Source organism: Lipotes vexillifer, unplaced genomic scaffold (assembly GCF_000442215.2).
Source record: "Lipotes vexillifer unplaced genomic scaffold, Lipotes_vexillifer_v1.1 scaffold513, whole genome shotgun sequence".
Taxonomy (NCBI): domain Eukaryota; kingdom Metazoa; phylum Chordata; class Mammalia; order Artiodactyla; family Lipotidae; genus Lipotes; species Lipotes vexillifer.
Window position 1 is genome coordinate 1,002,079 of NW_006777952.1, and position 61,843 is coordinate 1,063,921.

The following is a 61,843-nucleotide window of genomic DNA, read 5'->3' on the forward strand; positions in this document are numbered from 1 at the left end:
TCACCAAATTTGGGAGGTTTGTTTGGAGTAAGTCTGACTTAAAATATGTGGCAACACTAAAATTTACGTTGGATGGCCCTAGGGAGAACCTCAAAAAGAGAGACAGGTATCTCTAGGAGCAGCTGAAACTGAGGTGCAGGCAGAAGAGGAGGAAGCCACCTGGTAAGAAATACTCTCTTAATTTAGACAGTGTGAGCCCCTCAAATGGTTCACAATGGTTCCAAATGGATGCCCAAGCCATAAGTCACAAGGATAGACCTTCCAAATGCCAGGAGTAGACTTTTCCATAGAGTCTTGCACAGACAACTTTGTGTGCATGCTCTGGGAATAACTGTCCAATGAAGGTGCAGGATTCTCATGATGAATGCTTGGGAAGCCAGCTAAATAAAAAACCAGACTCTAATATCAGTATTTTTGTTTTTAAGTTTGTTTGTTTTTTTTTTAAAAAAGATGTTGGGGGTCGGAGTTTATTAATTAATTAATTTATTTTTGCTGTGTTGGGTCTTCGTTTAATGCGCGAGGGCTTTCTCTAGTTGTGGCAAGTGGGGGCCACTCTTCATCGCTGTGCGCGGGCCTCTCACTGTCGCGGCCTTTCTTGTTGCGGAGCACAGGCTGCAGATGCGCAGGCTCAGTAGTTGTGGCTCACGGGCCTATTTGCTCCGCAGCATGTGGGATCTTCCCAGACCAGGGCTCGAACCCGTGTCCCCTGCATTGGCAGGCAGATTCTCAACCACTGCGCCACCAGGGAAGCCCTAATATCAGTATTTTAAAACAACAGTTTAAGGTCCAAGTAAATCTAAAAAACATGGTACCAATGGACTTTAAGTATTGAACATTCCCCTGAAATTTTTGTTGATCTTTTTTTTTTAATGAAATTTTAGTAAGTAAAAAGCATTTTGCCTCTGTCTTGCCATTGTGCAAGGCCTTGCTAGAGCAGTCTCTCTTTGAAATGTTCTGAGCAGCACTCCAAAAACAAGCAGTTACTGAGAGCAGTGGACTTGCACTGATTTTGTTCAATACATTGTTTGTAAGGAAGTCATGCTTTCTAAAACAAAGTTGCTCTATTCAATGAAAAATACTTCTTAGGCCAGAAAAGTAGTATGTAGACATTTTCTTTCTTTTTTTTGTAATGAACTACCAAAAAAATTATTCACATAATAATGTTAGTAAGTTAGCATAAGTATATTTTTTATATTTATATTATTTATTACATTTATTATATATGATCATATAATATTTATATTTGTTTGTATTATTAAGTAATAGTAACACATTAACATATAAATAGGTAAACAAGAAAAAAATCTAGTTCCCATTGTCTTGAAGATAAAAAGCCAATATCCTAAGCATGACATAAAGTTCTTCACAACCTGTCTTCAAATTACTTTATCATTTCCTATTCATACACACCGAACTCTCAATCCACACTTCTTTTATGCCTCCAAGTTCATTCCCTCTGCCTGGAATGCCTTGCTTCCTCCTCCTTCACCTCGTAAACTGCTGCCTAGTCTTTGAAACCCAGCTCAATATATACACTACCAAGCGTAAGGTAGACAGCTAGTGGGAAGCAGCCACATAGCCCAGGGAGATCAGCTCGGTGCTTTGTGACCGCCTGGAGGGGTGGGATAGGGAGGGTGGGAGGGAGGGAGACGCAAGAGGGAAGAGATATGGGAACATATGTATATGTATAACTGATTCACTTTGTTATAAAGCAGAAAGTAACACACCATTGTAAAGCAATTATACCCCAATAAAGATGTTAAAAAAAAAAAAAGACTCTTCCTGTGTGAAGCTTTTCCAATGGCTCCTCCCTGGGATTCCTAGCACCTCACTGCTTTCTCCTCAGTTCCCCTATGGAATGTGTACCCAAATCTCTATATGATATTGCATTGTAGTAGCAGCAGCAGCAGCAGCAGTAGTAATAGCAGTGGTAGGACTGTGTCTGTCTCCTTGAGGGAAGGAGCCATCTCCTACTTTTCCCTTATTACATTTTTAATGGAAGCTCAAGAAATGTTCAATAAATGAAGGAATGAAGAAATGAAACAGGGACTTCCCTGGTGGTCCAGCGTTTAAGACTCCGTGCTCTCAATGCAGGGGGCTCGGGTTCGATCCTTGGTCAGGGAACTAGATCCCACCTCCACAATGAAACTCCTGCATGCTGCAACTAAGACTCAGTGCAGCCAAATAAATAAGCAAATAAATATATATTTTTTAATGAAATGAAACAAATACATAGATTTGGAGAAAGTTACCCTGATCTCTTTATAGAATATGACTCAAGGAAACAGACTTATCTTTCCAAACCTGGACCTCAAGTGAGAAATTGCAGGGCCACTGATGTGGATGAAAAGACAAAAGGACATTATAGTGAGTCATATACCAGCTTGGAGCCCTAGACCAGGGCGGGAGGGGACACAGTTCAACTTTTCTGGCTGTTGAAGTCAAGGAGAGTTATAAAACCACCTCCCCTCAGTTCCATTACACTTCCATACTTGTTTTTCCTGTCCCTCCGTTTGGAAGCTTGCCTGCCTCTTTCTACTCTGCTCTCTGTAGCAAGTGATTTCTAGGTTAAAAAAAAAAAGCCAGTACATAATACTAAACTGGAAATGAGGAAAATTCTAATGTTCTTGAGTTGTCATTTATCAGGGTCATAGTACTGAGAAAACTGACCATTATTCATTCTTATCTAGCTGATGAGAAATGAAGAAATGGTTTTCCTTAGAATACCTTTGAATAAATGTTATCATTCAAATGGTTAGGAGTTGGCAGATCATTTGGAATTTTTGAAACCTTTTATTTGGAAATAATTATCGGTTCATAGGAAGTTGAAAAATAGTACAGGGATGTCCCTTGTACACTCACCTAGTTTCCCACAATTGTAACATCTTATATAAGATGTTACAAAACCAGAAAATCAAACTATCAAAAAACTATCAGAAATTGCACTATCAAAGCCAGAAAATCGACTTTGGTACAATTCATAGACCGTACTTAGATTTTACCACTTTTATATGCACTCATTTGTGTGTGTGTATTGGGGGGGAGGGGTTCTAAGCAACCTTATCACAAGTGTAGATTCCTGTAATCACCACTACAATCAAGGGAAGGAAATAATCCACCTCTCAAAGACTCCTTGTGCTACCCCTTTATCACCGATTTTCTGTTCAGCCCTTCCTCACTCCTCCCCCAATCCTTTAGAATGTTTTATGTTTTTTTATATTTGATATTTTTCACTACCCAAAAAAGAGGGGGTAAGTTCTCCCACTGATTCTTGTGCTGTCCTGAATGCTGGAAGTAGAAGGGAGCACACAGCTAGGAAGTTAGGGGACTTTCTGTGCCCCCAGCAGGACAATCAATAGTAACACAAAGAGGCCTCCCAACGGAAATGATTCTTATTCCTATAATTGGCTAGTTTCCAGAAAAATGTACATTGGCTCTGTCTAGATAAACACTTGGCATGGTACTAAAACGGATAGGAATTCAACAAATTTTATCAGGCAAGTACACTGAGCCAACAGGGGCCATGCATTCCATAACACGTTCCTAACAGAATGTGAAACAATTCTCCATTTGTTCCAGAGGGCAGTTGTTTTCAAATTAGTAAAGCTTACTGCAAATGAAAAAAAAAACAAAACTAACAAGCCACCTCTTTGGTTTTCTTATTTATGTATCCTTAATTTATTTCTCCAAGCAGGAGACAAAATACCAAAACAGACAAGTGCTGGCTAAAATTATTCACCTGAAACATCACTGCTAAAAGGTCCTCTTCATTCCTACATTCCCACAAAGCTTGTCCACCTAATCCTTCTTAGTACTGTGTGGCTCACCTTCTGAGGGGAGGGAAAGGTGCAGACTGTGTGACCAGTTAGGTAATAACAATAGTTACCAAGTGGTGAGTGCACTTACCCTTGGTAGTAGGCACAGTGCCAAGAACTTGACTTACAATATCTCATTTAATCCATATAAACAACCTGGTGAGATGTGTAGTTTTATCATCTTCATTCTACAGTGGAGAAAACGAAGAGTTAGAGAACTTAAATGTTTTGGTTAAGGCCATTTAACTAGTGAGTAGAAGACATGGGATTTGAACCCAGGTCAGTAGACCACTGGTAGGGAGTCTTGGCATTCATTAGGTCTGAGGTGTGACACAGAAATTCATATACGATACTTTTAAAAGTTCCCCCAGTGATTCTGATGTACTGATTACTTGGAGAGTATTGCTAGAATCCACTTCCTACAAGGAATGGGGTGCAGGCGCAGAGAATTATATGAGTATAATTTCTCAAACATATGAGAAAACTGATAAACTTATATGAGAGATGCTGTCACTTCATAAACAATGCTAATGAATAACAATGACTAGTGAATTTTGCCTGTGCTTTGGATGAAACTGTATTCTTAAGTTGTTTCTGTATTTATTCATCTATTTTTCAGTTCTGGACCACCATCACAAGCCTGAGTAAGTGTTGCAAGTACTTCTACCAGAGAGAGAATTAAATTACCGTGTAGCTATGGAGCACAAATTTAGTTACTTCCAAACTTGAGGTGGATGGATTCTGGCCTAGTTCTCTATTTAAAGCTTTTTCATCTATTTTTCCTTGAAGAAGATGAAGGAGAAGAAGGAGAAGAAGGGGAGGAGGAAGAAGGGAGGGGAGGGGGAGGGGGTCTCCAGCAGGATCTTTCAGTCCTTCATGCTGGAGGGGCTCTGGCCACTCTCCAGTTGGAGTGTAGGGAGCATTCCCCCCGGGCCTGACCCCTGACCCACGACTCCAGAGTTTGCAGTGGGGCTGTTCTAGGCTGTGTGGTTGGCTCCATTCACTAGGGAATCGGGCACCGACTTGGAGCCAGACGAGGGCCAGGCCCCAGGGGGCATCACCCATAGCTCATGGCCTAGCAGGTGACACTCTGACCATAGGGATATCAGAGCCATCCAGGGCCTGCGGAGGCTCAGCCAGTGCTGGGCAGGGTTGGGCTCCCTATTCCGTTTTTGTTTGTTCGGCATGAATGCAGTGGCCAAAAGCACAGACTCTGGTGCTTGATCCCCCTGCTTCAGAACCCAACCCTGTCCCTACCAGCACAAACTTGGGCAAGATGCTTCACTCTTCTGTGCCTCGGGTGCCCATCTGTGCGGTGGGGGTAACTCGTAGGGTGACAGTTGTTATGACGTGGGCTAAGTGTTATGTACGCACTGGTGTCGCTGCTGTGACCACTTGCCAGGGACACGCCGTGAGCAGAGCAGGCGGGTCCCTCAGCTGTCTCGGAGCCCAGGATCTTCTCTCACCTGCTTCTCGTAGGTTCTCATCCTGCAAGACCAGAGCTTGCACGTCTCTGGACTGTATTTGCTTGTTCTCTCAACCTGTCACAAGGATGCACATCTGCTGTGCTGGGCATGTGCTGGGGATGCAGGCTTGCTTTGTGCACCCTGAAGCGGGAGGATGGAAGGGAGAGGGGGGTAAGAAAAAGAGGGAGGGGGAGGGGAGGGAGGGGGAGGGGAGGGGAGAAAGGGGAGGGGGAGGAGGAAGAACTAAGAGAGAGATGGGAAAAAATAAAAAAGATATATAGTACCATTTTAAAAATTGCCTTTAATCTGAAGCATATTTTTACAAATATAGGTACTTGATTAGACTTAAAATGTTCTTAATAAAGTCTGAAGACTGCCCTCTGAGAAATAAGTGTGTAAATAAACACAAAAAGTAGTTTTGTATACACAGGTCAACAGAAGACTAACTGGATTTGTTTCATTCACAAAAACAAGAGGGGAAAATGTCTCAAATCACACTTGATTTCAACACACCAAGCCAAACGGCTAATAAACCGCCCACAAAGAATGAAACTATTTTGAACTCATCATTCTGCACATACATAATATCAAGATATGCATAAAATTGTGTAAGCAGAAATGTACCTGACCTTTTATTGAAAAGGGGAGGAGTCACATATCCTGAAAGGCTTGGGACCCGCCTGCAGTCTCTTGGGAGCTTCCTGTTGTCACCACACCTCTGGGTTAGTTATCTGAGCTCTCTCTGAGGGGAAAGTCTAAGACTCTGGGAAGGAAATCATTCTTCTTGTGAATGCGACACACACTGTTTCCAGTTTCCATATGCTGAGATTATACTTCCTCATCAGTTTGATGTGCTTGGTGAGATCAGGTTGGTCATATGTTGAATGGTTTTCTTAATTATTTAAAAAATATTTAGTATAACTGTCATTTTATCATCCCAGTTCCTTCACTGGACTTTTTAAGTTTCACACAGTGATTTTTCAGGAAAGAAGATATGGATTAAGTGAAATTTTGAATTCTGAAAAAACTTTATTTTTCCTCAGTAGTAAAAGAAACGATTATTCCTTTGAATTAGCCTGTTCTTCTGATGTACAAAACTTAAATATGCTGAAAAATCTAGTATTTTTTCTTTCATAGTTCATTTTTCTGTGCCTTTCCACTTCTATGAAATAAGATCATTTACTTTCTGAGAATTTTAAATTTTATTTTACTATAATATCTAATACAGAGAGGACAGGTTTTTACAGCTTTCATGCATCGTGTTTACTTAAATTATTTTTATTAAAAAAACCATGATTTTATATGTGTAAACCTCTTGGAATGGTGCCTGGCATATTGATTACTTAAAATTGTTAATCATAATGGAGAAATAAAAATTAAAACAGTAATGTACACAGCAAGGTAATAAAAATAAAGTGAAATGCTTTTTTTTTTTTTAAAGCTCAACATTTCTCAGCTTTTTAGGAATCCAGTACTTTTTCACATAGTTTATTGTAATGAAGACTGGTACAATTTTTCTGAAGGGAAGTATGTTATATATTAGGACCCATAAAAATGTTCATGCCCTTTGAAACTAGTAAAACCATTGCTGGGAATTTGTTCTAAGAAATATCTTGTAAAAGAAAAACAAAGAACCTATATACAAAGAATGATTCTAACTCTGTTATTTATAATAAGTTAAAACTAGATACAGCAGAAATGTTCCTACATACAGGAATAGATAAAGTACAGTGTAACAACTTTTAAAAATACGTAGCCATTAAAATAATTCTGAAGCTATGCAGAAATGTGCAAACATGTTTATAACATAATGCAAAGTCAAAAAAGCAGAACTCAATTTTGTAGATAAACTAAGATTACAACTATACAAAAATCATGTGTGTATGCCTGTAAATAAAGTTTAGAAGGGAAATGGAAAATTAATATAGTTGTATTAGGATTTCAGGCTTATAAATAACTTTTTCTTAATTTGTGCTTTTGAAGTTGATTTAATAGTAAGTTAAAATTAAACTAGTGATGATATTTTAAACTGAGAATTCAATGTTTTAAAGTTTGTGTGTATTATCACTTAAAAATTTTTTTTCTTTTTGTTCGCGAGGCGTGGGGGATCCCCGGCCCCTGAGGGGACCAGGGATAGAACCCTTGTCCCCTGCAGTGGAAGCACGGAGTCTTAACTACTGGACTGCCAGGGAAGTCCCTAAATTTTTAAAAAATAAAATAAATTTAGAGATAGCTTAAGGGGAGTGGGAACTAACCTTAACACAAAACCTGATGGTAATTTGTGAGTACTTTCTTCCAGTCTCCCATTACATATCTCAGTTTAAAAAGCTGGAACTTAATTTTTTGTGACCTGCCTTTTTAAAAAAATGTATTTTTAAATTAATTTTAAAATTTGAAGTACAGTTGATTTACAATGATTCAGGTGTACAGCAAAGTGATTCAGTTCATATATATATATATATATATAGACATATATATATGTCTATATATATTCTTTTTCAGATTCTTTTCCATTGTAGGTTATTACAAGATACTGAATATAGTTCCCTGTGCTATACAATAGGTCTTTGTTTATCTATTTTATATATAGTAGTGTGTATCAGTTAATCTCAAATTCCCAATTTATCCCTCCCCAACTTTTCCCCGGTAACCATTGACCTGCCTTTTTACTTAATGTTATCTCATCAGTAAAGTCTTGTTTTAAGTCATTCCGTAAGACCCACTGCTGCATGATAGAATCTAAGCAGATAGACATACATCACAATAAACTTCCATAGCTAGAAAGAAAAAATATAAAAAACATAATTATAGCTGTAAGCTAAATCCGTACTTCTCAGTATCTGCAAAACCGTGAACTGAGAAATTTCTTGGGGCAGGGTGTTGAATAATATGCAGAAAGTATTGATCACAAATACATTGACTTTTTGTTTTTCCCTTCCTTGGCTTGCAGTCCAAAAATTAGCAAGTGATTAAAATGTGACTCTGAAATCCCAAGAATACAGGTCACTTACTTTCAGAGATTTTTATTTTGTTGTTCTAACCTTTGTGAAATCATGATAGGAGTGTTTGCCTTACTCTTACCAGCGTACAAAGCAATGGCTAGCAAACTCTAGTGTGCACTGGAATCATTTGGGGAATTTGGTAAAAATGCAGAGACTCTATCTCCAGAGATCCAAACTCTGGGTCTGGGGTGAGGTCCTGGAATCTGCATTTCAAACAAACTCGCAAGGTTTTTCAGTTTGTAGGTGGTTCAAGGAACACAGGCTGATAAGTATTCTTCTAAATTAAGGCTGCTTGTCATAAGTATTTTATTTATTTATTAAAATTTATTTATTTAGGGCTGCGTTGGGTCTTCCTTGCTGCATGCGGGCTTTCTCTAGTTGCAGCAAGCGGGGGCTATTCTTCATTGCGTGTGGGCTTCTCATTGTAGTGGCTTCTCTTGTTGAGGAGCACGGGCTCTAGGCGTGCGCGGGCTCAGTAGCTGTGGCTTGTGGGCTCTAGAGCTCAGGCTAAATAGTTGTGGTGCACGGGCTTAGTTGCTCTGAGGCTTGAACCGGTGTCCCCTGCAATGGCAGGGGAATTCTTAACCACTGCGTCACCAGAGTAGTCCCTGTCATAAGTATTTTTAAAAGTTACTCTGCCATCAATATTTTGTCCTGTGGCAACTTGTGTAAAACTAGGTAGATATTTTCCTAGAGAAAATAGCTCAGTGCCAAAATTAGAGAGAGAATTGTTTCCTCGGATATTGGAAGCTGTCTTCAGATTGATTTATAACCGTGTGTGTGTGACTCATCGTTCTCCAACACAGAGGAGACAAAGGTGAGTGAGGGGGTGGAGTGTGAATGTGCATATTTATGCACATGATTAAGAGACGAGAGTGAGGAAATCAGGCATCTCATTTGTTTTCTGGGTTATATCCTAAAGAAATACAAGCTGGTGGTTAAAAGCAAAGATGTCCTTCCAACCAAGAGGGCATTTGGCCTGTACGCTTCTTGCCTGTCTCTGCCTTGGGTAAAAGAGAAACAAAGATATTCCAGCAGTGTTGGCTCTGGCCAACTGTGAACCCGTCACAATCTGTCTCAGGATGGATTTTTAGTGCCAAATTCAGTGTGGTTCTCTGCATTAAAAAAATAAACTTTTCAGATTAAAACAAAAATCAATAGAATTTCATTGTAGGGACATGTCACCTCCCCCTTCTCCTTCTCTCTTCAAAGTAAGAGTCCAGCTCATTTTCTAATCTCTCCAAGTCAAAGTTTCTGGGCTAAAGAGGTGTTTATTTCTGAGACTTTTGGAAGTTCCTGCAGAACAGTGTTTTCAGGCAAGCCTAAGAGTGTGCTCAAACGTGGGTTTCTGGAAAGCTCCTAACTCCATCAGTTAACGTGTGGTGAGCTGTGTGTCCTGGGCACTGACTGGCATCCACCACCGGCAGGCAAAATACTCAACAGTGTATCCCTTAACCTAGGTCTGAATCTCAGTAAATATTTTCAGGCTGCATGGAGTCAATATACCTGTCTGTGGACCTCTGTTCTAAAGAAGTTATTCATACACATTTGTGTCACGTTTGGAGGTGGGGAGAATGAGAGCTTGAGCCTGCCTCGGAGCCCAAAACTTGACATGAAAGAAGTGTGAGTCAGGGCTCTGCCTGTTTTACTTCCTGACTGGATATGAGGCAGCAAGGTGAAATTAGGTGGAATTTCACCGCTGTCACTGGGGGTTGGAGATTAGTAGACTAAACTTCACCAACCATGGGTCTGAGAGAAACTGATACTTTCATGTTTAATAAACTGACACGGCCATATTGAGAGGTTTTGCTCATTGACTCTCATAGAATCTCAGAACCATCTCTCTTTTCGGCCCACTCACAATTGCTTCATTGGTGGCTTATTTCTATCTACAATTCCATCTTCTCTCTTCACAGACACCTCTTTGGATATGAATGAGGAGTTTCCTCTTTCTGCAGGAGTTTTCCCCCAATCAGAGTTGTGGGAGCTGAAATCAGTTCCTCCAAAGGCAGGTAGAAGCTAAAAAGCCAGAACTGAGCATGACTCTGAGATAGCATGGGCAGCTTCATTTAGCTGCAGGGCAGTGTGTCTTGCGAATACAGAGCCAAAGGATCCCTTGGAAGTTTCATCAGAAAGGAAGCGAGGTTGTCAGTGATCAGTCTGAGGGAATCACACTTTTCTATCCAACTGGGACTCATATAAAATAAGTCAATCTAGGGAAACAAATGTCTCCCTGTTTTCTTGGCTGTAGCCTAAAGAAACATAGCTGGTGGATAAAAGCTAGGGATAATCTTTCCAACCAAGAGGGCATTTTGTCTAACCAACCCAATTTTATGTGGTGAAGGTAAAACAAAATAACAGCTGTATTAATCCCTAAGTCTGAGAATAAGAGTGATTTGTTTTGCACAGGAACAGCTACAATCCCTCCCTCACAGCCAACAGACTGACCAGAGTGGATGGCGGAGGGGCAGGGGTGCTTTATTTAGCCTGCAGTGGTAGAAAATGAAGGTCTATCAACCTCAGTTTCCAAGGGGAAAGAAAACAAATTAGAAAACTGGGAGCCTGATTTGATTGCGACAGAAAAAGGGACACTTCTGCCCAGTCACCTCCAAAAGACTTTTTGTCTTTTTTTTTTCACTCTTTCCATGAAAGCATGAAATTACAGGAGCCATTTTTAAGAAACAGTTTTATTGAGATATAATACACATACCATACAATTCACCCACTTAAAGTGTTTTTTTATATATTCACAGATATGTGCAACTGTCACCAGTCAATTTTAGAACACTTTCATGACTCCAAAAAGGAACCCAGTACCCTTTAACTATTGCACCCCATCTCTCCATCTCCTCCCATCCCCCAGCCCTAAGCAACCACTAATCTACTTTCTGTCTCTATAGATTTCCCTATTCTGGACATTTCATATGAATAGAGTCATATAATATGTGGTCTTTTGTGACTGGCATCTTTCACTTATTGTATTGTTTTCAAGACTCATCCTTATTGTAGCATGTGGAACTATGTTTGTTAACTAACAGGTATTTAATAGCAAAAACACCCTGCTTGATATAAAGGTGAGAAAACACCTATCTGACCAACATTTTAATTACTAGAGTAAAGTATGGTTATTTTCAGGTCTTTTAATTAAAATTTAAGAAAAAGGAAATTTCTTGATATATTAATTTTTTTAGATTAGGTTATCTTTTGTTCATAAGAAAGTCCTGGAAATTTGTTTTCTTAAGTAGATGCAAGAGGCATCCTTTCAAATAAGTTAGTTTGCAGATCTTAGAATTTCATTTCTAAAAGGAATGCTAGAGTTAGCTAAATGGCTAAGGAATGAGAAATCAACACCTCATTTTAATATGAGAAAACTGACGACCCAAATAGGTTGTTTGTTTACCTTGTTAATGACACAGCCAGAAACAAACACAGTTCTTTGGCCAGGGAGAAGCACTGTCACCTGTATACTGGCTAATAAAGTTTCCCTTTTCCAAATCCTTGGTTGGATTAAGGAAACTAAAATGATGGAAGGGGGACTTCCCTGGTGGCACAGCGGTTAAGAATCCGCCTGCCAATGCAGGGAACATGGGTTCAGGCCCTGGTCCGGGAAGATCCCATATGCCGCAGAGCAATTAAGCCCGTGTGCCACAACTACTGAGCCTGCGCTCTAGAGCCCACAAGCCACATCTACTGAAGCCCATGCGCCTAGAGCCCATGCTTCGCAACAAGAGAAGCCACCACAATGAGAAGCCCGTGCACCGCAGCAAAGAGTAACCCACTGCTCCCTGCAACTAGAGAAAGCCCAGCAACCAAGACCCAACACAGCCACAAAAAAAAAAAAAATGATGGAAGGAAGGAATTTATTGAGCACTTATTTTATATCAAATCCCACACTGTGATTTACTTATTTTATTTAGTCTTCATAACAACCCTAAAAGATCGATACTATTAACCAAACTTATCATCAACATCATCATCAATTACTAGTTTTTTGGCATCTATTATGTATCATGTAATGCTTTAGATACTTCATAGGCATTTTCTCTCATTCTCACATCAGTCCTGAGGGCAGGGCTGGGATTACAGTGAGGCGAGTGAGGCACTCACTAGGTGCAAAATTTAAGGGTGGAAGGGACACCAAAATAGTCATCAAGATCAGTCATATTTATGACTTTTTAATGCAATAAAAATGTTTTATTTTTGTGATATTTTAACGCAACATTTAAGTGATATTTTAATATATAAATAATATTTTACTACCATTTAATGTTTAATGCAAACAATAATCTGCATATCATTAATAATGCATATTATAATGCAGATATTTTAATGCAATATTTTTAAAAGATCAAAAATCATTGCAAATATATGGTGAACAAAATGTCAAAAATTTTAATAAGATATATTATTGATTGTTTTACAAGTCTGTGTTATTGTACAACAGGAAAAATCATCTCTACTTGGCTGGAATTCCTGGGTCCATGACAACTCACTTCGTTGCTAGGCGGTGTATAAGGGTTGACAATGGTGTATGAACAGATTAAATAATGAAGGTCTATTTTTCACTTGTTTCAAAATATGGGAGGATATTTTGATAAATATATATTTATATAAATATGTATATTTATATGGTGTGGTTTTTCTTTTGTCTTGGGCTCAATATGGCTCTGCAAAGCACTGCCTGACAGATTGGCACTATTATGATCGTTTTATACATGCAAAACTGATACCTAGAGAGGTTGGGTAATTAATTACCAGAGGTCACATAGCTAGTAGGCAATGGAATTGAACCACAAACCTAGGTTTGCCCCTAAAACCCAAGCTCTTTCCAAAATTGTGTTGTGTTTTTGTTTAAGACATTAGACCAGGGTTGGCAAACTTCTTCTGTAGAGAGCCATATAGTAAATCTTTTCAGCTTTGTGGACCAGTGGTCACTGTTAAACTACTCATCTTTGCCTTATAGCAGTACGCTATAGGCAGTACGCTAATGAGCATGGCTGGATTTGGCCCTTGGGCAGTCATGCATTGGATTATAAGAAAATATCTCAGGCACAAATATGTTATATCTGAAGATGCTATAGCCAGATTTCCCTGACATCCTACTTGAATATGTTTCTTTTAATTTAACAGAGGGAAGACCGTAAATGATAATCAGGCCTGCCCTACATAGGGGTCTGAATTCATCACTGGATGGCAGACATCACCCATCCAATTCATCACTGGATGGCAGACATCACCCATCCAATTGTCATTTTCCTGTTGTCAACAGGAAACAGCATTTCAGAGGGATTGAATTTCAAAGTAGTCTGAAGAAGAAAGGCAGAGTTTCTCCTGTTTCAAATAAACTCTAGTAGAAGAGGTTATGGTTTAGAAACCAGTTTAACACGTTCTGCGGTTCTTGATTGGGCTGTTAATACTACCTCTAAGCAAACTTGACTTTGTAACAAAACAGCAAAATAACCAACAAGAGGTTTGCTTTCTGAAGGCATACATAGTAGTTAATCATTTTAGTAATACCAACATAAAGTAAAATGTAAAGAACTATATCTATGAGGGTGAAGCAATTTAACAAATTTACTATTCACATATATCTAGTCCTTGCATGTTCTCCAAATTGCCTGAAAATTTCAGGCCCAAAGACAAGACAAATTCCTGAGCTTGGTGCTGGGGACACAATATTAAACTAAAAACAATACAGTGCCTGCCCTCAGAGGAGCTTAAACTAATTTGTAACATGGTCCAAAATAAGATGTGTAATGTTTTCTTTTTAAAATGCTATTAATTCTGAGAGGAAAAGGGTTAATAACCTGAGGCAATTTTAAACAAAGAACATTGGAAGTGGAGTGTATGACCCATTGTTGTTTGCATATGATTTTCCAGGCCTGTTACCTGCAGATATATTTTTACATAGTTTCAGTCATAATGCATGTGCCATTTCATACTTCATTTATTTTATAAACATTACATCATACACTCCTTATAGTATTTATATGGCTCATTCTGAATGGCTGAATAATGTGTTAACAGGTTGATATTAATTTATTCAGGAAACATTTATTGAAGCCAACTCCGAGCCAGGTCCTGTTCTTGGCACTGGGAACATAAGAATGGATAAACGGACAAATAGATCAGTCATCTTGGAGCTTCTGTGCTAGTGGGGGAAGTTATTTCAGAAAAGGAAGGAATGTTTCAAGTTTGTGGTAGGAAAAAGACAAGTAACATTTAAGGGGAAAAGTTCTCTGGAGTGGAATTCAACACAAGAAGGAAGTAGGAAAGCATATTATTTAAAGCTAGGGCATCATTTAGGCCAAGGAATTCATTTACAGATATGAATAAACTTAGGAACTATATTACCCACTAGTCACTTTTGTTTTAGTTGAAAAAAAAAGAGTCAACTTTAATTATAACTAACCAAACTGCATCCAGGAATGTCTCCAAACAATCATACAGAAGAAAAATGATAAAATTGTCCTATTGAAGAAACCAAGAGTTTCTACCAGCCCCAGAACTTCTGAGGGTTAAGCCAAGAGCAGCTCATTCCTGAGGCTGGTTCTGTCCCCCCACTCAAGTTTCTCATCCCATGAGCAGAGTTGGGGATGGGTGAAGGACCATCCACTAGCCCGTCTTGAAAAGACAGCAAGAGCCAGTCACCTAGGGGTGAATGGAGAAGGCTAGGAAAAGGACTCACTGTGAGCAATAATCTCGTATATTATAGAACTAAAACTACATAGCCAGGGAAATATGGTCCTAGAAGATAATTTTTATATACACTTCATCTTTATTCACGGTAGTTCATGTTCTGTAAAGGCACTACAAGCACTGAAGTAGCAGTTACTGAACCATTGCTCTTAGAGGGAATATAGGGTTAGGTTCCTGTGAGCCTCTGCTTATGACATTTTAGTTGACTGATCAATACATATCTTATTTTATGTGTGTTTCTGTTGAAAGACACGTTATTTAATATATATAGTTTTCTAATATTTATTTATTTATTCATTTATCTACTTAATTTATTTATTTTGGCTGTTCCAGGTCTTAGTTGCAGCTCACAGGATCTTCACTGCAGCATGAGGGCCCTTAGTTGTGGCATGCGAACTCTTAGTTGCGGCACGCATGCGGGATCTCGTTCCCTGACCAGGGATCAAACCAGGGCCCCCTGCATTGGGAGCGTGGAGTCCTACCCACTGGACCACCAGGAAAGTCCCAATATATAGTGTTGATTTGCTAACATTGAACTTATGGCCAGCACTATAACTCATACCTGAACAAAGCTTATCTCACACTCACATTTTCTCTGTAAGGTACATCACAGCCTTCATGAGTTTAGAAATGCCAGCCAACACTTGAGGACTATGTCTGGGGGATTTTAAACAGTGAAATCACCAAGAAAAGGCACAAGAAGCAAAAAACATGGCAGTAAGAGGCCAGGTAAAGGCAGAGTGTCGCCGTGTTTGACCTCAGCTGAGAGTGATGTGTGGGGCAACTCAGATTTTTTGCCACTCAGCACTTAGCGGTGAATAACTGCAAAAGCCCCTCAAGTATTGATTTTGGGGGTTACAAATACATTTGGGTTTTATTTTAGTTCTTAGGTAGAGTGTTTATTGCTGTGCTTTATCACAGATATTCTGCATTCTTCTTTTAATGTATTAAATATTATGTAATTTTTTTATTTATTAAAAATAAGAAAGGTTTGGCCCTCAAGGGCTCCCAGTCTGCTGCTGAGGTCTGAGTGGCAAACACACTCCTCTTCCATCTGGGTTTCAACCAATTGAGAAATTGACCCAGGGCTAAAAGTATCAGCTTTATTGTTGGCATAGTTGTATTTGAGAAAAGTGGAGGTCAAATCGTTTTCTCCTCCTAATGCAAACCAGAGGTCCCCTGCTGACCTCTCCCCAAGTGGCAGGGTGTACCTGCCACCAGGGAGGAAGAGGAGGGAGAGAAACCACTTAAGGGAAAAGGAGAGAGGGGGCAGCCCTCCTTCCTTGGATGAGGCACACCCAAACTACTGGGATGCCGAGCAGGGGTGACAAATTCTTGTTTTGGGGTGTTACAAATAAATTTTAACGAGTAGGTGAATTCACAATGAAATTCACGAATAAAGAGGATTGACTGTATTTTGACAGTGTTTGTGTGAGTGTGTGTGTATGTGTGTGTTCTGGAGAAGAGGTCAAGGAGGATATACAATACAGGAGGCAATACAAGTGCAGTGACTTTCTTATCTTTCTTGGTAGGGAATGAGGAACTAGAACACACAGTAAATAGAATAGAAGCTCTCTGTGATTGATACACTAGGAAATACAGGCTTAAATTTTATTTTTAAACTAAAAAAGGAATCACCAGATGAACTAAAAGTAATTTTATAACTAATAAAAATCAGGAGGTAGAGGGGAGAAGTATGGAGTGTGCTAATGCCCTCATCATTTATAACAGAGGGTCATTAGATGCTGTCTCGAGTTACTAAAGCAAGGACTAGAGGAAAATGAGGAAAGATAACTGTTCTGACAAAGGTCAGCAGCAGGACACATGGCAGAAGTTAAAAATATGTCCTTCAACAGTCTGAAATACAGTTTCCAGGTGCCCAAAACTCCTTGCCAGGATTTCACGTTGGAGGATAAATAAATCTGAATAAATATTGCTAAGTCTGGAGCAGTTCTGCATGTAGTCTATTTCTGACCTACAGGCTACACATTGACATCCCATGAAATAGAGATTTAAGTGTTTCATATAAAGTTATAAAGGTCAATGCCAGAAAAAAATTAAAGCGGGCTATAAACATCCTGATATGAGAAAGAAAATATAAACGGAATAAAACAAAGAAAAGAGAGACAGGGGAATCCGCATAGCAAAAGCAATGGCTTTTTCCAGAGCACAATGCTGTTATAAAAATAACTAAGACATTTAAAAATACTTGAAGTCACAGTGGTTCTGTCAAATGAAAAATAAAAATCTATTTGTTTTGCCCTTCTTGCTTTTCTGTAACTGTCAATTTTAAGGGCTTCTAGTAAGGACTCAGCAAGCCAAAAAGATTGATTGAACCATTCCAAGGTCATTAAAGTTGGCAGTTTCTGCTGAAAAATAGCTCTGGCCCCAAACTTCAGGATGCATCTCTGAGTCTTCCAAATACTCAGGCACATGGTTTATGACACATTGACATAATATTGTTCAATTGGCTCAAAATGAACAAACCCTAGTAATTAAGCAGTCCCCTTCTTTGGAAAGGGATCTCTATCTTTTCCAGTATGACCTCATTCATAATTAATCTCCGCTGCATAAATTTCTTGGGCAGGTAGGTAGCAAGTGAAAGATGACATAATTTCCCCAGGCCACCTGGTGAGTCAGTCACACAACCAGGAACAAAACCCAGTTTTACTGATGGCTAAGACCTAGAGGTTCAGCCCTACCTTGTGACTCTTCTTGTCCAATAAAATGACTCATTGAACAGTCAATTATTTACTCTGGGACTTGCTCTACAAGCACCAGATAAGTTTCAGTCCATGTTCACCTGAGGCAAGTGATCTACAGGAAGAGAAAAATGAAAGGGGCCAACAGATGGAGAAAATATTTACATAGCTGAATAAGTCCTGGGCGTCTAATGCACAGCATGGTGACTATAGTTAACAATACTGTATTGTATATTTGAAATTTGCTAAGGCAGTAGATCTTAAATGTTCTCCTCTCACACACATAGACACACACACACACGCACACACACAAGTTAACTATGTGAGGTGAATGTGTTAACTAACCTTATTGTTGTAATCATTTCTTAATATATATATTAAATCATCACATTGTACCCCTTAAACTTACACAATTTATTTGTCAATTATATCTCAATAAAGCTGGGGAAAAAAAAAAGACAGTATTTACATTGTGAGCATGCTTTACTGCACAATCTACTGGATAGTACAGAGTAAAAGGAGGAATATATGACTTTGGGGCTCAATTTTTAGCCACATCTTTTCTAGGGTGAGGCATTTCAAAGCCTCCTTAATTTCTAACCTTCTATTTGAGCTTCTTTTGCTCATTCTATTTTGGAAGTTCACTCACTCCTAAGTACCAGAGCCTTTGCAAGAAGTTTCAAGTAAAAGTATCCATGAATGGACCCAGGTTGTGAAGGAAAGGTAGAGCCCCCAGGATGAAGGCCACTCTGAGGCTCAGAATAAGGGAGGAGCAATTCCTGGGTGTGCAAGTGCAGATTCACTGAGAATAGGGGCCCAGGGCAAATGGTTCCTAAATTCTTATTGGAAGAAGTCAGAACAGATGTTTCCCAAGGCATTCTTGTCTTGTTTTGGGCCAGTTACAAGTCAACTGTCTTCCCAGTCTGTTCCCTCTCCTGAAGAATGGTCATGGTTAGGGTCGCAATAATAGTAATAATAATAAATAATAATAATTATTATAATTTTAAAAATAGTTCTCTCAATCATCATATTATTGTGTCTGGATACCAATGTCGATCAGAGGTTTACTTTTTTTTTTTTTTTCATTTATTTTTAGCTGCGTTGGGTCTTCGTTGCTGCACGCAGACTTTCTCTAGTGTGGTGAGCGGAAGCTATTCTTTGTTGTGGTGGGCAGGCTTCTCACTGCGGTGGCTTCTCTTGTTGCGGAGCACGGGCTCTAGGCGTGCAGGCTTCCGTGGTTGCAGCGCGCGGGCTCTAGAGCGCAGGTTCAGTAGTTGTGGTTCGCGGGCTTAGCTGCTCCACGGCATGTGGGATCTTCCTGGACCAGGGCTCAAACCCGTGTCCCTTGCAGTGGCAGGCGGATTCTTAACCACTGCACCACCAAGGAAGCCTTAGTCTCCTTTAATGTAGAACGTTTCCAGTCTTTCTTTGTCATTTATGACATTGACTTTTTTTTTTTTTTTAAGAATACAGGTTTTTTTTAAAAAAAATAGAATATTCCCCATTTTATGTTTGTCTGATTTTTCCTCATGGTTAGATTCCAGCTATGCATTCCCTACTAGAACACTTCACAGGTGAAGCTTGTCCTTCCCATTGCATTACAGCTATAGGCACATGATATCCATCTGCTCCTCACTGGTGATGTCAAGTTTGATAACCTTGTTAAGGTATTTGTTCACTTTCTCAGTCTTACAGTTAATATTTCTTCCCTAATCTCTAATGAGCAATCTGTGGGAGACACTTTATTTATTTTTTTTAATATTTATTTATTTTGGTCATGCTGGGTCTTAGTTGCAGCATGTGGGATCTTTAGTTGTGGCGTGTGGACTTCCTAGTTGTGGTATGCATGTGGGATCTAGTTCCCTGACAAGGGATCGAACCTGGGACCCCTGCATTGGGAGCACGGAGTCTTACCCACTGGACCACCAGGGAAGTCCCTGTGGGAGACACTTTAAAACCGTACAAATGTCATGCTCCTCCTCAAGATCTACATCCCCACCCCAACCTCAGTTTAGCATCCATTGATGATTCTTGCCTAACCAATCTTTGTTATGATGGTTGCAAAATGATGAATTTCAACTCCAGCATGCATTCCACATTTATCAGTTTGCATTCAGCATTATATTGTAAGAGTCCTCCTCTCTTCTCCATTTAGGTATTGTTTCTTTGTTTATTTATGTATTTATTTGTTATGGAATCATGGATTCCTGGTTTTCAAAGGCCTATCATTTATTACTCTCCTTAATTATTTTGTCCTCAAGTTATCCCAGATCTGGCCAGCAGAAGCCCCTTCAAGCTGGTTCCTGTGTCCCTATAATGTGTTTTTAAACACTCTCTTACTTTCTGCCATAAAACATTCTCTTTCTTTCAGCTCATCTTAAGCTGTTCCCATTACATCCCCAGCCTTTCCATTCTTAGAGCCTGGTCAGCAGGACATATGCTTAAAGGTGGTGCTTGAGCAAAGAAGGAGAGAGAGAGCCCAAGAAAGGCCACCATGGTTAACAGTTTCAGATGCTTCTGAAAGGTGCAGGGCAAGGCACATCATGTTCTCTACCACCGTCCCAGGTGGGTGCTATAGACAAGGAAAGAGGTGCTTGGACCCCACAGATTCTGTTATTGAGTCCTCTACCATGTGCTGGGCACTGTGAGGGATACACAAGATTACAAGACACCATTTCAAGGAGACTGGTCTGGTGGGATAGACACATATGTACAGGAATACCCATAATACATCCCTGAAAATGTCTTCATTGTGCGGTCAACGTGGCACATAGAGGGGTTTGGGGAGTTCTGGGTTGAAGGACAGACAGTAATTATGGCTGGGAGAGTCGGAGAAGGCTTCGTTGAGGTGACTTTTGGGTTAGACCTTGAAAGAGGGTAGGATTTGGAAAAATGGTTTAATCAGTGAAAAAGAAGTTACTACTTATGTACTCCGAATCAGGTCTGACTTTGCAACTTCATTCAACTAGATCCAGCTTCTTGCTAGGTGCCGTGAGGCACATAGAAAGAACTCCAAAGAGTGTAGGACAGCACTTTTGCTTGATGCCCAACTAAGGAAAGAACTGTCACAATGCCATATAATTTTTATTTTCAGACACAGATGAAACATGTCCTTCATTTACCAAACTGAGCTTTCACAGTGCAGTGGTTGGAACGGGACTAAATGTGAAGTTGATGCTCTACACAAGGAGAAACCCGACCTGCGCACAAGCCATCGACTCCACAGTTTTGGGGAACTTGAACGTGACCAAGAAAACCATCTTCATTGTCCATGGATTCAGACCTACAGGCTCTCCTCCAGTTTGGTTGGAGGACTTAGTAGAGGGTTTGCTCTCTGTAGATGACATGAACGTGGTTGTTGTTGATTGGAATCAAGGAGCTACAACTGTAATATACAACCATGCCTCTAGAAAGACCAGAAAAGTAGCAATAGTCTTGAAGGAATTTATCGACCAAATGCTGGTAAGGGAGAATTCTCTTAAATGATTCAGGGTCAAATTGAAACTGGCTCAACATCTGTATATTTAAAGCCAAGAGATAACTACAGTGACCAGAAGGACTATTTTTGCAATGTTTTGCAAATCTGAATAAGCCCCAGGGAAGGTGAAGGGAAGGACCCGAGGCAACGCCCATGCATATGGTTGTACAGGTTGTGCACTGCACAGGGCACCCATCTAAGACGGCACCATTGTCATTGTAGACATTGTAGATTTATATGTCTATTATGATAATTTTCTAGTGAATGACAGCAAAGTGTCCTGAGGAAGGGGCAGCTTTTTCTAACGCACATAAAGGTGTCTAATGGGTATGAGAGGTTCTGTCTAGGGGTTTCCTGGCTTCAATGCCTAGAGTTTCCTCAACTTCTATAGCTCTTCCTTTTCTTAGAAATGCCAAAAGTTTAGTGACCAGATTATCCAAAACCAAACCTGATACACGTGGTTGATGAACGATTTGTGTGTATGATTTATGTTTTCAGAAGACTTACAAAGATGAAATAAATCTTAAATTTAATTTAATTTAATCTATCTCATGAACTGTCCTTTTTATGAAAAAAAAAAAAGTGACTTGACATGAGGACTACTTCAGAGAGTCACACCTGGTGGCCACTGTGGCCAGGGGTGACATAAATTTTACATGAGCTTCCTACTTAAGCCACAGACTTCGGGAAAGTGAATATTAAAATGACTCATGACTGGCTGACCCAGGACTGTGGTCAGAGTGCCCTGCCCCTTTCTTTCCTTCCTTCCCTCTCCATGGTGACTTCATTAACTGAGCCAGCATGGACATAAAGGAGTTCATTAAATGTTTGGTTGCCCTTCTCAGTTGGGAAGGTTTTGAGGATGTCTCAGCTTGGCTTCTAGCAGAAGCATGAATGGAGACACCACGGCATAAAGGTGAAAGCATAAGTGTGGAGTTGGACAGACCGGTTTGAATTCTGCCCTGCGCCCTCCCTGCCTGACCTTGGGCAGATGACTTCAACCCTGGGCTCAGTCTCCTCATCTGTATAATCAAAGGAATAGCATTTAGTTTGTCGGGGTGTTGTGACATTTCAGTAAGATAATGGGTATAAGGTGCCTAGAAATGTTTCTCCAAAGTCAACAGTTAGGAAATTTCTCCAGATGTTGTCAACTCCTTGGCCCCTCACAATTTATAACGATGGACCTCTTGAAATTACAGGCAGAAGGAGCTTCTCTGGATGACATTTACATGATTGGAGTAAGTCTAGGAGCCCACGTAGCTGGGTTTGTTGGAAAGATGTACAATGGCCAGCTGGGAAGAATTACAGGTAAGGCTTCCTGTGAATGGGCACAGGGTAACCAGACTGCCCAGGGTGTTCCCTGGGGGAGCACGATGCAGGCAATCCTAGTCCTTGGGTTCAAAGCCAGGTCTTCCAATTACTTAACCTCTCTGAGCAAATGTCCTCTTGTGCAAAGGGAAGACCATAGTAGTAATTGACCTTAGCAATATTAAATTTATTATTTAATAAAATAGGTGCAAAGCACTTTGTAAATTGTATATGCCATAGAAAAGATTGGTGGTGACTTTATTTCTCTTATGGCTAGAAAAACAGCTACATCCCATGGGGATTTTGCCCCAAGCAGATAGCCTTCTTCCTTTCATTTAATCCAAGATAGTTTGAACTATGTACCTAATACATCCCCAGGCATAGCTGGAGCCTCATGATAGGAAAATGAGATGGGAATTACGTTGTCTGGAGCTTACTCTGTGAATATCGGCTTTCAGGCCAAAGCTGAATAAAAACCCTCAGAAACATCAGCAGGTGAAACTCCAAAGATTCCCTTGCTGGGTTCATTTGCCTAGTGTTCTGTAAATTTCCATAGCTACAGATGAAGGTCTGAGGGAGGCTTTCTCTTTCAGAGACTCAAGCCTTCCATACCTTTCCCAGAATCGATCCTTACATTGAGATAGCCATTCCAAATCTAGGAAATCTGGAAAGTAGATGTGAACAGAGGGAGGGAGGGGAGAGGTAAATGATTCAAACCAACTACATTTGGGAGGTAACCTTTTAGAGCCACAGGTCTGAATGTGCTACTTAATTTGACATGTGGCCCTGGGCATGTGCCCACCACCACCCTCTGCCCTAAATCTCTCTGTCCCTCTCACATACACACACACACACCCACATTGGCCGGTGTCTCTTCTAACTCTGGTACTTGAGGTCACATTCTTTTTCCTGGCTATTTTTTTTCTCACTTTCACCCCAAAGGCCAAGGTGCCCTTATCTTATTTCCTTGCTTTCCTAGGGAAGCAAAGCACTTTTTCAATTTTTTAAAATTATTTCTATAATGTTTTAGAAAGCAGTATGTCTTTACTTTTTAAAAATTCATTTTCCCTTATGGGTACAAAGGACAGATGGCTCAAATGTGCTTGTTTTCCTTGTCTATTGGGAGCTTCTCCTCTGGGAGCTGGGACTTTTCCCAGTGGTGTGTTTAGAAGCTGATCCGCTCTCAAAAAAAAAAAAAAAGAAAAAAAAGATTTATAGCATTTGCTGATTTCCATGATGTAAATACTCCCACTGTGGCTGATTTCAAGCTACTGACCTGACATCACTGACCACACAGTTTGGGAAGAGATAAGCAAACTCTGCTCTCCAGTGCTGGTGCTGGGGTGCTCTAGCCCACCACTGCCTTATTCTATCTACCCCCTAATTTTGCTCCTCAGCCGCCCAGTGAACCTGTTCCCATGACTACTTTGGATGGGAATGCAGTGTAACCTGGCCTCTGACCATGGAAATTCCGAGCCAACCTCCCTTCCACCCTGGGCCCACGTGGCCCTGCTCTGTGACCTGGACTCAGCCAACAGTCTGCAGCTCAATTTTCTGTCTCCTCTGAGGGACCCATGTTCTCCCAACTCCTCAACCTCTCTGAGCCCCAAGGTCAATCTCACCTGTTACTGAGAGCTATTTCAGGGGAAAAGCATTTCCCTTCTCCACTCACCTTCCACTGCCCTGCCAGAATGGGATCACTGAATTGAGGGGCGGGAATTTGGCCTGTTACCCAAGGCCATAATTCACTCCCAACTCCCAAGAACTGGGTGATTCTGCTTGTTAATTATCTAGACCAGAATGGCTGTTTCATCTCTTCCATTTCCCTTTTTTTCTTCTGCTCTTGCTTCTCCTTTTGCTCTCCAGGCACATTTCCTGGTATTACTTTTCATTAATTTCTTCAACAGAAGATGGCAGAAATGAATGGGTTTAAAAACATTTCAAGTACCTACATCACTTGATAATACATTAAATTTGATTCTTGCAAAAATCACCTTGCGGTGCTGGATACAATGCTGATTTGCTGGATTGGAATCTCTGGGCTTGGGGTCCAGGAGTCTGTACTTCCTTTATTTTTTATTTTTTTGGCCACGCTGCAAGGCATGTGGGATCTTAGTTCCCTAACCAGGGATCAAACCCATGCTCCCTGCAGTAGAAGCATGGAGTCCTAACCACTGGACCACCAGGGAATTCCCGGCGGTCTGTACTTTTAACCAGAAGATGCAGGTGGTCTGAACACCATACTTTAAGAAATGACCACAAAGCTGTGTTGTCCAATGTAGGAGCCACAAGCCAGAGGTGCCACTGAGCACCTGAAATGTTGTTAATGCAAATCGAGACATGCTGTAAATGCAAAACACACACTGGAATTTGAAGACTACGTACAAAAGAAGGGTATTAAAAATTTTCAAATTTTTTATATTGACTACATGTTGAAATAATTTTCTGCTATACTGGGTTAAATAAAATGTTTTATTAAAGTCAATTTTCCTTGTTTCTTTTTACCTTTTTAAAGTGGTTGCTAGAAAATTTTAAATTATATATGTGGCTCACATTATATTTCTATTGGACAGCACTGCCTTGGAGAGTTAGTTCATGGTGACCTTGGGGATGGGAGTAAGAGGCCCCTGAAAACGCATGCAAAATGTTTGACGTCTGTCCTGGGGAGAGGTCCAGAGCTTTTATCAAATTCTCAAACTGGTTAATCTTGTAATCAAAGCCAGGAATCACTAGCTAGACACTTTTCTGACGATCACAGAGAAACAAGAAAGAGTGCCATTTTGTCATTTTTGTTTCTATTCTATAATAGTTTCAATATTCTGGATTCAGATCCCAGAGTGCTTTGGTAAGTCTTCTGAAGTAGCAATTAACTCTACCTCTATTTTGCAGATAAGGAAACTGAGGTTCAGAGAAGTAAAGTAACCTGCTTAAGATCACACAGCCGGTTAATGCTAGGTTTGGGGTTCCATGTCACATCCATCTGACTCCAATGGTCTCTGCTCACACAAAATATGCAGCTTTTCTTAGGGCAGTTTGTGATTTTTGGCTGACAGTGTAAGCTGATCATTTGCTATGACTTATCTCTAAGGAGATCATATGTTCAAGTTTACTGTGACAGTCCTCATTTGTGTCTTCTGTCCTGGCATAATTATTAATAGCAGCCTTATCACTTTCAAAATTGCCCTGGTTTGGATTTTATATGGTAAGCCAATATATCTACTGTGGATCTGGAGGTTGCTATAAACTGAGGCTCTCAATGTTCATTTTCTCAGACTGGAAATGGTGCTCTTTCATGTGAGGAGGGGGAGGCTTCCCCAGCAAGGTCTTTCCAAGGTTATGAGTTTCTCATTCTGTGCAGAGAATATCCTGTGGACTTGGGTACCTGGGTGTTGATCCACCTCCTCCCCACATAAGTTTCAGTTGGGAGCAGACAGAAGGGGAAGAAAAGCTGGGGGGTGGGGGAGTGGGGGAAACAGAGGGAGATAAAATAAGGGGACAGGTAAAGACATGCCTCAAGGAAGCAAGGGTGTTGGCCAGGGAGAAATGGAAAGATTGGGGCTAGAACCAGGACTGCTGAGGCAAAGATGCTATCTCTTGGATTTTATACCATGGCGGGGGGGACAGGGGATGTCATTTAAAATGACCTTCATAGATTAAAAACTTGGAGACATCCTTGAAACCTTTTCCCCTCCAGGTAAGTTTCTAGTTAGCAAGGTCTTTGGGATCCTCTGGTGTTTTGTTTTTAGTTTGTGGTTACATCATCATAGGAGATGCTCTCTTGGTTTTGCAGATGTTTCATAATAATGGTGAGGAATGTCCAGCTAACATTGACCAAGAGCAAGAAATCAGTTCAGGCATTTATGGGTGGGTTAATTCTGCAGGAACTGGCACCCACTTAATTTCCCTCTTCCATACCTAGTCTAATACCTGGCCTGACCAGTGAGTCTCACACTTTCCCACTCAGTTTGCCAAACCCAGTTCAATGAAACCAAAAGCTCAACAGAGAGAGGTGGTTGCATTGTGAGGCTGTGGCCCTGGCTAAGACACTTGACCTCCCTGAACCTCAGTTCATTCACCTGTAAAATGGGAATGACAATAGCTACCTTTCCTCCTTTGTGATGTGGACTAGGTGAGCCAGTAAATGTGAATAAAAATGGAAACAATAAAGGAGCTTTTTTAATAACAAGAAAGAAAAGTTGAGTGAAGTTTCTGGATTATTTAAAATGAGATAAAGATAAGTACAGTGTCTGCTTTTTATATGCACTCTTAGATGCTTTTTTCCTGAGGAACCAGTTTATTCCAGTCCCTGGTCCCCATATGTCTGTGCACTCCCTGCCGTGGAGCCCTGCACAAGGTATAGTACACCTCCAGATGGAGTCCGGATGAGTTCTCAGGGGGCGCTGTGAGGGTAACCACCTTTAGTGTGGGAAAAGGCTATACAGGGCCGTGGAAAGGAGCCTGACACAGCAGGATGGGAATGTGAGTGCTTGCCCACCGGAGGATTCCCCGCAGACTGTGAGCCATCTTCGTGGGGAGGGATCCAAAGCCCGGCTGCAGGTGACTCATGGCGTGGGGCTGCCAAGCTGACTCTGTTTTCCTTCCAGGTCTGGACCCTGCAGGCCCTTTATTCAATGGGAAACCTCCAGAGGACAGATTAGATCCTGGTGATGCACAGTTTGTTGACGTCATCCATTCTGACATTGATGGTAACATTCCTTGTGGGTCAGTGACCACCCACACCCTCACCCCCAGACTCCCAAAGAGTCTCCCGCTAGGGGGATTGTCATGCAGGGGTGGATCAGGTTCCTCTAGATTCCTTTTCCTACCGGGCAAGTTTCCAAATCCACAAGAATACTGAAGGGAAGCTGCTTTAATGCAGGCACCCAGGATCTCCTGATGGAGTAGAGGTGCATTTCCCATTGTCTCCTGTTATTTTTAAAGTGATCATCTTGACCAGTCAAGGACAGGCTGATTTGCACACCATGTGGACAAATGTTTCCATAAGTACAACTGGGTTTGGATGCATGATTCCCTGTTTTTGTTGGTTCTTTGTCATTATTTCCTTAAGCTGAAATATATGTTTAAGTGTTGTGTCTCTCCACACAGAGCATTTCTGAACCACCTATAGGTCTCTAGCTCTCTGTGGATCTTCCTGGCTATTTCTATCTTTCATGGTGTTGATTTCATTTCTGGGATTGGGTACATGGCTTGGGGGTTGGGCTGATGTTACAGATGGGTCTTTATATCCAGATGTTTGGGAGAAGAGCTGGAGTAGGAACTTGGGGGAGGGCTGAGGCGACAGACCATAGTGGACATTTAATAGTACATCTCCTTTGTGATACAACCACCTGAAACACCCTTGACTGCCTATTGTGGGCACTCTGGTGTGGTATTCAGCAATTGTTTGCCTTAGAAGAAGTGTCTCTGTGAAATAGCTGTGTTCTTACTATGCAGTTTGCAAAGTATTACCTTACTTAGGTGCAGTACCTCAATGTTATTTTAATGCTTGACGACATAGAGTAATTTATTTTTTGTTCTTGGAGAGGGCAAACTTTGAAGGAAAAATATAAGCTTTGCAGTCAAGGCAGGGGTGGACTCAAATCCCAGGTTTGGTTCTTTCTGGTGGTATCATGTTTGGTCCATAAGTCCTCCAAGCCCCAGAGTCTTCATCTGTAACTTACTTCATCTGAATTTACCAATGGCTACTTTTCAGACATTGTGAAAATTAGAAGAAATCTGTGTAAAACCCGTAGTGTCACACCCACAGACACATGTAGTTTCCTGAACATATAACAGCTATTATCATTATTGCAATGATACACTATATATGTGTGTATACATATATATATACATACATACATATGTATAATCTTTTTTTTTTGGCCACACTACACGGCATGTGGGATCTTAGCTCCCTGACCAGGGATTGAACCAATGCCCCCTGCAGTGGAAGCGCAGAGTCTTAACCACTGGACCACCAGGGAAGTCCCTGTATAATCTTTTTTTTTTTTTTTTTAATGCGGTACGCGGACCTCTCACCGTTGTGGCCTCTCCCGTTGCGGAGCACAGGCTCCGGAAGCGCAGGCTCAGCGGCCATGGCTCATGGACCCAGCTGCTCCGCAGCATGTGGGATCTTCCCGGACTGGGGCTCGAACCCGCGTCCCCTGCATCAGCAGGCGGACCCTCAACCACTGCGCCACCAGGGAAGCCCCCCTGTATAATCTTTTAATCAAGCATTTTACTGATTACTTGGAGTTACAAGGTTAAAGAGAATAAGCAATTATTAAATCTATAATTTTCTAGGTCCCCATTTTCTAGAAGAGTTTCCAATCTTTTAACCATCCTAGATCCCCAAATTTTAAAGGTTTCTCCTACTAAGTAAAGGTTCATTTTTTCCTGTTTCTTATTCATTAAAGACTTACACACATGTAATTAGAGGCTCAGGAAGCACCTAGCAATGAGTGTTCCAGCCAAATATAAACATGAAACATACCATTTTATCAGCCATGCAGTGAATGAGTGACCAAACTCTCTTACATTTTCAGAAATATGGGAAGTAAATTCTGTTACCAGCTTCAGTCTCCTACTTGGAAATCACTGCTTTCTAACTATCTGGCTAACTTTGGACAAAATATTTTTATTTTTTTAATTTTTATTTATTTATTTATTATTTATTTATTTATTTATTTTTTGGACAAAATATTTAAATAGGCTTAACGACAACAACAGCAGCAAAGACAAGAATGAGACAATCTCTGCCTATATCCTAAACAGGCAAATGAGCTATGAGATGGGAAAAGTTCAAAGCAATATAAAAGCATAGTATATTGTCTTTTAGCACTGGGCTACAGGGAACCATTAGGAAACATAGACTTCTACCCAAATGGAGGATTGGATCAACCTGGTTGCCCCCAAACAATATTTGGAGGTAAGTGCAGATACTTTATATTTTGTAAAATAGTGGTTTAAAAAAGGTGTATTTTAAAAATCTGATATTATCCTATGTGAAATCGTTTTTAATCAAAAACAAATTTCCTGAGAAGACAGAGGTGGTATAAATATAAATTATAAATTAAACATTATTACTCAAATATACTACTTAAAAAAAATAACCATATGATTAGAAGCGATTTTGAATTATTTCTCTCTCTTGAAAAGGTGTGTCTTTGACCTAGAAATTACACATTTGGAAATCTCTCCTAGAGAAATAATGGAAAATGTAGACAAAAATCAGAGTGAAGATATTCAATATGGTATTGTTCATAATAGTTTTTAGAAATAATCTAAATGTCCAACACAGGAAAATTATTAAATAGTATGGTGCATCCTACACAAAGGAATGTAATTCTGAAAAACCATATTGTCAGATTAATGAAAATGCTTACAATATGATGTTAAGTGAAAAATACACAAATTATACAGTATAATCCCAATTTGTTTTTTAAATGTATATTTGTACATGTGTAAGTGCAGAAAAAAACATAAGTGCTCCAAATAATTATTAGTGGTGACCTCTGGATGTTGGATTTCTAGGTAATTTTTGCATCATAATTTGCTATTATTTTTTATTTTCTAAATGAGCATGTATTAGTTTTATAACGAGAAAAAACTCACAAAACAAAACTGGGTAGTTGGAGGGCAACATTAAAGTGTGGTGGGGGACAGAATTAAAAAAACCCACCCTGGGCTTCCCTGGTGGCGCAGTGGTTAAGAATCTGCCTGCCAATGCAGGGGACATGGGTTCGAGCCCTGGTCCAGGAAGATCCCACATGCTGCGGAGCAACTAAGCCCGTGAGCCACAACTACTGAGCCCGTGTGTCATAACTACTGAGCCCACGTGCCAAAACTGCTTAATTCCGTGCGCCTAGAGCCCGGGCTCCGCAACAAGAGAAGCCACTGCAATGAGAAGCCCGCGCACCGCAACAAAGAGTAGCCCCCGCTCGCCGTAACTTGAGAAAGCCCGTGCACAGCAACAAAAACCCAACGCAGCCAAAAATTAAAAAAAAAAACAAAAAACAACTCCCCGCCAAGTGCTCTGAATCTGTATTTCACCATTGTTAGAGACAATTAAACAATCATGGAAATAATTCTAGAAAAAGATGATCTTGTTACAAAATGGTAGCTTTATATGGCTCCATGGGAATGATGTAGTGTTTGAAAATGATCCAGATGAAATGACATAAGTAGGGCCAATCATATTGTACCATAAATGGTGTGTATTCAAATCCTGTCCTGTGTGCTGTAATGTAACTACATCCATGAGCAGCCAAAGATAATGTGCTTTGCTTACAAAGGACATCCTCTGTAGCATTATTAACTTCATTGTTTCTGCAAGTGGAAGTTCCAGGAACAATAATTAAATGTTGACTTGTCAGATTTTACTCCAGTCCAGCTTGGCCCCATGCTTCTCCTCTGTTGCCCAGTTTATTTCTTTATGTCCTCCACTGATCTCTTTTATGGGCATATGTGGACTCCAGAGAAAGAAGAAACATTGATCTGACTCCAGCTCCCAGTGCCTCTCCAAACTACTAGCTCACAATCACAACTCCTCTTTCCATGGGGTTCACTGTCTGCTATTGAGATCCTTACCTCCTTTGATTACCCATCTTTGGGACCCAGTTCCTGTTTCTGAATGACTTCATTGTCTGACCCATCAACCTTCTGATGAACCCCTCTGATGTTTTGTACTGAAGTCCTTCATCAGCTCCAACTCTTCTGATGGTCACCTCTGTGCCGCATCAGCTTCCTCTCTCACCATCACATCACATGGCACCCACCAAGAATTAACTTGAGGCTTGTGTCTCACCTCTTCTTGCCCACTTACGGCTTCCAGTGGCACCTCCTATTGTTCAGTTCCTCTCACTTCACCCTTCACCTTTGGAGCAGAAATGGAGCCCCTGCCACTTGTCTGCTCTCATGAATGCCCTGTGCACGCCCAGGCCCTTAGGTCTCTGCCATGTCAGCCCCCATCTTTGCTTGGGCACATTCTGGAGAAGTCATGGAGTCTTGTTGATCGAGTACAAGGTCCAAGTAAACTTGTTAACTTCTCCATGGCCCCCAATAATGCCAGAAAAGCCTCATACGCATCTCTTGCGGACTCCCTATGGTCACTCCTCAGGCTTCTATTGCAAATACCTCCCCAGCTATAAACCCTCACCTCTTAGAGCTGAGCTAGATTTGACTTTTGTACCTAGATCAAGGTCCCACCTGAAGGAGCCACTTTATCTACCCTAACCTTAGATCACAAAGTTGGCCTTTACATTCATTTCCCCATCTGACCCAAGGTGGAAGCATTGCCCCATCCTTTTTCACAACTATCTCCTCTCCTTGCCCTCATTGGGGATCTTCCTCTAAAATTGCTCCCCAATGCCGTCTTTCTCTCATGTATTTACTGGTTTAAATGTGCTTGCCTTCTGCTGAAAACCTCCGGTGGATCTCTGACTACTACTGACATTTCCTCTTCCTTTCACTGACAAAGGAAGGACAAGGTCAAGCCTTTAAACCTCTCTGAGTCTCAATGTCCTGCTAGGTAAAATGGGGGTAATCATGCCTATCTTCTTGTCTCCTGCCATTTGCCAGCATGAATCCTGATCTATTGTTTTTATAAGGATTAAATGGAATCAAGTACATTGAAGCTGTTAGCACAGTGCCTGGTACGTAGGAGACACGATAAATTATGTGTATAAACAATACGCGAGGCACTATTTATTACTAAATGTTACAACTGCTCTACTCTTTGATCATTCCTTTTACAACCCAGGAATGCAGTATTTTAAGTGTGACCACCAGAGGTCCGTGTACCTGTACCTTTCTTCGCTGAGAGAGAACTGCACCATCACCGCGTATCCCTGTGACTCCTACCGGGATTATAGGAACGGCAAGTGTGTCAACTGTGGCATATCACAGACGGAGTCCTGCCCACTTCTGGGTAAGTCCAGCAAGCAGTTTCCCATTCTGATTAACAAAGAGCTAATTTCTGGTAGAATCCTAGCACCATTTTACCATCTAAAAATGGGCCTGAAAATCCTGTGTTTTTAAAAAACTTACTTAGTTTTTTCTAGCCAATTTGTTCTGTAAAGTACTCTGGGGTCTCCTAACAATAAAGAATGTTAGAAAGGCAATCTATATGGGGTTTCATCCAGAAGGTAGTGCCACCTCCCTGGACACTTTATTCTAGCAAGAAAAAGAAGGTTCCAGAAGAGTTTCCAAGCTCACCCAGGCACAGTCACCTTACGTAGTCTGCTCCTGTGGGGACAGGAGCACCCTCTCCAGGCACACAACCTCTCTGCTGGGGGAGGGTTTGGCAAAGCAACCCCTCTAACTAATTGTGTCTGTAAATGCCCTCATGCCACACTCTGGTGCTGTGTGCATGGACACATACAGGGGTGGACTGGGGTAACAGACACCGTGGAGACTGCTTGGATATTTGCTAAGCGTTAGTGGAAATATTCCGGGTGGTGGAGACTTTGCAACTGGATGGTCATGAGAATTCTCTAATTGTACCCAAAGGAAAGACTCAAGTTAACATCAGGGCATGCTATAGACAAGGGGTTCTCAGACTTGACTGTGCATTTGAATCATCTATGGAGCTTTTAAAAAATACTGATGCCTGGGTTCCACTCCAGATCAGTTAAGTCAGAATGTGGAGGCCACTCCCTAGCAGTGGGGACAGAGGAAAGAGATAGGCCCCCGGGATGGCCCTCAGCCTCATTCCTGTAGGCACGTCATGAAGGAGGACGTTTCCCTGCCTGTTGACAGAGTAACACAGTAATTCCAAGTTCTCTGCACTTCAGGGGCCCAATCACAGTTCTTCAAGAAAGCACATCGCTTTCCAAAAGTGATGCTGTTCTAGATATAAACCTGAATCTGTTTTAAATAATCTAGAAAATGAATTGCTGGAAAATATCAGTGCTATTTTTAGTCTACCCAGTGTGTGTCACTCCCCACAATCCCACCCCTGCTACTGAGGACCAGGGCTGGTGATGTAATGTCAATAGATGGGGGAAAAGCCACCAGAGGGTCATTTGGCAAGTGGGTACGTGGGGGATTGTCTCGATGGTGGTGGCAGTCAAACCCGCTGTTCTCACTATCTCCTCCATTGCTTTTACATTTATATAATACATGTTAATGTTACACTTTTCTGACTTATTTTATAGGCTACTATGCTGATAATTGGAAATACTATTTAAGGGAGCGGGATCCTCCTATGACTAAAGCGTTCTTTGACACAGCTGAGGAGAAACCCTTCTGCAGTGAGTGGTGAATGTGCTTGCTTGCTGTCACCCAACTCTTTTATTTTTGGAATGTCTGAGTCTCAGTTTCCTGGCTACTTCTTGGCAAATGAAGGCCATGGTGAAGCATGGACTTTGGAGTTGGAAGGACCTAGGTTGAATCCTAACTCTCCTACATAATAGCTGTGTGACCAAGACATTTAACCTCTGAGTCTCAATGTCCTGCTTGGTAAAAGGGGGATAATCATGCCTATCTTCTGAGTTATAATGATTAAAATCTCAACAAATCATAGTTGTTAGCTTCACTGGATGGCCATTCTAATCACTAAGATCTTCCAGAAAATTTGCTTGAGCCCCAAGAGACACGAAATCGTGGTTAGGAAAAATCAGGTGTCAGCCACATCAATGGGCCAGTTCCAGCTCCAAAACTAAAACAATGACCTTCTAAAGACACTGAGAGGTTGGGTATTCAAGATGGGAGCTAAATAGGGCAGCAGATGATCAGATGCCCCGGGAAGCAAGTAGGAATTTTCCTGGGCAGATGTACATCTTACAATCTTATCCCCCTTTTCACTTTTCTTGGGAGCAACCCTTATAAAAGAGGCTGCAGATCACCATGTTTCCCTCCTTCTTTGGAATCATGAGTGGCAGCCCAGGGTTTGGTGTCTGCCCAATCCAAATGGGGCAAGCCCCTGAGTAATAATGGGCCATGAAATGGCAACCCCATGGCTGACCTTATTCCCTAGTGGGACTGTCATTTCCCTAAGTCTCTTTCCCCTTCTCTGCAAGTCTGACCAAGAGATAGCAAATCTGACTATCATGGTGGGATCCCCATCTTCCCAGAGCGTCCTTGACCTTGGGGAGCAGACAGTAGGGAGGAAGAATAGTTCTCTGGATACGTTATGTGCTCTTGCTTATTCAGTAGGAATTAATGGATATCCATAGGTATTACTGCTGGGATTACAAAGAGGAATAACCATCCCTTCCTAGTTACCGTTGTAGTATATTTTAGCTTTTTTAAAAACCCCATAAGACATTATACAGGTAATATTTGTATAGATGTACACATATATTTACCACTTTTTGGTTATCATTTTTCTTGCATTTTGTAAATAAAGTGTGTTAACTAATGATGAGAGAATACCAGAGCATGATAGGAACTCTGAGAGAGACCTGACTTAGTCTGAGGGTCAGTGAAGGCCTTCTGGAGGGAGTGCATTCAGCTGAAACCTGAAGGATGAATTGGCAAAGGGGGCAAAGTAAGAGTGTCCAAGGTGGGGAAAGGCCCAGAAGCAAGAGAGAGCATGGCAGTGCAGGTGGTGTGGCGTGACTGGGGAAGAGATGAGGGAGGCTGGGTAGGCCGGTGGACATGGCCCAGATTGAGGAAGACCTTGACAGCTGTGGAGGGTCTCTACATGGCCCCCTATTTGGTTTATTCTAAAATGGGCAGGGATTGAAGTGAACCAATCATACTTGGCAGTAGGCCATGAGATTTCAGTCGATAAGGTGGAAACACTGATCCAAGAGTGATGCCTACACATGGCAACTGCATACCACTGAGTTCTGCCATCACTCAGGCCATCTTTACCAAAGAGAATAGAAAAAAATATTAGAAAATTCTGCCCTGGATCTTTGCAGAAAAACTAGAGGAAGAGAAAAAGAGACTCAGTTATTAGGGAGGTTGGGTTTTTACGAATTGAACCTTCAGGAAAGCAGTTAGTAATATTCTTCTCTTACCATGTTCTCTCCCTGTTTTGTAGTATATCATTACTTTGTGGATATTATAACTTGGAACAAGAACATAAGAAGAGGATCCATTACAATCAAATTGAGAGACAAAGCTGGAAACACCACAGAATCCAAAATCAATCAGTAAGTTGGGCTGGCATTCTTTGCAGCTTGCTATTTCCTTTTTTGCTCAGAGAAATTAAATCCTAAACATATCTACTTTTTAATTATAGGTCTGTATGCATCTTTGTCCTATAAAATATATAAAGGGATATATTGCTAAGTTACTTCTTTTTTTTTTGCTTAGTTACTTCTTGTGGCTCTTGATCTTTCAGCCTCTTTACAAATGGAATTGGTACAGGAATTTTTTTTTTTTTAACATCTTTATTGGAGTATAATTGCTTTACAGTGGTATGTTAGTTTCAGCTTCACAACAAAATGAATCAGTTATATATATACATATGTTCCCATATCTCTTCCCCCTTGCGTCTCCCGCCCTCCCACCCTCCCTATCCCACCCCTCCAGGCGGTCACAAAGCACCGAGCTGATTTCCCTGTGTTATGTGGCTGCTTCCCACTAGCTATCTACCTTACTTTTGGTAATGTATATATGTCCATGCCTCTCTCTTGCTTTGTCACAGCTCACCCTTCCCCCTCCCCATATCCTCAAGTCCATTTTTTTTTCCTTCTTCCTTCTTTCTTTCCTGCCCTCCCTCCCTTCCTTCCTTCCTTCTTTCTCCCTCCCCATCTCCCTCCTTTCTTCTCTCCTCCTTCCTTCCTTTGCATAAACATTTAATTTCAAAAGTCATCCCTGCTACCTATGATTTAAACAGTAAAGAAGTATGTAACATAAAAGCACAAACCTTGCCCCATCCCAACAATCCCATGTCCAAAGGCACCCACTCACATACACGTTTCTATTCTTTACTGAGCTCATAATATACATATATACATAAAAACATATATATATTTCTGAAACTCAGAAAATCTAATTTGCGATAGAAAATTGGAAACACCCGGGCTTCCCTGGTGGCGCAGTGGTTGAGAGTCCGCCTGCCGATGCAGGGGACACGGGTTCGTGCCCCGGTCCGGGAAGATCCCACATGCCGTGGAGCGGCTGAGCCTGCGCGTCCGGAGCCCGTGCTCCGCAACAGGAGAGGCCACAACAGTCAGAGGCCCACGAACCGCATAAAAAAATAATAATGAAAATTGGAAACACCCTAAAAATCCAATGATGGGGAAATTGTTAGTTCCCATATAATAAAATAGTATTCAAACATTGAAGTTATTTATAAAACATTAAATGAAATGCTTATAATGTACTAAGTGAAAAAATGCAGGATATAAAATTATATAAAGTATAAAATTAGCTCAACACTAAAAATAATGAAAAAGAAACATGCCAAAATCTATGCCAAGGGGCAATAGATTGCCCCTTGGGTGGTAGGAATATGAGTGCTTTTTAAAGTTTCTCTTTACTTTTCAATTTGCTGTGCTGTTATATATATATAGTTTTAAAATAATGAATAATTTTTTTCATCTGTTACTTTTATAATCAGGAAAAAGGGAAAAAAAACCCAAACCCTTTAGTGTAAGCAAAGGAATTTGAGGCTCCTTTCATTCATTTACTTAGGAGATGTTTCCTGGGTCCTATTATCTACTAGACACTTGGGTTGTCTCTTGGCCTCATCCATAGAGTACCATGTAGATTGTCATCTGAAACCGGCAATCGCCTTCTGGGCTCACTGTGTAGATAAATAGGGAAGGTGTGGGTGCGGGGTTTGGAAGTGACTTTTTTTTTTTTGGCTGCACCGCATGGCTTGTGGGATCTTAGTTCCCCGACCAGGGATTGAACCTGGGCCCTCAGCAGTGAAAGTGCAGAGTCCTAACCATTGGACCGCCAGGGAATTCCCTGGAAGTGACTTTTTAAAATGCATCCTTGGATCATAATAATAACAGCCTTTGTTTATTGAACCAAGCACATTACAGACATTGGTTAATGTAATTCTCACTAAAACCCTGTGAAGTGGTATTACCATCCCTATTTTTTTTTAATTTATTTATTTTATTTAATTTTATTTGTGGCTGTGTTGTGTCTTCGTTGCGGTGTATGGGCTTCTCATTGCGGTGGCTTCTCTTGTTGTGGAGCATGGGCTCTAGTCATGTGGGCTCAGTAGTTGTGGCTTGCAGGCTTCAGTAGTTGTGGCTCTCAGGCACTAGAGCGCAGGCTCAGTAGTTGTGGTGCATGGGCTTAGTTGCTCCACGGCATGTGGGATCTTCCTAGACTAGGGCTCTAACCCGTGTCCCCTGCATTGGCAGGAGGATTCTTAACCACTGCGCCACCAGGGAAGCCCCTATCATCCCTATTTTATAAATGAGGAAACTGAGGCTCATAGAGGGCAAGCGGTTTGGCCAATATCACACTCCCTTCAGCACCGATGTCCCCAAACCCATAGTGGGGCAGCATTTTCAGGGAGGGAACCACTAAGGGGCAGCATCTTGAGAAACCAGCCTCAGGTAGTCTATAGGCATCAATGAGGAAGGTGGGCAGAGACCTCATCTGGAGAGTCTAAGAAACAGCAGGGGAGATTGTGCAGTTATATGAGGAGCACTCACTCAGCAAAATTTGGGTATTCGTGCCAATAATTGGTTACATATTTGCTTTACATATGTCTTAGAAATTTGAATTTCATATAGCGAATTTCTCCCAAGTAGGAATTCCTAAAGTTGGAGGCTTGTTTCTTGATTAAGATAGAGACCTTAACATCTTTATTTTACTCATGTTTAGTCATTCCTATTTTAGTCATGTTTGTGAAAAAGTCATCACCGATCAGAGAATATATGGGAGAAAAGGAAATAGTTGTTCTATTTCATGGTAAGATTATGGATACTTTTCTCTTTTTTGCCAGGTAAAGTTTGACATTTTAGTGTTTAGTATTTTTATGATTTAAGAAAATGGAAATAATAATATCAGAATATGTACCCTGAGCTTATTCAGTCTTACCAGTCTATGGGTTACAAATGAAGTCACATTCAAGGATATTATCTGCCTGTTGACTCTCCCTGTATATGTGTTTTAGATATATTTCTTTTTTTTTAACCTTAAAAAATTTGAGATATAATTCACATACCATAAAATTCACCTTTTTAAAGTTTATAATTCAGGGGTTTTTAGTATATTTACAGAATGTGAAACCATCAGTACTATATAATTTCAGAACATTTTCGTCATCTCAAAAAGAAACCCCATACTTATTAGTAGTAATTCCCCATTCCTCCCTCCTGTCCAGCTCCTGCCAACCACTAATTTGCTTTCTGTCTCTATAGATGTACCTATTCTGGGCATGTCATATAAATGGAATCATACAATATGTGGTCTTTTGTGTCTGGCTTTCTTTAAAAATTTTATTTATTTATTTATTTTTGGCTGCGTTGTGTCTTCATTGTTGCACGTGGGCTTTCTCTAGTTGCAGCGAGCGGGGGCTACTCTTCATTGAGGTGCGCGGGCTTCTCATTGTTGTGGCTTCTCTTGTTGTGGAGCACAGGCTCTAGGCACACGGGCTTCAGTAGTTGTGGCGTGTGGGCTCAGTAGTTGTGGCTCACGGGCTCTAGAGCGCAGGCTCAGTATTTGTGGCACACAGGCTTAGTTGCTCTGCAGCATGTGATTCCTGGACCAGGGATCAAACCCGTGTCCCCTGCATTGGCAGGTGGATTCTTAACCACTGCACCACCAGGGAAGCCCTTGTGTCTGGCATTATTTTTGATTTGCATGTTTTCAAGATTCATCCATGTGTAGCATTCATCAGTACTTCGTTCCTTTTTATGGCTGAATAATATTCCATCGTCTGAATATTCTACATTGTATTTTGATCCACTGACCTCTGGCCCAGATGTTCACACATACCACATTTTAAACATCCATTCACCAGTTGATGGATATTTGGTCTTTTTCCACTTTTTGGCTATTATAAGTAATGCTACTAGGAACATATATGTACACGTTTTTGTGTGGACATATGCTTTCATTTCTCTTGGGTATATACCTAGGAATGGAATTTCTGGATCATAGAGGACTTTGTGTTTAACCTTTTTAAGGAACTTCCCGCCAAGTTGTTTTCCAAAAGGACTGCACCATTTTACATTCCCTCCAGCTATGTATGAGAGTTCCAGTTTCTTCACATCCTTGCCAACACTGTTATTGTCAGTCTTTAAAAGTTGTTTTTTCTTTTTAATCATGATAAAGAAACATGATAAAAAACCCCATAAAGTTTACCATCTTAATCATGTTTAAGTGTAAGTTCATTAGTAAGTATATTCACGTTGTTGTGAAACAGCTCTCCAGAACTTTTTCATCTTGCAAAATCTGAAACTCTATATCTATTAAATAATAATTCCCATTTCCCCCATCCCCTATCCCCTAGCAACCACTATGCTACTGTTTTATGAATTTGACTACTTTAGATACATCATATGAGTAGAATCATACAGTATTTGTCTTTTTGTGATTGACTTATTTCACCTAGCATAATGTCCTCAAGTTTTGTCATGTTATAGCATGTGACAGAATTTCTTTCCTTTTTAAGACTGAATAATATTCCATTGTATGTATATATCACATTTTGATTATCCATTCATACATGTCTGTCTTTTGTTACAGCCATTCTTGTGGGCATTACATGATATCTCACTGTGGTTTTGATTTGTAATTTCCTAATGATTAATGATGCTGAGTATCTTTCATATGCTTGTAGACCATTTGTAGAGCTTTTTGGAGAAATGTCTATTCAGATCCCTTAGCCATTTCTTTTCCTTTTAAACAGACTTTATTTTTTAGAGCAGTTTTAAGTTCACAGCAAAATTGAGCAGGAAGTACACAACTTTTCCACATACTCCCTGCCCCACATAGGCACAGCCTCCCTCAGTACCAAAATCTGGTACCAGAGTAGTACATTAGTTACAATTGAAGAATCTACATTGATATGTCATTATTATCCTAAGTCCATAGTTTACATTAGGGTTCACTGTTGGTGTTGTGCATTTTCTGAGTTTCGTCAAATGTATAATGACATATGTCTACCATTATAGGATCACGGAGTAGTTTCACTGCCCTAAAAATCTGTGCTCCCTCCCTATTCAAATCTATTCATCCCTCCCTCCCCCCAACCCCTGGCAACCACTGATTTTTTTTTTATTGTTTTCATAGTTTTGCCTTTTCCAGAATGTCATGTAATTGGAATCATACAGTATGTAACCTTTTCAGATCGGCTTCTTTCACTTAGTAATATAAGCATTTAGAGTTCCTCCTTTTCTTTTTTTTTTAATGGCTTGACAGCTCATTTCCTCTTGGCACTAAATAATGTTCCATTGTCTGATGTATCACAGTTTATTTATCCATTCACCTACAAAAGACATCTTGGTTGCTTCCAAGTCTTGGCAGTTTTGAATAAAGCTGTTATAGACATCTGGGTGCAGGTTTTTGTGTGCCTTACCCATTTTTAAACTAAGCTAATTATCTTTTTATTGTTGGGTTGCAAGAGTTCTGTGTATATTCTGGATACAACTCCTTTATAATTTTAGGTCTCACATCTAGGTCTTTCATCCATTTGGAGTTAATTTTTGCATGTGATGTGAGGTAGGGGGCTTCTACTTCATTCCTTTGCCTGTGAACATCCAGTTGTCACTGCATCATTTATTGAAAAAATTCAATTGACCAGGAACGCCCAGGTGGTCCAGTGGCTAGGACTCTGTGCTCTCACTGCCAAGGGCCCAGGTTCAATCCCTGGTCGGGAACTAAGATCCCACAAACCGCGCGGCATGGTCAAAAAAAAAATTCCATCGACCATAAATGTAAGAGTTTACTTCTGGACTCTCAATCTATTCCATTGATTGATATATCTTATCTTTATGCAAGTACCACATTGTCTTGTAGCTTACTGTAGCATTACTGTAGCTTTATAACAAAATTTGAAATCAGGAACTATAAATCTCCCAACTTCGGTATTTTTCAGAACTGTTTTGCTATTCTGGGTCTCTTGAATTTCCATATAGATTTGAGGATCAGTTTGTCAATTTCTGTGAAAAAACAAGAGGCAGCTGGGACTTTGAGAGGAGTTGTCTTGAATCTGCAAATCAATTTGGGGAGTATTGCTGTATTAACAATAGTAAGTCTTCCAATCCATGAACATGGACATCGTATCTTTCATTTATTTAGGTCTTACTTAACTTCTTTCAGTGATGTTTTATAGTTTTCAGTGTACAAGTTTTGCACTTTTGTTAAATTTAATCCAAGTATTTTACTCTTTTTTATGTTACTGTAAATTGAATTCTTTCCATAATTTCATTTTAGATTATTCATTGATAGTGTACAGAATTACAACTGACTGATCTTGTATCCTGCAACCTTGCTAACTCATTAGAGGAATCAGTAAGATGTTCTATGTACTAGATCAGGTCATCTGCAAATAGAGATAGTTTTACTACTTTCTTTCCAATCTGAATGTCTTATTTTACCCCCCCCTTCTCTTGTCTAACTGACCTGGCTAGAACTTCTTTCTAAGCTGAATAGAAGCAGCAAGAGACATCCTTGTCTTGTTCCTCATCTTTGGGAGAAAACATTCAGTCTTTTAATATTAAGTACATATTAACTTTTTTTTTTTTTTGTAGATGCCTTTATCAGTTTAGGGAATTTCCTTCAATTCCTAGTTTGTTGAGTATTTTTATATTGAAGGGATATTGGATTTTGTCAAATGCTTTCTCTGCATGTATTGAGATAACTATTTGTTTTTGTCCTTAAATCTATTGATATGGTGTATTATAATAATTGATTTTTGCATGTTAAATCCACTTTGCATTCTGGGATAAATCCCACTTGGTTAAGATATATAATCATTTTTATATTTTGCTGGATTTGGTTTGCTAGTTTTATTTGAGTTTTTTGAATTTATATTCATAAGACATATTGATCTTTAGTTTTCTTTTTGTGTGTGATGTCTGGTTTTGATATCAGGATAATACTGGTGTCACAGAATGAGTTGAGAAGTGTTTCCTCCTCTTCTATTTATTTATTTATTTTTTTTGGAAGAGCTTGTGAAGAATTTGGTGTTAATTCTTCTTTAAATATTTGGTAGAGGGGCTTCCCTGGTGGCGCAGTGGTTAAGAATCCGCCTGCCAATGCAAGGGACATGGGTTCGAGCCCTGGCCCCGGAAGATCCCACATGCCGCGGAGCAACTAAGCCCCTGTGCCACAACTACTGAGCCCATGGGCCACAACTACTGAAGCCTGCGTGCCTAGAGCCCATGCTCTGCAACAAGAGAAGCCACGACAATAAGAAGCCTGCGCACCGCAAGGAAGTCCCAACACAGCCAAAAATAAATAAATAAATAAGTGTTTTAAAAAAAATTTGGTAGAGGGGCTTCCCTGGTGGCGCAGTGGTTAACAATCTGCCTGCCAATGCCGGGGACACGGGTTTGAGCCCTGGTCTGGGAAGATCCCACATGCCGCAGAGCAACTAAGCCCGTGTGCCACAACTACTGAGCCTGCACTATAGAGCTCACCAGCTACAACTACTGAAGCCTGTGCTCTGCCACCAGAGAAGCCACCACAGTGAGAAGCCCGCACACCTCAATGAAGAGTAGCCCACGCTTGTTGCAACTAGAGAAAGCCCGCGTGCAGCAACAAGACCCAATGCAGCCAAAAATAAATAAATAAATAAAATTTAAAAATATATATATTTGGTAGAATTCACCCATGAAGCCATCTTGGCCTGGGCTTTGCTTTGTAGGTTTGCTTTTTGTTTTCAATTGCTAATTCAATCTCTTTATTATAGGTCTGTTCAGATTTTCTTTTCTATTTCTTTTTTTTAAAATTTATTTATTTTATTTTTGGCTGCACTGGGTCTTCATTGCTGCGCCTGGGCTTTCCCTAGTTGTGGTGAGCGGGGGTTACTCTTTGTTGTGGTGCACGGGCTTCTCATTGCGGTGGCTTCTCTTGTTGCAGAGCATGGGCTCTAGGCGCATGGGCTTCAGTAGTTGTGGCTTGCGGGCTCTAGAGGGCAGGCTCAGTAGTTGTGGCGCATGGGCTTCATTACTCTGTGGCGTGTGGGATCTTCTCGGACCAGGTATCGAACCCATGTCCCCTGAACCGGCAGGCGGATTCGTAACCGCTGCTCCACCAGGGAAGTCCCTGTTATAAAAATTAACATTGCTATTTTTTATCTTTTTTTTTTTAACTTTATAATGTGGCTACTAAAACATTTTAATAGCATTCATGACTCACATTATACTTCTATTGGCCAGGACTAATCTGGATCACCAAAACGCTCCTCATTGTGCATTAAATACTTGTTTACTGAATGGTTATTTGCTTCCACTCTCTCTTTGAAATTTACCAAAGATAAGTCAAATGTTTTTCATTTCCTCCTTCCATCTGTTCCAAATTAGGAGAAAGACAAAACAAAGCTCAGTACCAACAACACCACCATCAACGAAGAAATCCCCTGAGCCATTTAGCTCCTAGCAGCAAGCCAAGGAAGGCAAACTGGGATTAGGGAACAAAAGGGTAACCTGGGATGGTGGCTGGATGGGGTGAGCAGTTTCAGCAGCCAGAGGTCTTCCCTTAGGCCTAGGAGGTGACACAAGCAATTTTCCCAGGATCATCTTGACACAAGCAATAAAACAAGTTAACAAGGCAGAAGGTCACTGAACCTGGTCTCAGCCAGTCCTGGTGCAGCTCTCCCCTAACATGTAAGCAAAGGGGTTGGCAGAGAAGTCTCCTCATTCATCAGCCCGCCTCACAAGCCCATCTTCCTGCTTGTATTGTGGGAGGAGTTGCAGAGTTTGGAGAGTCAAAGTGGAGTGGGGGAAGGGCAATAACTGTGGGCATAGGAAAAGCCCTACTGATTTTTTTCCAGCTTTCCTTTTAAGGGCTTCTGGAGACAAAAGGGGATTAAAACTTCAAGTTAGGGAGAAGTAAAAACTCATAGTTAACTGATTAGGTGGGTTTATCTGATTAATCCTGGGGAGTCTGGGTCATAATTCAATGCAACAAAATTTACCGAAGTATGGAAATTTAAAAACGTTTTGAAGCCAGACGCCCTACTCTGACAGGGTAATGGGTGGGAGAGGATGGGAAGGAATGAGACAGAGCTAGCGAACCGTGTCCCCTGCATTGGCAGGCGGACTCTCAACCACTGCGCCACCAGGCAAGCCCTGTCCTGTCTCTTTTAAAAATCCCTTTCTTGAGAGATTTTGTTCCCGTAGTTTTTACTGGTTGTTATTCAGACAGCTGAACACAAGCCTTCAGTTTGAGAGGTCCCCTCAAGCACCAGAATGGACTTTTCCTCCTCATGACAATTTTCAATTTGAAACAGCAAAACACTCTTGGGCTGCAGCATCAGGGTGATATTCTGGCTCTTCCTGAGGACATTATGGGAAGTCAGGCTGTTCTGGCCACATGTCCCCCTTCCCTAGAACAGAAGTACTCAGTGGTGGTCTTCCTTTTGTTCTCTTTCCTTTTATGGGCCATTATTTTTGGGGTTGGTGCCTTAATCTTTTCTCACACCCCTAGGCAGTTTGAAATTCAACAGTGAAACCTGAGACTGACAGTCACCGGCAAGTGCTTGCCAGGTTGCTTGAGTGTGGTAGTCTGCGCATCACATTTTTTACATATAAGCACATGTTTGTATGCTCTTTGAGAATTCTGAGAAGTCTTTGGTAGGTTTTAATCGTTCCAGTCTTTTGCATTTTTCCAGTTCTTTTTGCCGTTAGCAATCTGGGTCCCATCAGGGTCTGGTGCAGCAGAGAGGCGGCTGCCTGCTCCCTGCCTGCAGAGCAGGGGTGCCCCGGGCACGCGGCTCCGCTGGGAAGGTCGCTTTGGTGGTCCCATGTCCCAGCACTCAGTCCTGCGGGCCTCCTCACTCGCACCCAGCCCGGGCAGGAGGTGCCCCTTCGCTGCAGCTGCTGCGCTGGCGCTATGTGGAGCCGGCAGCTGCACTGCCCCACCAGCCAGGATCCATACTCCGCCCGCAGCTGGAGGCCATAAAGCCTGCAGCCCGCAGCTTCCCCCCCACCCCCCTTACAAATGCCTTTATTATTATTATAATTATTTCACTCTGTGTGGGAATTCTTTGAGGATCTGAGGAGCAGATTTCTCCAGAAAGGTTTTGCGTTTGCCGTCAAGTTCCTGGAGATACCATCCATCTGAGACCACTTTAATTTTTAAACTTGAGCTTTCTCAGACCACACGTAGTTTGAATTTAGCTGCTGACCCATGTGAAGGGCACTCAGCCCCCTAGCTCCTCACAGCGCCAAGATGCGAGGTGGGGACTTTCTGTCACCTGAGGTGGTAGAAGGTTGTTTACTTCAAATTCATGTTTAGTTCACGCTTCCCCCAGAGTTCTCCTATTCACCTCCCGACCTTGAGGGGTCCATAGACTTTGTTTCATGTCCTACTGCACTGCAAGGCCATGAAAATTGAAGCTCAAGGTTACAAAGTTTCAAAAAAGACCAACAAAAGGTGATTTCAGGATTCCCATCTATTTGGATTTCTGCTTTCACATATTTTGAGGGTTTCTCAGAATTCTTTCCTTTCTTCTTAGTTCAGTGCAATTTAAAAGGTTTTTAGTTTTGTTTTTTTGTTGTTTGTAATTGTATCCACTATTATGAATGCTTTGAGGGTATTTAGTGCACCATACTGCCAGAACTCACAGTTCACTGGCTCTCACTCTATTTATTCTTGTATGAGCCCAACGCTTGGTTAGTGCCTCCCCATGTATTTCCAGACATCCTTCTAGGAGGAAGAGAGCATCTTACTGTTGCGGTCCGGGAGCCACACGCCTGGAGTCGAGTTCCCCGGTAAATGCGACCCGTGTCCCAACCAAGGACACCCGAGAATCACCAACACCAAGTAGAAAGATTAGCAAAGGATTTATACAAGTATAGAAGCTTACACAAACTGTCCGGACAGGGTCCCACTCGGAGAGAAGTGAGTGAGACCCCGACCAACAGCCGGGCGAGGCTTTTATACCCTTCACAGGGCGGGAAGTCCCCAAGGCGGGAGGGAGCTGTTTAATTTTGAATCAGCCAATCAGGAACCCGGTTCTTCCCGCCCGAAGCAAGCAAGCAAGTGTCTTACAGAAGCCAAAATGTGCTGTTAGCCCTGAAGCTGTTCTTCCGTTTATTTCGTCACATTCCCCCCTTTTTCTAGGAACTAATCAAATCCTTGATTCCTGGTCTTTCGTATTCAGGAGGTATGTTTCGTTTTGGGCTAAAGTTTGCCCGGTCAATCCATCTGTTAGTGCCCACGTCCTCTGTGGTGTAGTCTCTCTTTATTCTGCTATGAAGAATCCAAGTCCGGACACCGTCGACTTTAACAGCATTCGGGGTACTCAACACAATCAGATGAGGTCCAGTCCACCTAGTCTCCGATGTCTGGGTGTTATGCTTCTTTACCCAGACTAAGTCTCCAGGTGGCAATGTGGGTTCCGGAAATTTTATTTTCAGTTTTTGTACAAAAGCTTTCCATTGCCGAGGTTCAGCAGGGCAGCGACAGCAACTTGTCCGACGCATGAGGGCCACCTGGAGGCCACTGTGTCCAGCCATCTAGAGAGAAAGGCTATCGGCTTTCGCCAGGGCCCAAGCCTCTGAGTTAGTACTCCCCTTGCCACCCCGGCTCGCCCACATAAGGGTTGGGGAGTGCCAGAGCAGAAGGCGAGGCAAGTGCCCTTCCAATGTCCTGGAAGGCCCTCCCTTGTGTCTCAGCCCAGCCAACCTTGGTGGCCTCGGGGCCACTCCGGCCAACGCCCCCCAGGGCATCGTATAGAGGCTTGGCCAGCTCTGCAAATCTGGGTATCCAGAGCCGGCAATAGCACGCCATTCCCAAGAATTCTCTCAATTTCCCCCCTTGTGGCAGGGGCTGGCAAGGCCAGGATAGCCTGAGTGCTCTGTCCTCCTTCTAGGATATACCCCAAATAGTCCACTTGTTCTTGACAAATCCGAGCCCCTTCAATTGAGAGTTTATAGCCCAAGTCCTGTAGTAACCTTACTAGGCCTTTTCTTCCTGTTAGACAATCCCGCACAGTTTTTCCAGCCACAAGTAAATCATCCACATATTGTAATAAGGTTACTTCGGGAAACTGGTTATGGAATTCGAAAACGAGTTTTTAACAGTTCATGTAACCCTGTAGATCCCGGATGCGTTCCCTCATGGAAGCGTCGAATCAACATCAGGCCTAGGTTCTCAGGAATAAAAACTCGGTGATCCCCATCCTGCCCCCACAGGGGCAGTCAGGCATGACCAGGAAGGAGTGGGTGACTGCCTGCTTGCCCAAGTCGACCTTCCTATCCATGGTCCAAAAACAGCATTGAGTCCCAGTGGCCCCCTGTAATCCATATCTTTCCTTCCTTCTCGTTATCTAATACCCCCCCCCCTTTTTCTTTTGTATCCAGTCCAAATCCTTGGAATCAATAAAGAAACTTGGTTACAATAACCAGAATTATGAATGATTACATTTAACATACCAAGTAATCTTAGTTAAATATTTTTCTTTAAGATACCTCAGGGGACCTCTAAAGTATCACAAAGTTAACTGGAAATCAAAAGAAACAATTAAAATTTGATATTTGGGAAGTTTGTCAAAAAGTTTTAAAACAGTTGGTCAAATAAGATCATAGGTCACTGTGAGACAATACTTATTCCTTAACCAAAGTTACAAAAGATCTCAAAAGCAAATACAGATCACTTAAATGCAAAGAAACTCACACAGTCTGTTGTCAAAAGCAGCATTTTAAGAATACTTTGGGGGAAGAAACCAAATCCAGTCTTGTTCTAGTCCATTTCTAATAAAATCTATTTACCCAACTAAATTCAGTCCAATCTTAGAAAATCCTGATCATGTATTACTGTTTTCAGTATTTTTTTATTTTCATTCGTCCCACCTTCTTTTACTGAAAACATACATCTTAGCTTCCTTAAAAGTTTTTTTTTTTTTTTTACATTGAGTTACTTTTCTTGTTGACAGATTTATAACAGATGGAATAAGGTTTTATTTGACCTTTAGTAAACCTAGGTACAACAGAAATATTATACTCAACACTGATGACTCTAAAGACATGTCTATATTAAACCAACAAGTTTAAGCCACCTTCAATACCAGATATCAGTTTAGTACTGAATATTTTTCAGATGACATGAACCCGAAATTTATTCTGGCCAGATTATTTTTTACTTCTGAGTATTTATGTAAGTGTTTGATTTTTTTAAAAGCCAATTAAGTAGAGCTCTTCTATGAATTAATTTTTGGCAATACCATACATCTACAACACACATATAGATACGTATGAAAATACAAACACAGAGGTCTCATTGTTCCCATTCCAAAATTTCAGTCCTGAGTCAGGTACAACATAAAATCTATCAGTTACAAGGGGTTGGATTCAAATTGGGCTCCTGGCAGATGGAACAAATCAAGGTCACCAATGTAAATGGCTAAATCCTTTTTACTAGTGCTTATAGAAAAGACATTTGGGATTTCTATTTATCCTTGACAAGTCAAGTGTTGTTACTTTACCCTCTTTTTTAAATTTGCATTTAAAAAGATGGCAGAGATAAGGGTTTCTTAGAAGACCAGATAGGACATTTGTATCTCAAAGGTTTCCCCTTTGTTTAATACTTAGCTTAGGGGAGAAGGCCTCTTTTAAAATTCCTATCAGGCTAAAGTCCATTTCCCAAAAGGGGCCTGCCTCGTTGCCTCGATACCGATGCAGTTCCTGGTGTTGTGAGTTGGCCCCTTGGTTTACTTGTGCACAAGTCACACATTGCCTAGTGACTGAGAATACTTTTTCTTTTAATACCTGCCTTAACTGTCTCTTCTCAGTTTATAAGTTCTTCCCTTCAAAACCATCTAATTTTTGTAATTTCCTTCGGATATCTGGGGCCGACTGTGTCACAAAGGCCAAGTTAATTGCCCGCCTGCCTGTTTTCTGGTGCCTCAGGGTCTATGGGGGTCCATAGCCTATAAGTCTCCATCAGCCTTTCCAGGAAGGCGGCTGGAGACTCTGTGGCTCCCTGGGTCACCTCTGTAACCTTGGACATATTAGTTGGCCTTCGTGCTGCCGCACGAAGTCCTGTTAACAGAGCCTGGCGAAAACGGGCCAAAGCCCCTCGTCCCTCCTCCGTGTTAGGATTCCATTCCGGTCGGGTACTCGGGAGCACGGTTTCAAGTAGGTTGGGGTTATCAGTGGGCCGTCCATCTGGACCAAGTACCTGTTTACGGGCCCCCCCACATGATTTTTTTTTCTTTCTTCCGTGGTAAATAAAACCTGTAACAATTGCTGACAATCATCCCAGGTCGGCTGATGAGTTACAAATATAGTTTCTAACAGTAATATTAATATAAATCAGTCGTGGAGAATGGGGCATAAGTAAGAAAAGGCTGTGCCTCCCCTGGACTAGGTGCTTGTTGCCGCAGAGGCAGAGCAGTGGGCCGCGGTTCAGTCAAGTGCTCCTGGGCCGACCTGGGAGGATGTCGTCATCGGGGCCGGTATCCGCCTAGGGAGGGACATAGGGAGGGGGAGGCGCAGACGCCTCGGGAGGAGGGGTTTCTTCTTCTTCCTCTCCCTCCCCTACAAGAGGAGGGGGCGGGGACTTAGAGCTTTTAACATTAGGTTTTTTCCCGTCCGCCATCTTGGCGGCACACATGTTATCTTTAGATCTTGTTTCCTTTCTGTTGGTAGCTCCCGGCGGGGGCAACCAGGGCTTCAGCCAGTCAGGTGGTGTCTCCACGAGACCCCGCCAACACTCAATATAAGGAATCTGATCATCATGTACCTTAAAGACAATATCTTCCACCGCAGCTATAACCGGAATAGAGAACGTACCTTCGGATGGCCATCCCACCTCAAATGTCGGCCATTCCAATTCACAAAAGGTGCGGAGGGTTTCCGGGGATACAGAGGCCCCGAATCCCCTGGCGATCTGGTGGAAGTCTCTGAAGTGGTCCAGAACTAGGCTCAGGGGGGTCTGCATCCGGAACATACCTTGTCCCATTGTTAAATTTCTGTTGAGCTAAAGGTTTTAGCACAAGCACAAAGCCAAAGTGTCCAAGCAAATGCAAGAGCACACACACGAGTGACAAAAGACAGAAGGGGAGAACAACAAGTTTTGACACAATCCCAGTTCAAAGTCGGGACAAAAGAATATCGAAACCGACTTTGAATTCCCAAGGAGGAATCGCGGCGTCCCGGGACTCCTCCTGACTCCAGGCTTAACGTCGCGTCCGACAAGCCTTAATGGAGTCTCCCAGTTTCTTGCCGGCAAGCCAAGGGTCGCAAACTTACCCGAGGAAGGAGCAGGCGGTGGCTTCGGAGGAGGGACCCTGTTTTAGATCTTTAACCTCCACTTCGAGTACTCCAAAGACAGGGAGGGACCCTGTTTCAGGTCTTTAACCTCCACTGTCCGATCCCGGACGAGCCCCCGAATGTTGCGGTCCGGGAGCCACACGCCTGGAGTCGAGTTCCCCGGTAAATGCGACCCGTGTCCCAACCAAGGACACCCGAGAATCACCAACACCAAGTAGAAAGATTAGCAAAGGATTTATACAAGTATAGAAGCTTACACAAACTGTCCGGACAGGGTCCCACTCGGAGAGAAGTGAGTGAGACCCCGACCAACAGTCGGGCAAGGCCTTTATACCCTTCACAGGGCGGGAAGTCCCCAAGGCGGGAGGGAGCTGTTTAATTTTGAATCAGCCAATCAGGAACCCGGTTCTTCCCGCCCCAAGCAAGCAAGCAAGTTTCTTACAGAAGCCAAAATGTGCTGTTAGCCCTGAAGCTGTTCTTCCGTTTCTTTCATCACATTACCTCTACTCATGGACAACCCTGATCAGCTCCCGATCTCCTTTTTCTTCCCCCGCCTTCCTAGTACCCTCACTGGGTTCTGCCACCTGCAGGTGGCATCACCTTCTCCTGGAGTCCCTGCCCTTTCCTGATTCCAAAGCTGCCCTTGGAGAAGTGGGAAGGGATCCCTTTTTCTCTTGCTACACTCTGATCAAGAGAGGACCAGAGTGGTGCTGCTTATAAGCCTCTTTGGTTAAACCACTCCTTTCCTATTAGCTTTTTTTTTTTTTTCTCTTTATTGTGGAAAATTAAAGTTTACAGAAAAGTTGCAATAGTACTAAGAGCCTTGTCTTTTTCTGAACCATTCTACAGTAATTTCCAACATGCTGCCTCATCAACCCTAAGTATTTTAATGTGTATTTTCTACAAACAAGGATATTCTCCTACATAACTACAATTGACCATCAAAATAAGAGAAATAATATTGATACATTACTACCGTCTGATCCTGAGACCCCATTCTAGTTTTACTAATTGTCCTGATAATGTCCTTTGTAGCAAAGGGATTCAATTCAGGATCACTGGATGCATTTGGTTTTCCTGCTTCTTTAGTCTTCACTTTGGAACAGTTCTTCCGCCTTTCCTCGACTCTTTTGACTTTGACACTTTTGAAGATTACAGGTCAATTATTTTTAGCATGTCTACAGTTTGGGTTTGCCTGATGTTTCCTCACGATTAGGTTCAGATCATGCATCTTTGGCGAAGACACCAAAGACACAAAGGTGACGTAATGTTTGTCTCAGTGCATCCTATTAGGAGGCTTACAATTTTGATTGTTTCATTAATGTGGATCAAGCAATTAAAGTGATTTCCGCCAAGTTTCTCCACTTTAAGGGTACTATTTTTCCCTTTGTAATTAGTATTTTGTGGGTAGGTACTTTGAGACCATGTAAATGGTCCATTACTCCTCAAACTTTTACCCACTGGTTTTAATGTTTTGTGGTTGAATTATTACTCTGATGGCTGCCATATGGTGATTTTTCTAATTCAACATTTAGGAAAGGCATTTTTTCTCATTTATTTATTCATTTATTTGTTTCATGTCCAAATATATCCATACAGACTCCCAGATTTTTATATTTTATCAATGGGGAATTATAATCAGTTACTATCATTATTTATTTTGATTTTCAAATTGTCCCAAATCTGGCCAGTGCCTTTTTTTAATGCATTTTTAATTGTGGTTAAAAAAAATAAGATTTACCATTTTAATCATTTTCAAGTGTATAATTCAGTAGCGTTAAGTATATTCACATTATTGTGAAACAGATCTCCAGAACTTAAAAAAAAAAATTATATATTTATTTGGCTGTGCCAGGTCTTAGTTGTGGCACACGGGATCTTCTCTGTAGCATGTGGGATCTAGTTCCCTGACCAGGGATCGAACCCAGGCCCCCTGCATTGGGAGTGTGGAGTCTTAACCACTGGACCACCAGGGAAGTCCCTCCAGAACTTTTTCATCTTGCAAAACTGAAACTCTATACCCATTAAGTAACAACATACATTTCTCCCTTCCCCCACTCCCTGGCAACCACCATTCTACTTTCTATTTCTATGAATTTGACTACTTTAGATATGTCATATAAGTGGAATCAAACAATATTTATCTTTTTGTGACTGGTTTATTTCATTTAGCATAATGTTCTCAAGGCTCATCCATGTTGTAGCATGTGATAGGATTTCCTTTCTTTTTAAGGCTGAATAATATTCCATTGTAGGTACAAATCACATTTGTTTAATCCATTCATCCATTGATGGACATTTGGGCTGCTTTCACCTCTTGCCTATTGTAATAATGCTGCTATGAACATGGGTGTGCAAATATCTTTCGGAGACCTTGCTTTCAATTCTTTTGAGTATATACCTAGAAGTAGAATTGCTGGATCATGTGGTTCTATTTTAAATTTTTTGAGGAGCCTTCATACTGTTTGCCATAGTGGTGGTACCATTTTACATTCCCACCAACAGTGTACAAGGGTTCCAATTTTTCAATATCCTTGTCAACACTTGTTTTCTGTTTTTGTTTTTTTCACAGTAGCCACCCTAATGGGTGTGATTCTATATTCTTTTGAACATCTCCATCACTCTTTGAGTGTTTCCTTACTTTTGGCACACATGTTGTTCCAGGATCACTTTGTACTTTCCCTGCCCTAGCCCTGGAATCAACCATTTCTCCAGGAATCCCTAGTTCCATTTTGTGGAGATGGTATTTAGAAACCAAAATCTGGGCAACCTTTTGGATTAGATTTACTTGTGGCACTTCTCTGCACAGTGAGGCTGGGGTGAAAGGCACCTCCTCACCCCATCCCGACCTCCAAACTAAGGATTCATTCCTAGAGCAATCATTTCTCCACAGCCTATTCTTGCAGCTCCCCAGAGGGACAGTACCCAGGTGAATCTCCCTACTGGATACACCTTAGGCTCAATTTGGGATTCCAATTGTAGGAAACAACTCCACACACTTGGAAAAAAAAGTATTGGAACCTGGGTTGTAGCTGTTTTAAGGTTTCTCTTGAGGGCAGAACTGAAAAAATATATGCTTAAGCACAACTTCTAAATTAGTATCTAGGGACTTCCCTCGTAGTCCAGTGGTTAAGACTCCATGCTCCCAATACAGGGGGCCCAGTTTCGAACCCTGGTCAGGGAACTAGATCCCATATGCCGCAACTAAGAGCCCGCATGCAGCAATGAAGATCCTGCGTGCTGCAAGTAAGATCCAGCACAGCCAAATAAGTAAATAAATATTTAAAAATAAAAAAAGAACTTATAGAGCTGCTTGCATTAAAAAAAAATAAGTTAGTATCTAGTCTGGCTTAAAAATATACCTGTGCATCTAGCAATGCAGTTTAATGGAAAGACCATAACTTTGAACTCAGCCAGAACTGGGTTTTAATCACTGCACTGCTACAGAGAATCCCTGTGACCTGGGTGAGCTTTAGCTTTGCAAGCATCTGTTTCCTTGTTTGTAAAATGAAGACAATAATACCTTGCAGAATTTTTCAGGGGATTGGAGAAATGTGTCAAGAGATGAGGATGCTGTCTGGCCTATAGTAGGCAGCGCATACCTTTCCAATGTCACAGCATCTTATCAGTCCTGGGGTCAGCAGCTTCACTTATGCAGTCCCTTGGAATCCAACGGACTTTGCCCATGAAAGTTGGCTAGTGCAGGCTATGGGGTCAAATGGCTACTTGCTGATGAGTGATTTTGTAGGCTTCAAAACTGTTTTCTTTCATTGGTAATTCATATCCACTTAAAAATATATTATTTCTTCCTTCCAGTGAACCCACAACATTTCAGAAATACCACCAAGTGAGTCTGCTTGCAAGATTCAATCAAGATCTGGATAAAGTGGCAGCCATTTCCTTGGTGTTCTCTACAGGATCTGTAATAGGCCCAAGGTACAAGCTCAGGATTCTCCGAATGAAGTTAAGGTCACTTGCCCATCCAGAGAGGTGAGCTGAGGCAACGTCTGACAAGCCCCTGTTTTCCAAAGATGTTATTCCTTCCTGTCGAATCTGCTTAGTCTTAACGTTTTAACAGGACTTCATCAATCACAATGAAAGAAGTGAGGGGTTTTCCAAAACTAGACTTGATAAAAATAAGTTGCCCAATAATCCAAGAAAAATTTACTGGCATGCACTTAAAGACAAACGGTCCAATAATCCAAAGAAACAATGTTGTTATATGCTTAGAGTTACACGATTCCTCCCTAATCACTCTACCCACGCTGCTTGCAAGTTGATAATTTGTTGTAGAAAACAAACCCTCATATAATTTGGCAAACACAGCCTAGCATTAAAAAAGATACAGAAAATTTGGAATATTTTATTCCACTGATACAGGATACAACTACTATATCAATGTTAAATTTGATAACTGCACTGAGAATGTGCTTGTTCTTAGGAAATACACACTGAAGTATTAAGGGGTAAACAACCTATTCTCAATTGGTTCAGAAAAAATAAACTGCATGTGTGTGTGTAGAAAGAAAGAGAGGCAGAGACAAAGAGGGGGTGAAAGAACAAAGCTGTGATGGTATGTGTGTTTTGTGAGTAATGCCACTCCTACATATATTCCTAGTGTTCAATCTGTGGACAGAGACAGGAAATGATGTGAGCAGTTACTACTTTATGTTTATAAATTCCTTTTTCCTGAAGGTTTAGGATACCTCAAAACATTTAATAATACAAGTTTTTTTTTTTCCTAAGAGGATAGTCATTACATCTTTTTTCTTTTTCTTTTTAATTAATTAATTTATTTTTTGCTGTATTGGGTCTTTTTTTTTTTTTTTGGGATACGCAGGCCTCTCACTCTTGTGGCCTCTCCCGTTGTGGAGCACAGGCTCCGGACGCGCAGGCTCAGCGGCCATGGCTCATGGGCCCAGCCGCTCCGCGGCATGTGGGATCTTCCCGGACCGGGACCCAAACCTGTGTCCCCTGCATTGGCAGGTGGACTCTCAACCACTGCGCCTCCAGGGAAGCCCATGCATTGGGTCTTTTTTGCTGTGCGCGGACTTTCTCTAGCTGCAGCGAGCGGGGGTTACTCTTCGTTGCAGTGCGCAGGCTTCTCATTGCGGTAGCTTCTCTTGTTGAGGAGCACGGGCCCTAGGCATGTGGGCTTCAGTAGTTGTAGCAGGTGGACTCAGTAGTTGTGGCTTGCGGGCTGTAGAGCACAGGCTCAGTAGTTGTGGCGCACGGGCTTAGTTGCTCCGCTGCATGTGGGATCTGCCCGGACCAGAGCTCGAATCCATGTCCCCTGCATTGGCAGGCGGATTCTTAACCACTGCGCCACCAGGGAAGCCCAGTCATTACATCTTAAAACTGGGACTTTTTAATACTTCTTTCCCTGATTATCAAAGGAATACATATTCATTTTATAAAATCTGGAAAGTACAGGAAGTGTTAGGAGGAAGAAGAAGAATACCACAGATACTGTCATTATTCAGAGGCAGCCACTGTTAAAATTTTTGGTTATTTCTTTCTAATCTTCTATTTTTTAAAAATCATTTATTTATTTATGGCTGCATTGGGTCTTCATTGCTGCACGCGGGCTTTGTCTAGTTGCAGTGAGCGGGGGCTACTCTTTATTGTGGTGCACAGGCTTCTCATTGTGGTGGCTTCTCTTGTGGAGCATGGGCTCTAGGTGCACGGGCTCAGTAGTTGTGGCTTGCGGGCTCTAGAGTGCAGGCTCAGTAGTGGCGCATGGGCTTAGTTACTCTGCGGCATGTGGGACCTTCCTGGACCAGGGCTTGAACCCATGTCCCCTGCATTGGCAGGTGGATTCTTAACCACTATGCCACCAGGGAAGTCCCTTTCTATTTGTTTTTAAACCTAGTTGAAGTTATATGGTAAATAAAATTTTACACCCTGATTTTTTTGCTGTTGTTGATGTGGCTTTGCTTATTTAGCACAAGCATTTCCCTAGAACATTAAAAATAATTGCTAAATAATTTTATATCTGAAAGAGATGATATAATTTACTCTACTAGAATGGGGTATTTTTATTATTGTATTGACAAGCATATTTCATCTTATTTTCACAGGCCCCAGTTGTGTCGGTATGATCTTGTACTGATGGAAAATGTTGAAACAGTCTTCCAACCTATTCTTTGCCCAGAGTTGCAAATGTAACTGTTGTCAGGACACCCAGGTACCAGTAACATCAAGAATGCTGCAACTACAGGATTTTTAAAGCTTCACCTCGCCTTCTCCTCAAGGCATAAAAAGTACGGAATAACCAGGGTTTTTGTTTTGTTTTGTTTTTTTTACAGTCATGTCCTGTGGATGTCATATTGCAAAATGTCAAGTGACCCTGGATTATGAAACAGTCCTGGGAAGGGAGCCCCTAAATAGGGCAAGTCAGAAATGGCCAGGCTCCTGACGGCGCAGCGCCTTGTTAGGCTGTGTCCTGGGGCCTCATTTGTTCCGAACTGTTGATTCTGCTGCCGGTCACTTGGGCATTTCTGCCAATCACAGGGGCCAGCCAAGCATCTTAAGGGAAGGTCTGGCTGGAGACATCACTTTGGACTCGACCCCATGTTCCCTGTGCCAGATGCCTCCAGGCTCTGCACAGAGAGGGAATGGCTTCCTGCCTTGTTTAAAGTGGGGCTGGTGCAGGAGGAGGTGGGGACAGACCGACAGCCAAGAAGGCAGCTGCTGGGACTAGTGGGTGAGGGAAGAAGAGTAGATGAAGCAGTGGGGCAGCCTTGCTCACAGGGACAGGGGATAGAGTGAGAGGCAGGAGAGAAAAAGCAGAGCTTGTTTTTCACTTAAGGTGAAGAAACATCACTTTACATGCAACCCTCATTTTAAGCAATACTTAAGCAATGTTTTGTTTTTCTTTATTACCAAGGTGATCTGTACTTGTTGAAGGAAATTTCAAAAATGCACAGATGCAAAATGAAAATATGCTATCCATAATCTCACCTGTTAGAGGTAATTAATGTTAACCTTTTGGAGCGATGCTAAATAACTTGTTTTGCCAACACGTGAATTCAAAGCACTAACCGGTCTGCTCTTGGCGCACCTGAAGCTCCCAGTTTGAGGAATTCTCAGGCTTCCCTAGGAAGAGGTGCGATCCATGAATCTGAAATGACAACAGCAGCCAAGTCAAGAGGCCCTCCCAAGGGCCAAGGTCAGAGAGGTCAGAACCACTTGAGGTCAGATGCCCAGGGTGGAGACAGAGCCAAAGGGGTGGACGCCACCCATCCCCCAGCTGTGGCCACTGCAGGAAGGTTCCTGGGATTCCTGAGTCATAGGTCCACTAACCTCCTCCCCATCCAAGTGACTGCTCTTCTACTGCTTTCTGTGTGGAGAGCCATATTTTAAAGAAAGAGACTCTCTGTTTCATAAATGATGGAACTCTGTAAATGTAATCCAGTGTGGCACACTTTATTTATACCTATATAGCAAATCCAGAGTCTATTCCACTTAAGTGAGGGATGCCTGCAGCGAATGTCTGAGCTCTGAAAGGAGTAAGGCTCAGCGAGGCTCCTGCCCACTTGCACATCTTTTCAACCTTCCTCCTTCCCACGTTTCCTCAGCAGTGGTGGATACAGAGATCCCGGTGCTGATAGGTCCTGATTTCTTTTTTAGAGTTTTTTTTTCTTTTCTAGAGTTTTATTGGTCCTGTATTTTGATCAGCACAGTCACTTCTTTGCCTTCCTTGGTAAGCAGGGGATCAAAACAACATCAAGAAAATGCCAGGAATAGCATTTCTATCAATGTATAAACTCCTCAGGCCAGTGGGTGTCTCTGAGCTTCTCCTGCTGGCGTCTCCTAGCATGGTGTCCGGCTCACTGGGGAGTGGGTGGGTGGGTGGGTGAACAAATAGATAAATGAAGGAGTAAAGGAAGGAAGTTTGTTACCTGGAGTGGAGGTGAATTCAATGTGTTTCATGTAACAGTGATCAGGTGAAATGAAGGCAATTACAGGTGTGGCCACTCTCTTCTCACAATCTTTCTCCCAAGGCCCCTGGAACTTTCCTCTGTCTCGTTACCCTTGCCTCTCTTCCTTTCCTTTTGTCAGTGTATTTGTCTAAATACCCAACCCAAGATGCAATGAAACTGCAGCCTACCCTGTTCCCTCCTGTCTTCACCAATATCTCCCACTCCATATTTGGACCTTAGCTGGATGGTCCAGGGGAGTCTTCCTGGCCCTCATTTCTCCACAGAGCCCATGGGACCTGTCCTTCCGTAGCACTGTTCACTGTTTAAGCTGTGTTTTTTTACATTTATGTGTATGATTATTTGATTACTGTCTGTCTGTCTTCTCCACTAGGCTGCTCTGCCAGGCAGAGGCCGTGTGCCTAGTGTGGTACCTACAATGCAGTCTGTGCTCAGGAAATACTGATTAAATGAACGCTCCCCATTATGTTGTGAGCCTTATGGAGTCATGTTCGGTTGTGAGGAAAGACCGGACCTCCACCCCCAGCCACAGCCCATTTCCCTAGAGGTGCCCACCCTTCGTTGCCTTAGACCTCTCTCCCAGGCACCTTCGTTACTCTTGTCTCTGTTATCTCTGGAGGCCCACTGCTCACTTCCCAGGCTCCCTGGGAAAAAGAGAGTTTGGCTTTTGCTTTCATGCCTCTTCGCAACTTCCAGGTGGTCCCAATACCATCCTTTAGCAAGCCCACCTGTCCTGAAGCCTAGGAGATTTTGCTCTCCCCAGCTCCTGTTTTGCACCTCAGCTAAAACCCTCCAGGACCCTCAGGCATCCCTGGGTGACTCCAAGCCGGGCTTGCTCTTCCATGACTCCCTTCCACCACCCACTTTGTATGTGCTACCATCGCTGCTTGTATTAAGCCATATTGTAACATGTTTCCACGTCTGTATCTCCTCCAAGACTGTGAGCACCACAAGAGCAGCTGCTGCTTATTTGTCTTTGCTGCCCTGGCACCTAACACAATGCCAGGCACAAAGCAGGTGCTCAATAGATGTCTGTTGAACAGAATGGAGTGGATTTGTCCTTAGGGACTTGAGGGAGCCACCTGCATTCTGTTTTAGACATCAACACACTTATTCCCAAAACCTAAACTTAGAACCTCCCACCCTCAGACCCCTGCCCCATGTTCTCATTCCTGACCTGGGTTGCCAGCAACAGAAATCCACTCATATTTACCCGGATTTTATTAGAGAGAGGACTTGTGGAACCCCAGGGAGAGCTGAGCCATCAGACCTCAGGAAGGGCAGGGATGGGGTTGCCCTGGACCTTCAGCAATGAGAGTTCATAGGCCTTTACTAACCCTCGTGCTCTGCCATGTATCTCTGACTCAGCTCCGCTCCCTCCACAGGGCAGCTGTGGATCATTGGGGTCCTTGGCCACTCACTTACTATGTGGCCCAATCCCAAAGCTCAGGGAGAGGATCCAGCCCTCAGATCCTCCTCCTGGGGCAGGTGTCCATGATGTTACCATTGGTTGTGGTTGGAGTGGGGATGGGGAAACAAAGCCATGTGGTCTGATCAGAGCTACTCCTTTCAATTGCTCCATGCAGATCCAATTAAGCCAGGAAACGTGGTTGAGCCCCATGATAAAGACCCATGGGGAGTGGCTGGCTAATCTGCTCTCACTAGAGCCTCTTGGCTTTTCTTCCCTCCCACTCCCCTGCACCACTAGCCCCTACCTGTTCCTCAGTCCAGCATGTGTCCTTGGTGAGGGTTGCTGCTGTCCTTTACAGGCTGCCTGGCATGTGCTGCAAGTGAGTGGCCTCAGGGGAGGCTGTACAGCCTGCAGGCGGTACACCGGCTGGTTAGAGCTGGCTCTGCAGGTGCTGGGTTGGGGGTCAGGAGGGTTGGGGAGAGGCGGGCTGAGAGTGGGGAGCAGGGCCCCTTCCCCGAAACAGGTTGAGCAGGAGGAATCAGAACAGGAGGCAAGGCGGGTGAGGGGCAGCAAGCAGGGGCTTGGGCAGTGAGCCTGTAGGCAATCAGGTTTGCATCTCCCAGAAGAGCTCTGTCAAAGGTCCCTTGTCACCTGGTGTTGGCCAAGTCCCACAGCCCCTCAGGTCTCCTTGCTGGATTTTCCCATGGACTCTGACACTGTGCACTGGTTCCTTTCTAACAGTCTTTCTTGGGCCCCCAGTGCACTCTTCCCCCCCGCCCCACCCTATCTCTCATCCAACATCCCTGAATGAAATCTTGTTCTCTTTCACCAGTTCCACTATTTTCTTACCAGGCTTCTGATCTCGGTCTTCTCTCCGAAAAAGGCAGGTAGGATAAGTGGTTAGGCTCTGCTGTTTGCTGGGGTGTGACCTCTGTCGACTGACTTCACTCTGCCTAAGTTTTCATTCTCTGGACTGTAAAGTGGGGGCTGTTAGGAGCCCCTGCCTCATGAAGGTTGTTATATAATAAATGCATTCATGCGTGTAAAAGTCTTCCTGTGGGGTGAGCGTGCCTAGACTCAGTGAATGTCAGCTGCTGTTACGTTCCCTCTCATGGTCTCCCTAAGAGCCCTTCCCTCCTCCCATTTCAACTGTCTCCTCTAGACAGATGACCTCTAAATCTGAATGTTCAACCTGAGCTCTGGATCTTCACCTGCTTGTTGAGAGGCAGTGTGGGGCAGAGCAAAGAGCATGGGCTCGGGAGGGGCCGATGAGGGCTCAGTCCTGCTCAGCACTCACAGCTGTGGGCTTCATCAGCCCTCACAGTGACTCCATCTGAACACCTGCTCAGCCACTCACCCATAAGAGGGATGATGACACTTGCTTCTCTGGAAGCTTGGCCACGTCTGTTTCCTCTGCGGCACCAACGTGCTCTATAATTATAACTCTCTCCATCCTCTCCCCCAGCCAAAGGCAAAGTGAAGTCCTTGAGAGCAGAAGCTTTTCTTCTTGTTCTCTGCTCTGCACACACACTTCTAGCACAAGCTCAACATCGTTATTCACTCACTTTCCTCCTGTACTCCTCTGACTTCTCAAAATCAGCACGTTCCACACCAAACAACCAACCATTTCCTCCATAGACCCAGCCCATTATTTTTTTTTTTTTTTTTTTTTTTTTTTTTTTTTTTTGGTTGCCTCTCCGCCTCCT

At 42.1% G+C, this 61,843-nt stretch overlaps 1 protein-coding gene and 1 non-coding gene across 2 annotated transcripts; one reads left to right on the forward strand and one right to left on the reverse strand.

Annotated features, from left to right (window-relative positions):
• The first annotated feature begins 6,026 nt into the window (after positions 1 to 6,026).
• On the forward strand, positions 6,027 to 57,013 carry LIPH (lipase H). Its single transcript, XM_007451391.1, has 10 exons — positions 6,027 to 6,149; positions 20,779 to 21,146; positions 22,362 to 22,470; positions 27,075 to 27,176; positions 29,309 to 29,398; positions 32,231 to 32,398; positions 33,627 to 33,722; positions 35,462 to 35,573; positions 54,600 to 54,773; positions 56,864 to 57,013. Exons 1-10 carry the CDS (start codon positions 6,101 to 6,103, stop codon positions 56,949 to 56,951), a joined length of 1,356 nt encoding a protein of 451 aa, XP_007451453.1. The 5' UTR covers positions 6,027 to 6,100; the 3' UTR covers positions 56,952 to 57,013.
• Positions 37,264 to 37,336, reverse strand: TRNAE-UUC (transfer RNA glutamic acid (anticodon UUC)). The gene has a single exon. It is a non-coding gene; the product is annotated as a tRNA-Glu (tRNA).
• Positions 57,014 to 61,843: the final 4,830 nt, after the last annotated feature.

Bases quoted from the DNA above. Each gene is read 5' to 3' on its own strand.
- LIPH (XM_007451391.1), top strand. From the start codon at position 6,101: ATGCTGAGATTATACTTCCTCATCAGTTTGATGTGCTTGGTGAGATCA. The intron at 21,147-22,361 runs GTAAGGGAGAAT...TTGAAATTACAG, and splicing joins AATTTATCGACCAAATGCTG to GCAGAAGGAGCTTCTCTGGA. The intron at 33,723-35,461 runs GTGAGTGGTGAA...CCTGTTTTGTAG, and splicing joins TGAGGAGAAACCCTTCTGCA to TATATCATTACTTTGTGGAT.